Source organism: Gallinula chloropus, assembly GCF_964237585.1.
Source record: "Gallinula chloropus genome assembly, chromosome: 2".
NCBI lineage: Eukaryota > Metazoa > Chordata > Aves > Gruiformes > Rallidae > Gallinula > Gallinula chloropus.
This window is the reverse complement of record NC_140086.1, coordinates 51,098,235-51,159,182: the sequence shown is the minus strand read 5'-3', so window position 1 is coordinate 51,159,182 and position 60,948 is coordinate 51,098,235. Positions and strand designations below refer to the sequence as shown.

At 46.3% G+C, this 60,948-nt stretch overlaps 1 protein-coding gene across 1 annotated transcript; it reads left to right on the top strand.

The window, feature by feature from the left end:
- Window positions 1-1,469: 1,469 nt before the first annotated feature.
- GATA6 (GATA binding protein 6) lies at window positions 1,470-22,338 on the top strand. The gene is made up of 6 exons (XM_084279848.1): window positions 1,470-2,423; window positions 6,277-6,443; window positions 9,838-9,963; window positions 11,345-11,432; window positions 11,527-11,633; window positions 20,608-22,338. The coding sequence occupies exons 1-6, from the start codon at window positions 1,520-1,522 to the stop codon at window positions 20,773-20,775; spliced, it is 1,560 nt and encodes a 519-aa protein (XP_084135974.1). The 5' UTR covers window positions 1,470-1,519; the 3' UTR covers window positions 20,776-22,338.
- Window positions 22,339-60,948: the final 38,610 nt, after the last annotated feature.

Sequence of the window (60,948 nt, the reverse complement as noted above, 5' to 3'; positions counted from 1 at the left end):
CAGCTGCCGGACTCGCCGCCGCCGCTCGCCCCCGCCGCACTGGATTTACCGCCCGCCGCGGCCCCGCGCCTCGGCCCCATGCGGAGCACCGGCAGCAGGTTTGGCCCCTCGCTTCTCGTTTCCGTAACCCACGCCCCCGCGACTTCCCGCTTCTCTTCCCCGCTCTTCTGCTCCTGCCTCTCCGCCCTCGGCCGCTCCGGGAGGCAAGCGGCGCGGCGGCGGCTGCGCCTGGCTGGGGGAGCCCGAGGGAGACTTTGTGGGCAAACATCCGATGCCGGTGCCTGGAGCCCTTATCTGCCGGTGCCTTATCTCCCAGTTATCTCGCAGGAGGGAGAGACGTATTTGGTGCCTATCTGCGAGGGGGCTGTGTGCGTGTGTGTGTCCTGTATTCATGTGCCTATGGTTATCTGGAGAGCCCCGAGGTGGGCTGAGGGAGGAGAGCCCCACCGCCCGCTTCTTTTTGCTGTCACTTCTCCGCGTCCCCTTTCTCTTTCTGCGCCTTCTCCCGGAGGCCAGGGACCGGGGAGATCTGCGTCTGTCTGTCCGGCCTCTGTCATGCTGGCGGCTCCGGGATGCGACCGGTCTCCGTGGAAGCCCCGGCGCTGCAGCTGGCTGCGGGACGGGTGCCATTCCCCAGCTCAGATTCGGGACAGGCCCTCAGCCAGGGCTTGCGGGTGGCACCGGCCCCCGCGGCAAGCACAGCCCGCTCGTCCCGACCCCGGTCCCGGCGCCGCCACGCACACGTCGGGGCCCGGTCCGTGCGTATCTCACGGCTTCCCGATGCCTTTTTCTCCTCCTCCTCCCCCTTTCCGTGACCTTGGGCTGAAAATGTTCCGCGAGGCGATGCGCGGAAAAGCTAACATGGGTCTCCGGAGAAATAACCTTAAAGGGATCGCCTTACTAATTGTTTTCTCCGTGGAACCGAGTCAAATGACTCATTCATTCAAATAATCATAATAATAACAACAGCAGCAGCAGCCAAGGAAGGGGCTGTGGATCAGACAGGGAAAAATGCCCCTCTTCTCCCCTTTCTCCCCACGCCCTCCCGCCCACCTTCCCGCCGGCGTGCTTCATGTTCAAATCCGGAGCCCGAGATGCAGAGGGAGAAGGGAGCAGCCCGACGGCGGCGCGGGGAGTGGGGCCGGAGCCCGGAGCCTGCCGCTCTGCCGCCGCGGGACCGCGCTCCGCGGGGAGCTGCGCGGCCGGCGGCTCCCGGCCCGTGTTGACCTGGGCTGCCTGATCCCATTCCGCTGGGGCGAGGGACAACGGCGGCGAGGCGACATGACTGATTAAGCCCTCAGAGGGTCCAGATAAGCCCTGATGAATCTCATTAAGGGAGGGAGACGGGCTGTCCTGTTTGCTAACTTTGTTATTATTATTTCTTTTCCCCACCCTCCCTCCCCGCTCTTTTGTGTCCTCCTTCCCCGCCCTGCCCTGCGGACCCCCCGTCCACTCCTCCTTCTCCTCCTCCCCTCCACCCCCTTCCCCATCCACACCCAGCGGATAGAAGGGGACCTGGATGGCCGTGGCTGAAGGCGGCTGGTACGCGGTGAAGCGGTGCGCTGCGGACGCCGGCGGTTCCTCCTGCCCCTTCGCGACCAGGGAGCCGGGCCCGTCTCCTCCTTCGTCGTCCTCGTCTTCCGGCAGTTCCCAGGGCGACCGCAGCTCCTCCAAGACTCCTCTGCCGGAGCCCGACGGCAGCCACCGGCCGGTCCCGCCGCCGCCTCCCGCCGCCGAGGGCAGGTCGCTGCTCGCCCCCTACGTGCACTTCGGGGCCCCCCACCCCTCCGGCCGGCCCAGCTGGGAGGACATCCTGCTCTTCGCGGATTTAGACCAAACCAACAAGCTGATCTGGTCCAGCCGCGGCTCCAAGCTGAGCGCCCTCGGCGCCGAGCAGCCCGAGGAGATGTACCAGACCCTGGCCATCTCGGCCGCCCAGGGCCCCACGCCTTACGACGGATCTCCGGGCGGCTTCATGCACTCCACGCCTAGCTCACCCGTCTACGTACCCACGACCCGCGTGGGGTCCATGCTGCCCACGCTGCCGTACCTGCAGGGCAGCGGGGCGGCCCAGCCCAGCCACCCAGGCGGCGGCCACGCCGTCTGGTCCCAGCCGGCCGCGGAGAGCCCCTCGTACAGCACCGCCGGCGGCTCCCACCATTCGGGCCGCTTCCCCTACTCCCCCAGCCCGCCGGTGGCCAACGGGGCCTCCCGAGAGCCCGGCGCCTACAGCAACAGCCTGGGCGCCAGGGACCAGTACAGCCCCCTGGCCCGGCCGCTCAACGGCTCCTACCCGGGGCCCTACACATCCTACGTGGGGCCGCAGCTCACCCCCGCTTGGCCCACGGCGCCCTTCGAGAACTCCATGCTGCACTGCCTCCAGGGCCGGGCCGCCCCCATCCCCGTCCGGGCACCCAGCGCAGGTAGGACCCGCCGCCGGGGACGCGGGGTGGGAGGAGGGGGGGAAGAGGCAGGGCAGGTTGGGCATGGCGTGGCAGGGCGGGGAAGGCACGGCATGGCCACACGCCGGGGCTGCCCGCGGGCGAGACCCCCGGGGGACGCGGAGAAACGGTTGCGGGGCCTCCCCAGCGTGGGTTCGCTGGTGGCGGTGCGGCGTGGCGCGGTTCTGATGCGGTGGCAGGACGGTGGTCCCGGGACCGTGGCTTTTCTGGCGTGAAAGTGGCTCTCGTCGTTTCCGTTGTATTGGGGGTGGGGGGTGGGGACACGACGGACGGGGTCGGACATACACGCACAACCCCCCCCCCCCCCCAAAAAAAATATTAACAAAAATGGCAGTGAGGGTTGCAAACCCACCGTTCACAAAACGAATCGGTGTGAGCCTGGCTTCCAAGTTTCCCTGCGTTTCTTGCTGTCCCTGAGTGATAACCTGACCACGAAAGTATGACAAATCCACTGCGAATTAACCTTTTCTTGTAACGTAGAGAAAAATCGCAGGGCCTAGCTTAGCCTATTTTGGCTTATTTGAACTACAAACCACCTCGCTGCTTCGTTAGAAGAGAAAAGCAGCAAAGCAAAACTCTGATTATGAATGAGAAACCCCGTTTATAAACCGGTGTTAAAATCTGGCCCCTCCTGACGGGATTTTACTTTCACTTCCGAGGTGTCCCATCCGTTTTGGGTTTAGTTTTTTTTTTAAAGTTTAGGAAATTCTCGCCGGTATTAAACCAGTCGTAAAAGTGGAGGCTGAGCTGCGATGGTTTAGTCAAATGTAGAAAGATTAACGATTATTGTAGGGTCTTCAGCTTTAGAATCTATGTATGTGTATATAAATACAGGTGTATAGAGAGGTGTGTGGGCATGTGTGTGTGTATACGTATATTTTTATATATCCATGGATATATTTATGTATGTATGTTATGTATACACACGCGCGCACACACATTTGATCAGCATTTCCTTTAATCATAAACTACCCAGCAGGTAGGTATATTTTATATACACCGATTTTTCTCTTTCGGTGCGGTGTAGCAGAAAATTACTCGATGTTCCTTCATGTTTCTGTAGCGGGGTTACGCAGCGATGTGGGCTCCTTCTGTCTCCCGATGATACCCGATAGATTTAGGGATTTTAAGTCCCCTGTTTGGAGTTTGCTAACATTACAGAGGGAAGAAGACTCAGTTGTAGCCGTGGTAGGAGAAGGGCAAAGCCGCCTGTCTCTCTCAGGGTGACACCAAATTTGGGTTTTTTATACTAAATTTCCTGAAGTTACAGTGTCGAACTAGGTGATGGAGGAAAAAAATCCCGTGGTTTTATTTTTGTGGCTTTGGTTGTTTGTTTTTGGTTTTGGGTTGTTCTGTTGTTTTTTTTTTTTTGGGGGGGGGGGGGGAGGGGGCAGTTGGAGAATCACACGGAAGGGCCAGGAGAGGTGTGGGGGAGAAGGGGCAGAGGAGGGAAGGAGCAGGGCGCTGGAGGAGGCTGGAGCAGGAGTGCCAAGCCAGCCGAGGAGGGCCACGTTTGTTTCCCCTGCTCCCGGGGGTCTCGTCCGCCCCTGGGTCTTCGGAGCCGCCCCTCCGGGTCCCCCCGGGGCCGCTGAGCCCCGGCCCGGCTGGAAAGGCGCAGGCAGCAGGGGCAGCGCGGGCAGCCGCGGCGCTGGGGCGCCTTCCTCGCCTTGCCCTGGCCCCTGCCTTCGGCCCCCAGCGCTGGGCACCGGAAAGATGGGCGTTGAGCCTTTGGGTGGAGGAGGGCTGGGTGCCGGGGGAGCCACACCGTGTTGTAACGTGGGGCGAAGCAGCCCGGAGCTCCCGGCTCACGCGAGTTTTCCGCTCCCGCAAGGCAAAACGCGGCCGCGAAGCCGAAGCCACGCGTGCTCCCGTCCCAAATAATCGCGGCAGCGGTCGGGAAAATTGCAGCCGCAATGTATAATTTTACGGCTAAATATTGGGCGGTTCGGTACAGCTTTCCTAACGTTACTTGCAGAGTTACCGAAACGACATCTAAAATCAAAACTTTAGCTTGCTTTCCTTGGAGATTAATACATTTCTCACGCACAAAAAAGGGAAAAATATACTTTTCAATGCCCGAGAAATATTGTCACGGCAGAATTTCTTTCTGCAGGCACGAAGTTAACGTTATAAAGTAAATAGCTGAGACAAATAACTGTTTAACTTTCAGCGTCCTTGAAGCCTTAAGCATTTTCCTGATTACAGTCGTCAATGGCGCTTTTAGTGCAAAGATTAATAAATCTTAGCGATGTGCTAAGAGCTACAAGCTGACAACGTAAGTTGAACTGTGCTCCCTGGACTCCGCCGTGTGCCCGTTCCTGTTTAGCTCCTAATAATTTGCAAACGAAGGGAGGAGAGAGAAATGTATTTCGGTGGGTGCGGGCCAAAAGCGTTTTCTTTCTCAGCTCCATGCCCCTCCGTGTCATCGCAGCTCTGTCTCCAAAGCCGCACGGCGTTTATTTACAAGCTCTCTTCTCGCTTTATAGCGCGAAGCTGCCGAGCGAAACCTAAAAGGATAACTCGATGGTGACTTAAGGCAGGTAGTGGAGGAGATGGAGGGACCCAAAATAAATAATAATAATAATAATAATAATAATAATAATAAAAAAAATCAATGAGGAAGCTATGAGTCTGAAACAGACTTTCCCAGGCTCCACTCGTAAGCTGCTGCAGAAATCCAAACACCTCCTTTTTATTAGTTCTGCACGACGTGGCACGATATATGTAAAATCTGTATTTAGTGGTTTGGTCGGTTGTTTTTTTTTTTCTCTCGAAATATGGAGAGGTGAGTCAGAACAACAATATAGTAAGGATTCACAGGGATGAAAATGCTTTTATAGGTGGGTTCTCTCTATATTTTAATTTTTTAAAATTATTTTTTGCCACGCATTTAGATCCTTTCCTCCCCCAGCGTCCAGTAGCTATGGGAGCAGGCGGTAGAATACCGCATATTTTTCCATTTCCTCCGTTTCCCACCAACGAACTCGCATTTGACCAACTTAACCGAGGCGAAGAGGTCATTCCCCGTCGCTGGTTTGGCTCCCCGAGGTCCCAAACGCTGCCTCTCAATTTGAATTTCTACTAATTGCGAGACATTGAAAATGAAAAGTCGGGGTAAAAATTCCTTGCCCAGCCTCAACCCGACCTCTCAATTTGAATTTCTACTAATTGCGAGACATTTAAAATGAAAAGTCGAGGTAAAAATTCCTTGCCCAGCCTCAACCCGAAGGAATGTTTGGGGAAGGCAACGCTCCCTGTATCCAGGGTGGGCTTTGCAAGTGGGATATTCTGGCAGGCACCTAACTCCTCCTGCCCCCCTAAAAAGCCCAGTTCCCCCCTCAACCCTTGCCTGCTGGGCAGCATGACGGGGCTCTCCCCTCCAGCATACCCCGCGCCGCCCCAGCCGGATTTCGGAAGGGCCAAATCCCGACGTGAGCACAGGGCTGCCCGGGGGTCGCCGCTCCCTATGGCTAATCCCCCCTCACCTCTCCCCTGCGCAGCCCGTCCCGGGGAGCACCGGCTCCGCTCTCAGTATTTTGAAGCACAGGGGCCGGCAGCGAGTCTGGTACATTGAAAGAAATAATAATTTTTAAAGGATTTTTAAAAATTATTCATTTTTCCCCCCCAAAATAACACCTCACGGCCGCGATCGCTGCCGGGGGGTTGCTTTCCCGAGGGCTGAACAGCGCCGGGCGCCTGCTCACCCGGGGCCGGTCTCCGGGCGCGGCGGGACCGGGGCAGCGCTCCGCGGGGCTACTCGCCCGCTGGCAACCGTGTCCCACCTCCTCTCCCCTCTGCTCCTGCCCTCCCCCAGAGCTGCTGGAGGACCTGTCCGAGAGCCGGGAGTGCGTCAACTGCGGCTCCATCCAGACCCCGCTGTGGAGGAGGGACGGCACCGGCAACTACCTGTGCAACGCCTGCGGTCTCTACACCAAAATGAACGGCCTCAGCCGGCCCCTTATCAAGCCCCAGAAGAGAGTGGTGAGTGGGGATGGAGGGGAAGAGGGGGGCGAGAGGAGTTGTGCCCCGAGGGGACCCCCAGTCAGCGCTAGCCAGGGGGAAAGCGGGCGTGCGGATGGGGGAGCACAATCAGTGTGTTATCCTGGTGTTATCCCCCCATCTGCAAAACCAAAGTGGGGGCCCTGACCAGGTTTGCAGGCCAAAGCCGTCATGAGGAGGGGTGACAGGGCTGGCAGGGGTATGGGTGCTGCTTTGGGCCCTGTGCTGGTGAAATTGCCCTCTGCCTGCCATGAGCCACACACTGGACATGGGGGCCAGTCTGGCTTTTTCAGCTGATGGGCCCTGTTGGCAAGGGGACATTGGTGACTTGGACAAAATTTGTGCTGTTGATGTTGAACGTTTCCAACAGAAAAAAAAAAAAAAAGGAATTAAAAAAAAAAAATCAAGGTTGGAAAATGTTTGTTCAGAGGGCTAGGAATTTCTCCAGACCTGCTTTGTTTGCTGAGAGCTCGATCCTTGGGAATGTAAGCAAGTTTTGTATATAATTCAAAGAAAACCAATTGTTTAAACAATGATAATAGCCTTTGTTTTGTTTTACTCCTAAGAAATGAGCGGCAATTTTTCTAAAAATATACTCCTAAAACTAGAGGGGGGGAAATAAATAGTACAAACCAGAACCCCTGTTTATAACTCAGGCTGGCACTGAATAGGCAAGGAGAAAATTTAACAAGTGGGAACCGCACATTATGTTTAGCAAATCTGGGTGGAGGTCATCAGAGAGAAAGAATACGGTCTTCAGTAATGGCTGTTACCGAGCGAGCCACAATAAATCATGCCGGTATAATCCAAGCTGATGTTTGGACCCTTGTGTATGGAGACAGTGTATCAAACCCATCAGCCTTTCAAGCCCCTTTCAATCACGCCAGCTGCTTCGCTCCGTGCCTGTTTTCCTGGTGTTAGAACACATCCCGCTCTTTATTTCACAACCCTTCGAATTTAATGCCTTTACTGGAAGGGGGGGAAACAAAAACCAAACACGCAAAGACCGGGGCAGACAGTGAGCGCCCAGGACACAACCCTACCTCTGCTTAAAGACCTTCCTTCAAGCCAAAGCGCTAATTTAACTTCACTCCAGTGGTTAATTACCTCTGGGAGCCCGTTTTTTTCCTAAATTTCAAGACACGAGGCGTTATCTCATTACCAGGGACAAACGCAGCACAGCGGCTAAGATCTGCTGCTTGTCTGAGGTGTCAGGGCTTGACTGGCCATGGCACGCTGGCCCGGTGCAGATTTCGAGTAGCTGATACCCAGCTCTGGGATTTCTGTTGGGATTCTGTGCTTCTTTCCTTTTTTCTTTTTTTTTTTTTTTGAAGGAGGGGTGGGGGTGAGGAGGCTAAAACCAGAGTCAAACTGCAGCCCGATTTCAGCCCGACACCTCGGCAAAATAACTCCGAAACAGCTCTGTGTAACAATCCCTAACAAGTACCCTGGCCATAACTATAAATCACCCATGACTGTGTGTTCATACAGTTGGAAATATGTAGGTGAGAAGGGAAAATGTTTTGAAAATGCTAAACATGTTTAGATTGCCCCGAAGTTTCTGATAAAATTCCTGCAGCAGAAAAGTCATTTTGGCTTCAAAACATGCCAAAAAACACCCCGTTTTGTTTAGATACAGGAATGAGCAAAAGCTATTGAAATAAAATATATGAAGATTTAGACCAGAACACGTACAAAAGAAAGAAAGATTTAGCAGAGTGAAACATCTCATGGCATTTCACTTGCAAAGAAAGAAAACAAAGTGTATGTGGTAAGATTGGCCTTTTTTTTTTTCTTTTTTAATTTTTTTTTAACCAATCAGTTTAAAACTCACATGGAATTGAGGAGCACAATTTGGACGCTGTGTGTGCACACATATATAATAATAAAGTAAAATATCCTGGGTTTATGAGACCTGGATTTTCAAGATTGAAAAATATGTGTGTGTACTTCATTACAGTTGGATGTTTTGTGGGTTTTTTAATTTTTTTTTTTGGTTTTGTTTTGTCTAGTTTTGGGGGTCCGTCCCCCCCCATGCAATTAATTATGGATTACTGATTCAAAGTTACAAATTTGTATTTAATCCAGAGTTCTTTCTCAGTTGCAGTTTAAGATGATGGCTAACTGCTAAAGAGACTTGAACTGATAAAATTCAAGAAACTCGGTTATTACTCTGGAATATTCTTCATTCTCAAAACATTTTTATTGGTTTCCCAAGTGGCAGGCAGCTTTGTGGTATCAAAGGTGACCGAGTTACGTCTAACAACCCAGCAGTAAATGATTCAAGAGGAAGGGCATTGTACCCTTAAGTTAGTGATTTCGGTTATTGGTGCTTTATAGTCAGAATAAGGTTAATGCAATCCTCTAAAACTGACTTCTCCATGTAAACTTGTTCAGCTGCCAGACACAGAGCTAGGCACGGATTTTTTTTTATAATTTTTTTTGACAAAGCGATACTTTGAAAAAGACTAGATTTATGATGTAGCTGGAATTCTTTGCTTGTGATGAATGTAAAAGAAATCACTTGTTACAGGGACTTTTATAACCCATTCACCTTCATTTCACATGTTTATGAGGACTGCCTTCACTTATGATATACAGCCTGTGGCCATAAAGCTCCGGGTTATACGGTTATTTCTGATACAAGGTTGCTTCATCTTGGCTCCAAACTCCACGGAAGAGTGTCATAAATGGCTTGTTTGCAGTGGGGACCTTGTTGTCACCCACCAGCTTTTCTGCTGGGCGAGGGAAAGCTCTGTTCTGTAAGGCACCCTCCCAAGGCACATTGTCTTTCGTGCGAGGCTAAAATGGGTGATGATAAAAAGATCTTTTTGCAAAGACGCCTCTGTTGTACGTGTTACCCCTGGGATGCCCAGGAAAGTTTTCCCCAGCCATGGTGCCACTGAGGACAGGTGATTACGAGGGCTGATTTTTCCAATGAGTTGGGAGTATCGGTGGCAGGTTCAGAGCTGTTTCTTTGCCCACTGGCTGGGGAGGTGGCGCAGGACTAATGGGTCTTCTCCTCAGCTGGATGGAGCTGTGGTAAAGATGTTTCCTAGTTGTCCTGTTTGAGGAGGAGCCAGTGCTTGGTGGTCTGAACAGGAGTCCCTGGGTTATCGACTCCCAAAAATGTGAATTTTGCCTCTCCTGCAACTGCCTGGACTTGCAGACCTGTGGCACCTCTTCATGTCAGCTTTCTAGTCTCTGAGACGAGGACAATCTTGTTTTAATTCTGAGACATCATCAATAGATGCTATAAAAAAACCCTCCTACTGCCCCCGCTGCACGCTAAAGTACTTTTTATAAACCATAAAGACATAAATCATTTGCTGCCGCCTGCCTGTTTACGCCTGTGTTTATCTACGCTTGCTTCTAGCCCTCATCCCGGCGGCTGGGCTTGTCCTGTGCCAACTGCCACACCACGACCACCACCCTGTGGCGCAGGAACGCGGAGGGTGAGCCCGTCTGCAATGCCTGCGGCCTCTACATGAAGCTCCACGGGGTAAGAGGCCGCTTTGCTGAAGGAGAGCCCCTGATGGCAGTGGTGCTCCTGTGGGAAAGGGCCAATTGTCCCACTGGCGGGCACCTGGCAGCTTAAGGGGGTGGCATTGGGCTTCCTCGAGTGGGAGCAATGTTGCTGCTGATGCTAATAGTCTTGGCTCATGGTTTGGATGATGGAGTTAGAAAAGGAAAAATGTGTACAAAATGCATAAAATGCCCTAATTCTCAGTGTTAGAAAAGTGTTACAATGGTTTTAGCAAGTCATGCTTTCGGCAAGTTACGTGTTTGTTGTTGTAGCTCTCCCGACAGATTTGTACAAATAAACCACCTCTAGATGAGTGGCAGAGGGTTTTCTTTTTGCCACTGGGATTTAAACTGGCTCTTCAGTGGGAAAAAATATCCCAAAGACCTTTAATAAGACAGTTTTTCACAGACAGGCATAGCTATGCCGGCAAAACTTTAAATGTCATTTCAGCCCTTGCTAGGCAATAATAGTGGAAGAAAATAGCTGTACCCTGAATGTGATTGAGCATTTTCTGCCTGAGACTTGGAGCCTGTTATACCCCCGTGGATTAACTTACAGCCAAGCACAAGTGTTTGAAGAGTGAGGGCATTAGGATTGCTTTGGACTTGGTCTAGTCCCCAAGAAAAAAGGAAATTGTATCACAGGTTTAAACATTATAATGATAGTAAGTGTCTGCCTGAATTGTGTTTGTCCAAATGTGTTATCATTAAGTTAAAATATATTTTAAGGCAATGATTTCTGTATAATGATTATTATTGTGATGGTACAGAACACACAGATGATCAAGAGCACATTTTCCCTATTAATATAAATTTTATACTATAAAGCTGCATCTCGGGCAGACACTGCTTTTACGAACAAATACCAAGCTGATCGTGGCCTAAAGCTTCTGTCCTAAGACACTTTCTGGCAATGATCTGGTTTGTGTAGCTGCTCCACAGAAGAGAAGTGTTTTTTCCCCTCAGACGCATTCTTGCTTTCCAGAATCAGTCACTGGACACAATTCCTAATTGACTGGAATAAAGGATCAGGGATCAGATATACCTCGTCCAATTTAATTTCATATGACCTATAGCCAAATGACGCTGTTTTTCCCTAAAAGTGTGCTGTTTATCTGTGGACTGACTGAGGGGTTAGAAAAACTGCTTAGTTCACATAAAGAAAAAATAAATACAATAATAAATAATAAATGTAAATAATAAAATGCAAAGGGTTTTTTTTTGCAATTGGTATTGTCATTATATAGTGCTATACAGGCATTTTCAACATCACCGTTTGATCTTGTATTGTATTTTGATTTTTGATACTAGAGTACATATACAACTCTGTGATCAGTGTGGAAATTCAATTTTTTCAGGTTCCCCGACCTCTTGCTATGAAAAAAGAAGGAATTCAGACCAGGAAGCGAAAACCTAAGAACATAAATAAATCAAAGGCATGCTCTGGTAAATACAAAAAAATAAGGCAGTCGAGATGCAAAAGTTCTTTTTCTCCCGATTGGAAAATATTTGGTTTTAATATGAGTTCCTGATCTTTCAGGTAACAGTACTACTGCGGTTCCTATGACTCCAACATCCACGTCTTCTACCAACTCAGATGAGTGTAGCAAAACCGCTTCTCCCAGCACACAGACTGCAGTCTCTGGGGTAAGCCATAAGCCCGTGTCCGTATCTGTAAGCAGGCTGATCACTCTGCAATGTTATCACAGCTTTTATCTTATCTAGCAGAACAATAATCTAAACAAACTTTCCAGTTTTGTTAGCTGATACTGGAACAAGATTTTCGGATGATATTACATATAGCTGTAAACAGAACGACAAGCTGAAGTACTTTACAAACCTCTTAATTAAGTTCTATATAATTTTTATGATTAAGTTAACCATAGCTTAACCCCAGGCATTTTGTTTTGAAATGTTCAGGTTCTTCCATTTCAAAGGTTTTCTTTTGGAGCGTAAACAATAAGTCATTCCCAGTTGACCCTTTCAAGAAACAATTGTGGATGTATCCCATTTTTTTTCTGAAATGATCTGATGAGAATTTATAATTCAAGGCACTGCTGCCTTCACATTTTCCAAAAGTGGTTTAGTGTGTATATATATATATATATATATACACTATATATATATATGCATCTGTATGCATTATCCTGAATGACTGATTAACCCCAGCAAAACTTTATTCTGCTGCATGAAGGGAAAAACAAAGAAGGCTTTTGTTTTAAACTAAGATGTGCATTTAAACCCTGATCCAGACCCAGCTGAAACCAGGCTGGACTGTCCCGCAGATTGCACTGCGTAGGGGATCAGTCCTGTGGTTGCAGAGGGTTTTTCAGGGGCCAGATGCTCGTCATCTGGCAGCACTGAGCTCCAGAGGAGCACCAGAAGAGTGCTGATCATCCCATTTTAGTTTTGATCCTTATTTCACATCATGTACTCAAACCATCTCAGACTTCCTTTCTTCACTTAGTTAGCATGTGTGATAACAAATACTACTGCTGAAGTTGTGAAGCTTAATGTAGATTAATTTCTAACCCCTTGACTATGCACATCTGTATCCACATGCACTCCTCGGGCCTTCTGTATCCTTTAATCTGCCGCATCATTTCTTTGAAAAGCTTTTCTAATGTGGCTTTCTCTACTCCTTTATTAATAAAAAGAAGACATTGTTTATAATAACTATTTTTCAATATGTCTCAGCATTCCCACATCCAAATTCCTTTCAATAGTCTAATTCCTGACGTACAAAGTTTCATTGTACAAGGGGAGGGGAAAAAAAACCCAAAACATTTTTAGCAAATGCGATTGTTTGTGGATTGACAGGGCCACCCAGTTTCAGAGGCACTGGGTTTTGGGTTTGGGTGCTGCCAGACAAGGATATTACTAAAAGGGCTTGTATTTGACGTGAGAAAATCCTGTCAGTCCAATAAAATAAACAGATCACATTAAAAAAAAAAAAAAAGGAAGGAAGGAAGAAAAGAAACTCTAACCAAATCGTATTTCAGGCTACCCCCAGTGCACTGCTCTGCACTGCTTTAGGCTCTCCCCTAACATTTGCAAAGGAAAAAGCGCAGCCAAATTTTCCTGACGTTGCCTTAAGCAGGACTATTGATCTGAGGAATGTCGCAGGATGTATTCCACAGGCAGGATCAGAAGCACGATCCCAGCCACAGTCTGAGGCAGCGGTGCAGGCTGTAGGCCACACAGCCGTGTGCTGCTCAGGCAAGGACAGGCCATGCGGATGAGATCCTGTTACCCCTGTGCTGTTGCCTCCCTGGCTGGCTAAAGCCTGCCTTCCTTTCTGTAGCCCTTCTCCCTAGGAAAGCGTATCAAACCTGTTATTCATAATCTTTATGTTATAATTGTAATAGCACCATTTGGAATATAATTTTGCCAAGGAGGGTTTTGTGAGTTTACCAGAAGAGATCAGGGTAGGAGTACAGGTCACCGAGAACTGTTAGCAGCTACTCCCAGGGACCCTGAGGCTGCTCTTAATTACACTACGGCATCCCCCAGTGCCAGGACAGTTCTCCCTGAGTTTTTCATTGTAGATCAGGCAAGGAGAAGGCTCCTACATGAGGGCTGGGGAGATCTGTCCCATTGTATCCAGCAGGCAGCATGGTAACATCTGCACAGCCTCTTCCCCACCATGATTTGACCAGATGTACCCTGCATATACAAAGCACTCGCAAATTACCTCTCATGAAAAATTTAAGTGAAAAAAAAAAGACGGAGAGAGGAGGCTGTGAAACTTGCTGAAGCAGTGAGACTGCAGAAGCAACCAGACATATGGGCATTCTCCTGTCTTCCCCCCCCCATTCTACATGAAAGACTAGTGAACTCTCATTCCTGCACCCCAGCCCCAAATGTACACAAATGAGGATGGGATTTGCTGCAAAGTTGTTGACTGGCATGTGGAGGGTACGGCCACATATTTCCCTTGGGCTTCTGCTTTTGCCCAAGTACCAATTTTGTTGGAATGAGTCCAGAGGATGGCCATGAAGCTGGAGCAGCTCTCTTATGAGGAGATGCTGAAAGAGTTGGGCATGTTAAGCCTGAAGAAGAGTAGACTCCAGGGAAATCTCATAGCAGCCTTCTAGTACCTGAAGGGGCCTACAGGAGAGGGACTGTTTACAAACACATGTAGTGATAGGACAAGAGATGATGGGTTTAAACTAAAAGAGGGTAGACTTAGATTAGACATTAGGACATTTACTGTGAGGGTGGTGAGACACTGGCACAGGTTGCCAGAGAAGCTGTGGCTGCCCCTTCCCTGGCAGTGTTCAAGACCAGGTTGGATGGGGCTTTGGGCGACCTGGTATAGTGGAGAGTGTCCCTGCCCATGGCAGGGGGGTTGGAACTAGATGGTCTTTGAGGTCCCTTCCAATCCAAACCATTCTGTGATTGTATGATCAGCAATTCAAAGGGATAAGGTCCAGGGAGACCAGAAGCTGAAAGTAGAAAGTGGTGGCTGTTAAGATTGTCTCTTGTTGCCCCAACATCATTTGGGAACATGATTACTGGTTTAAAAAGGAAGGGACTCTTTGCTTATGCACCTAAATCTCACGGGAAGGCCTGAGCGCTCATAAGGGCCACTGAGGTTGTCAGGAGTGAAGAGAAGTCAGCATTTTAGAGCAAGGCAGCCTGTAATGTGATCACATGCTGAAGCAAAGATACTCTACTAGACTCCTATTTTCCTTGATTTTTTTCAATTGAGTTGACCCATCGATAGCCTGAAGGTTTGTATTTATTCTTAGAACAGGCAATGACTTTGCATAAGGAAAATAAACTTCTCCAGGCCGTGTCAGGAGGGAGAAAACCCTCAGATGGATGAATCCAGGCTTTGTAATCTTTGGTTGCTTTAACAACTGCATAGATTTCTGCCAGCGGTGCTGGTGACGTTGCTGAAACATGGGCACCTGCTGGAAGAGCAAACCTGGCACATTCCCCATGTGTTACACAACTAGCATGGCAACTTGTTTTTGTTTTGCTCTGTTTTTACTTTTCCAGCCCTTATTCTGTAAAGAGGGGAAGAATGCCAAATTGACATTAGGCAGAGAAATCTGATGACGTTTTAGAAACTGTTGTCTGAAATTCACAGCAGTGTTGTTGAACAGAGCAAATGAGTTCCTCTACTGGTACAAAAGCAATTTATTATGCCCTTTATGGGAGGCTGCCAAAATTGTTACTAGTTATGTAGAAATCTGATGGAAATGAAATTCAGCAGAATTCATTTGCGTCAGTAATAGTAACTTTTTGCCCTACCTTTCTTTATGTCTTTTAAAGTAAAATGAAAAGGGAGGGCAGAAAAAGAGAAGGGCAGTGGTTACTCTTGGCAATGTCTTTGAGACTCTGTTTCATGAAGGGAATCTTACGTGATGCCAATTTTGAGACAAATTAGCAAGAACCTTAAATGTTGATTTTATGTTCTAGCTGAAGTTTAAACATTTAAAAGATATGATTAATGAATTGCTGTGGGTGCAAAGTTGATTTCAAACATCCCAAAATGTAGAAGTGTTTGGATCGGAGATACTTCGTTGTCTCATTGTAAAGGGGCTATTTGCCAAATTCACATCTGGATCCAGGATTTAGGCCTATTTCTGTTTTCCTAAGCAGTATAAGTACTGGGTTGTCCTGTGTTACTAATATGGAAAAGGTCCAGCTGCATGATATATGAAGTTGCCTTACATCCCCATAAAAAGAAGATTTGAAGGTTTCAGACAGGCTGCATCTGCATCTATACCTTCTTTCCCTTTGATGCTGCTGAAACTGTGCAGAGAAACGCTATGCAGAATAATTTGCTAAAATGAAGGGCGCAGTCTGTAGTGCACACCCATCCATGTCCATGCAGGGGCTCCACTGGTGTGATTACCAGAAGGACTTCATTCCCTTATTAGGGTAAAAGGCAGTATGAAAACTGCTGCAAAATCTGCTTTTTATGGCAGCACATGGAGGTTCCATGAGCCAGGGCTGAAGTCAGTTAAAGGCTCAGCAGCACCCGAGGAGCTAGTCTTTCAGAAGACAGTACTGTGCCCTTTGCCTTCACTTTGGAGCTTTCTTAGAAGGACCATAATCCCACACCGTAGAATAATTTAGGGACACTTGTCTTGCACGTAAAACTAGTGCTTACTTGCCTCAAAGGTTTACCTTGAGAAGTGGTTCAGGAATGTGTTGTAGGCTGGAAAGTGGGAGAGCTGACTGGAATGGCCTTGCCAGGTGGTGATCTAGGAGGAAAAGGTGGCTTTAACTGTCTCCCAAAATGCCTGACAACCTGGGCTGAATTCACTGAATAGCTTCTTGTGGATTTGCTTTCTTTTGTTTTCAGAAGAGGATTCCTGAGATGGGCAGAGGTGCTGTTCTTCCCTCAACCTCTTTAAAAAAATCTTCTAACTGTCTAGATGTTGGAAAGTCGAATGGCTGAGGGTCTTTAGACATTCAGATTCTAAGATTTCAGTCGGTATAGAATAATATCATAGCTACTGGGACAGAGTTTCCATGAGAAAGACTCACCGGCATCGTTGTTAGGACTTTCACCTGGAAAATGGGAACACGGTGCCTCAGTCCTGGTATGAGTAAATATTTATCTAAACCAGGTGGAATAAGATCAACAGGAGGCATGGAGAACATGGCAACCTAAGCCACCAAATAGTCTGGTAGTCAGGGCATTATGCTGGGAGATCTGGTACTGCAGTTTAAATTTTCTCTTGGTCTCCAACCTCTTCTACGTTACTCCTTGCTCCTAGATGAAATAGGATACTGTTTTCTTCTTGCCACTCAGTTTCATAAAACCAGTCATTTATTTTCTTTGCTCCATGTACATGTATCCAAAAGAAAGTGTTTCATTCTGTAACAAATAGGAGAAGGCAACCCAGCTTTTTTGTTAAAGCAGGGAAAACCAAGGGGAAAACGTATTTTTATTTCTACCCCAAAACATCTATATGCATTTGAGTGCCTACATTTGTCTTGGTTTTGGTTTATTGCTGAAGCAATAAAGCAAATCACTCATACAGCCCTCGACAGCAGAGGGGGCATCAGCTTTCCCAAGTCATGCTGGAAGTTGCCTATCTTAGGAAATTAATGAGGTATTAACCACAGCTTTATGTTGTTATAGTACAAAAGAGAGATTAGAAGATATGTAAACTTACACATCTGCAATATAAACAAAAGGATTGGGGGTTGGACTCGATGATCTCTCGAAGTCCCTTCCAACTCCTATGATTCTGTGATCAATTGGACTGGCAAGAAATGACAACAAGAAATTACAACTTTGCATAGCAAGAGGGTCATTAAATCAGGAGGAAAAAAAAAAAAGCAAGCTGTGGTTGAGACTTGCTCTTCAGGAACCAGGGAGTGACAGTACTAGGAGATGGTGCTCTTGGTGGGGATGGCAATTCTGGCAGGGAGGCTGAGACAGGAAAATTAAGGACACCACTGCAATTTGCTGTAGCATGTTATGTGTGAAAGAAGCTTTTGCAGTTGTGTTTCAGCTGACTACAGGATCATTTGAGTATAGTGAAACTCAACTATGCTAACCAAAGAGTAAGAGCATGTCGGCTGCTATCCAGTGTACTACAGACCTAGTGTAATGTCCAAAATTTGTGGATAATTTTGAACCTGTGAAGTGGTTGGAGCAAAGGTCTATCAGATAGAGCAAAGGTCTAGATCAAGGTTGCTGGCCACCCCATTCAGCTATTAGCATAACTCCTTGCACAGAACTTCTGCCTCTTGGCTGCAGAGGCATGGGGTGAGGCTTGGGGATGGGTGTCCCTCTCTTCTCCCGGCTCTCCATGTCAGACAAGAAGCAGAGGAAGGAGTGGTTAGAAGAAAGCAGGAGTCTTTCAGCTAGCGATGCCAGCACTGTTCCCCAAATGCTGGCTGGCACAGGATGAACAGTCTGGTTTTATCTGGGCCAGCTTTAGTAGGGGTGAATTTGGCTCCAGGGTACTACTGATAGCAGGTTTGGATATAATGTAGGTGTCTAATTCCCTCTATGGCTCTGGCTGAGGTCTCTTTGTGAGCATGGTGGGCATGTCCTCTACAGAAAGGCCGTCTCTGATCCAGAGAGCATGGCTGGGGGTTGCCACATGACCGGCTCCTGTTGGTTTGGGTAAAGGGAAGAACCTTTGCAGATACAAACACAACCCTCCTCTGTTTATTTGAGGGGCAAGCTTTTCCCAATGGGCTTCATTCATTCTTTTTTCCTCAGGAAGCTGAGCTTCAGTTGATTATCTATCCTATTATCAGATTTCAGCAATAAAAATAAATCCATTACCTTTTTATTGATAGAGCCAGCTGTTGGTAATTAGGAGAGCTGGTTGACTTCAGCAACATTGTTCAGGTTATTTATTCCAGCTGACAAATGTCCTCTGATAACTAGCTGTAGCTTCTGTCACCTTTCATCCCTTAAAGCTGGAGGTGAAGGCAGCAGGCAGAGTCAGGAGCAGAGCTGTGATTCAGCTGCGTCCTTTTTATGAGCTAAAGTTTGTTTTCCATGTCTCACTTTGGGAGCTGCCCAGGCTGCCTGGATTTGTCATGACATTACCGGGGTGGGGTTTCCAGGCCCAGCGGTCCTGCCCAGGTCCTGCCCGTCCCAGCTTAATGGAGCCAGGATCCGGCCTTGGTCGGGCAGGGATGGGCAGTCTTCAAACAGGACGTGCCTTCGCGTCCTCCCTTCTGGGGTGCCCAAGGGAGGGGTGGCTGATAACCCCAAATGGAAACTGCAAATCCCTGCACCCCACCTTTGTAGGGCTGAATCAGGAAAATGGTGAATTACACTTTCCAAGTCCGGAAAAAACAGGTAGTGATAAGATATTTGCCTACCGGAACAACAGCGGCAAATATGGGCAAACGGGAACCTTTCAAAGCAGGCCCTAGTATTTTTAGCTCAGGTTGAGCAAACACTGCTCAAGTCTAATTGAAACCCTTCTTCCACTGTGGGGAGACTCCAGCTGCAAAAAAGAAAAAAAAAGAAAAAAAGGATTTATTTTGTGCTAACAGGAGTCTATGTGTTGTATTAGGGAAAAAAAAATGAAAATCCTTTTTAGGAAAAGTAGGCTGGTGCAAGACCAAAACTGGACAGAAAGGTTGGCATGAAATTTGCCTCATTGAATGCACAGTCATAAGGAAAGAGGGTATGGAGGTTCATTGTCACTGAATAGGAACTGTGTGTTTGGTAGAGCAATAAAACATTTCTTTGGGTTAGAATTATAGAATTATTTTGGCTGTTTTGAGGGGCAAGCGGTTGTTCCTTCCATCTCTGCATGGGTAGCGACAGACAGAGCGGGATCCTTGATGACCGGGTGGAAGATTACTGCTGGTCAAACATTTTAACAAAAGCTGAAGGAAGCATTGGAGTCCAGGTTATTTCAGACAAAACTCACCACTAGAAATGAGTATCTCTTTCAGAAGGTGAGGTTTTTCCCTGGGTTAAGCACAACAAGAAGAACCCCGCACAGCACCGTTTGGAAATTACCTTTGAATAAATGAAGTCTTGCTTTTTCGATGTCAGGACTGCTAGGTTGGCACGGCTCCAGGGGAGCCAAGAGCTCTACTCTTGTAAAATGATTAAATATGTATACTTTTCACTTAAACAGCAGGCAGGAAGCTTCTGCAGTCACAGTTTAGGGTAGTCTTTTTTTTTTTTTTTAAGGAATCTCGTCTGAAGACAATCCATTAACGGGTAAATTAAGGTTTTAAAGCTGACATATCCAAGAGTTAATTTTGTATGAAGTCAGCTCTCAAACATTTCCTTTATCAGGTGAAAAAGTTGCCCCTTCTCTGTCTGGCACTGCGCATTTTTCCTCTTTAGTGGATCTGCTCAGCCTCATGGAAAAAATGATTGTTTCTTTGTCTTTGTAACTCTCTGTTTCTCTGTTAAAATAAATGGACTGGTTCCAGTGCAGTTCAGAGATTCATCTTCGTGCCTACCAGGGCTCCCCAGTGTGTTCTTTTGTATGTGTAGGTGGCAGAACAAAAGGACTCCTGGTTCAAAGGCATAGTGCTTCTCCACTTGAGATTAAAGGAGCATCTCCTGTAGTGGCCAGTCTTAGGGGAAGAAGTGGTTGTGGTTGAAGGGTGAGCAATGATGTTAGGCATTTCAAGGTCTGAGGGAGCCAAAGGCGGCTGATTTCTGGGAGGTGCTCTGCCTTCACTGCTGGAGAATTACAGTTTCCCACAAGGAAAGCAAAACTATAGGTGCCACTGCTCCTGGGTGACATTTTTGGTGTTGGCAACCATGTCCCTTCAGTAGGGGGCAGTGGGGCATACGCACATTTCCATCTTCATCATGGCTTGATTTCCAAATTTTTCTGCATGTCCCATGCTTTTTTTCCCACCTTGCTGTGAAGATAACCACATGCTGTTCTGCAAGTACATCTATAGCCCATATTGGGCCTTGCCAGCATACTACAGTCGCTGTTTCAGAAAGGGGAGAACAAACAAACAGGATGACCCAAGATATATATACATATATATATATTATTTTTTTCCCCCCAGTTTTAGGGTTTTGAGGCACAGGATTGAGCAGAGGGCAGCCCCCGAGCCTGCTCTGCTCCAGCCCACACCCTGGTGCGTACAAAGCTCAGCCACTCAATGAAACCTCTCTTTGCTCTTCCCCTACCTCCAGGCAAGCTCATCAGTGATGTCTGGCCCAGGAGAGAGCACCAGTCCTGAAAGCAACAACCTTAAGTATTCAGGTCAAGATGGGCTGTACACAGGAGTCAGCCTGACCTCCACGGCTGAAGTGACGGCATCCGTGAGACAGGATCCCTGGTGTGCCCTGGCTCTGGCGTGACCCGGCACGAGGGAAGCTGGATCCTGGTGCTGCGCAGCAGCCCCCAGATGTCTGCGCACGGTTTCTTCTGCAGAGCGGTCATGGTGGCAGCGAGAGTGCTGGCAAAGACCATTCTTGTGAAATTGTTCCCGTGCCTTGGCGGCAGAGGTGTTTTTTCAGCCTCCGAAAGAGGGCCTGCCAAAGCATCAAGTTCCTCATCTATGCAAGAAAAATGTAGGGAAAAGCAAATGCCCAGTGGGGATAACTAATGCAGCCTTACACTATCAAAAAAACACCAAAAAAAAAGGAAAAGAAAAAGAAAAAAAAAAGAAAAAATGAGAAAAGGACAAAAAAAAGAAGAGATAAACCTAGACCTCTCGATAGATTCCAGAAATACATCCCTGACTTACCCAGCAGCGCTGTCTTTCTGATTGTATAGTTGTTTTCAGTCTCTCAGCATGTTCTGCCCTCAGAATTTGGTGGAAGTCGCCAGTGTCGGGGAGGGAGTACCAAAGGCTTTAATTGCTAGAGATAGCGAGATCCTTTTTAGTGAGCATCACATGTGTGTACTGCTTCAGTCGGCGCAGACATCTCGCACCGAACATTTGATGTCTTCGCCCCGTCAGTTCCCTCCTCCCGCACCCTCTGTCTCCAGCGTGCCTTGCTCTGCTCTCCAGAGCCAAGTTATGCCCCTGGAAGAAATGGTTATACCCCTGGAAGAAATAACAACGTTTGGTACAAATCTCACAAGGTCCAGCTTGTTAAGATTTTGGGGTTGGTTGGTTGTTTTTTTTTTGTTTTGGTTGAAAATATTTACTCACCTTGCAAGACTGCGACATAACTTCTAAAATACACTGTGACTGAGGTTTATGAAAGTTCGTATTTTCTGGCTGAACTGTATAGAGTCAGTCGAAATTTGTAAACAGGGTAGCAATCAGATATTTTTTTTTTCTTCCATATATACAATAATTTTTTTAAGAAGTGCAATTTGCGTTGCAGCAATCAGTGTTAAATCATTTGCATAAGATTTAACCACGGTTTTTATACGAATGAATGAATGTAAACATTTTAACTTAATGGTACGTAAATAATTTAAAAGAAAAAACTTAACTAGGCATCCTTAGGCTTTTTAGTGCAACAAAAAACCCCATCCACTTTCTGTATTTCCAGTTGTTAGAGCAAGAGTTTCAAAGAACAAGCCTTCTCTCAGGAAAATTGCCGTTTGCTCGGAAGTATTGTACAAAAATGCCAATGCATCCCCAGGGTTTTTTTTGCCATTGAATAAGTATGTGCTGAGAAGAAACAAATCACAATGAAACTTTACTACCTAACTGATACATATGTAAATACTCCATAAGATATTTAGGCATCTTGAAAATGTAGGATGCAATCTGTATAGTGTGACTGACGCATAGTTAGGTTGGTTTCCATTGGTTTTTAAGTGGGATGTCATTTGGAAAGTTGTTTCATCAGAGCTTTACAAATAAAAGGGTATCATTTTGGGATTTTTTTTTTTCCTTCCTGTAGACTGTGCCTTCTCCTTTGTCTCCAATGCAATTGTTAAGCTACATTAAAAGCTATGGAAATGTACCTGATGCGGGTGGCCTGTCTGATGGCTGCAAGGAAAGTCACCAGCTGACTTGCCTGCTCTGGCTAGCTCAGGCTGCACTGTGTGAGGCTTTTCTGCAGTTCTCCTCACTGTGCCTTCTGACAATTCCTAAAACAGGGGCCCCGTTCCTACCAACACGAGCCCCTGGTGGGCATGTGGGAGATTTTTCTCATAAAAGTCTGGGGAACTCACCCTGTGCTTTGTGAAGGCTGTGGTCTTCCCACCACAGTTCAAGGGTCTCACACAGGTCCCCTGCGTATGCAAAGATGTAACTGGGTATGACCAACTGGGTGGCAGAGCCTGCTGCCATCCTCTGGTGGCCAAAGGTGAAGGGCAGCAAAAACTAAAGGTTTGCTGAAAAGACAGTGAGTGTTAGCTACTAAGGGGAGTGGAAAACCTTTCTAGGGCTCTGAGAACCAGTCCTCTGTATTGCTCAGCTGATCGGAGCAAGATAACGCTGAACCATCAGACCAGGAACCTGGACTCCCAGCCTCCGTGCCCAGCGCTGCTGTCAACCCGTGGAGTGGCTGCAACACATCTCTTCACCTCTCTGAGTCAGACTTTCATTTGGGGTGAATTGGGATAGCTCCTTGGCCTTCAGTGAAGCTATGCTGATTTGCGCCAGCTGAGAATCTGCCCTTTGGTTTTCCAGCCCAGAGAGTTGAGGACATCTCCTCACCCTGGGGGTGTCATGAGGACTGCGGGATGAATGCTGTAGCACAGCCCTCAGAGGGGAACGGCTTCAAGCAAAAAAGGGGTCAGGCCGAGCTTCATCTGACTTTTGGGTTGCTCTGGCCAGCCAGAAGTGGGGACACCTCATATTTCTTGTTGGGTCCGTCATGCCAGTCTTGGTGCTGGGACACCTCATGTCCTTGCTCTCTGGAGGTTGATGTGGCTGGGTACCCCAGCCCTGCTGGTTTTGGGGCCACATGGGCTTCGATCTCGTGATTTACAAAAATAAATCCCTATCTAATTGCAAAGTGAGCCATGTGGAGAAACATTGGGTTTAAAAAGCAAAAGGTGTGGAGAAGCAGGAAACTTCCCTTTTGAAGTATTTGTGGGCTAAAATGCCCTCTTCTATGATTTCCCAGTGTTGACACTTAAATGGATAAAAAAGCTGTCACTAACTGATGCTGAAGAGTGCTCAGCCTTAGCTGGAGTTGCATAGTTTGTTTGGGGTTCTTTTATCTTTTCTTGCCAGAGTGAATGTGGTGTGTCACTTCTGAAAAGCCTGGCACAAAACTCACTGCTGAGTATGGCAGAGTTGCGTTGCTCAGAGCTACCATAAAACGGGGTTTAGACCAGCATGTCTCAGTTTTGGGCTGCTGACTCAGCAGCAAAATATCAGTTGGCTTCTGACGCTCTTGCCATCAGCCTGTGGAAGGACACTTTGCTTTGAAACCCTGCAGCACAATGTCAGAGTGCTCCTGGGAGGCCCTACTCCCTTCTTACCATCAACTTAACCCTGGGTTTGGCTAAGGGTGGTTCCTGCAGATAGTCTTGCAGGGGCACGAAAAGATGCCCTATATGAAGAGATTCCAATTGGATCTGAGGCTGAAAGTGCTCTTTCAGGTGACAACAGTAAAAAAAAAAAAAAGTAGGGAAGGTGTTTCCCATTATTTCTTATCAGCAAAAACATCAAGAATTAAATACTTTGCCTCCTCAGACCAGAAGCAGGGCTAAATCAGGATTTTTATCCCTCTGCAAGCGGCGGGATGGGGAGTGCAGCAATGCGTTGCCTGACTGTATGGATGCTGAGGAGCTCAAAGCCAAGTTCTGTGTTACAATTTTACATAGAAAAATTCTGTAGGAACAGAACAGTGCCTCCCTACTCACCAAAACTGCTCTCCAAGTGTACTAATTGCTGAAACAGCTACTGCTTGACAAAATAAAGGTTTTTCTTTTTTTTTCTTTTTTTTCTTTCTCTTTTTTTTTTTTTTTATAATTTTGTTGTTTAGTCCTGCTGAGCCAGCACAGCCCTGGGTGTGTGAGCTGGACTTTGCTCTGGCTCATACATCATCAATAGCACTGATACTGATGTATCAGCCTGGCCAGATGCTTCCCTCACTTATCCCTGTTTCTCTTCAGTGACAGCCCCTGGGATGGGCTGAGAAAGAACAAAGAAAGAGTTTGACCATCGGTCTCAGTTACTGGTGAGGCTGAATAAGCCAGACTGACCCCAGTGTGGCTTTCTAGTACCAGAATTAGGCTTCAGAGTTGCCATTTGGGGGGGCAGGGGCGAGGCATATGGTACTTGTCAGCTTAGTACCTTTCTGCTGAAAACAACTAAAATTAAATAACCAATGACTTGAGGCATCTCTTTTATGCTCCCCCACCAAACAATACTAGATGGCTCGCATTTGCTTGAGTGGCCCTTCAACACACTGCTCCTGGCCACATGTATTAGCCTGGGCTTTGGTCTTCCCCAGGTCCCATGTTTTGTTAGTAGTGTTCCCCCCACCCTCACCCATAATTGTAGTTTTTCTGTGAAATAAGTGCATGAAATAAGTTGAGATCCCTCACATGGTCCAGAGTGGTAATTTTCAACATGGCATTGAAAGCATATACTGGTGATGTATGACTGGCATGGAGATACGTGAGGGTGCAGTGGCTTGAGTTGGTGACCTAGGTAAAGCAGAGAGAACCAGGCTTGGACAGGTTGCCCAAAAGGAGACTGGCTGTTCCCAGAACCACAGGTAGGCTTTCTTACATGTGGATGGTCAGAGGACAAGGACCTGGGCGTGATGAGTCAAAGTAGCTGACTTGTTTTGGTTTCCTTACTGCAAAGCCAGACAGAGCCACATGCCAGCCCTCTCATAGAACTCGGGTAATTTATTGTCTCTTCCTCAATAAAAATAATATAACTTTTGCTCCTTTCTGAGAGAAGGGATTTAGGAGTTACATCCTGTCCCTGTTACCATGAGCCTCAGCTGAGTGCAGGCTGCAGAAACCCAGAATGGGCTTCAACTCTTCCTGTGTGCTTGCAGCTCCTGATCTTCCTTATCCAGCTGTCCTGAATTTCATTCCTCACAGATCCTCTAGTTCCTAAATCTGTATACACTGGACATTCCAGGGTGGTTTCAAACACACTGAATTCAGTATTAAAATATAGAGCAAGGGTTATTGCAGTGGGCCAGGGAGAAGGAAACTGAGGGCTGGGTTATTGCAGTGGGCTAGGGAGAAGGAAACTTGAGGCCTTGAGGAGCAGTTTCAAGTGCCTTCTGCTCCACATGTTGCAAAAGGCTTGAGGTCCTTGTTTTTTTTGGAATCACTTCTTTAAAGGTATCTGATGAAAGTTGGTTTCAGATATAGGAGAGGGGAGTAGGATTTAGGTGCCTGGGTGTGCATGCAGTCAAACAAGAGTTGTCAGAGTAATGTAGTAACCACAATTGCTAAGATACTCCTTGAGCAGATAAACAGGAAAATACTGAGTAGGAGTAAGGAAGTAACTGTACTTTGGGATGCTGCATCCAAACCTGGCATCCACATTTGAAAAGGATATTGAAAAATTGGTGAGGGTAGGGAAAAGAGCAGGAGAAGTAGTTTAAGGACTGGGGAAAACATCTGGCCTTGACGAATTTTAAGACCACAGTCCACTTAGAGTATCTAAAGGAAGACTAGAAGGTGATCGGTACACGGTGTACCGAGTCCCTTCGCAGGGAGAAAACAGTAGGTGCTCACTGCAGAGAAAGACATAACAAGATCTAGCAGCTGGAAGGTGAAGCCAGTCTGATTCAATAAGAAATTAGCCTCAGACAAAACAATGAACCTAACTAGAGATGGGAGTGATGGCCAGGGAAGAAGAGGAGCGCTCAATCTCTTCATGCCTTCACAACAAAGCTGTCTGGAAGATCAAGTTTAGCCGACCAAAAGTGACTGGGCTCGGGACTTGAGCGGGTTGCATCTGCTGCGTTGTGATTTATAGGCCGGATTAGTTTCCACTTGGCCTGAAACCGTATTACTTTTTGGGATGAGACCCAATGCTGAAGTCTTGAATTTTTGTCGTTATTAAAAACCCCATGGCACTCTTCCTGAGAGTCGTGGTAAACACTGTGCTGTCTTGACCCAGTTTCAGCATAAGTAATTATTTTTTGCCTACCTAAAATGTCCTACTTCCTCTCCAGAACTGTCCTGCATCTTTATTGTTTCCTGTTAAATACATCCTGAGTTCCACAGAAGAAAAGGCCGTGTTTCAAAGTTGAACAAACAAAACTTGAAAATCTGTCTCCTCTTACGGCATGGCACACAGGCAAGGCCTGCTGAGCAGCTTGCTGCTTTTGGAGCAGCAGGAAGGAAACCTCTGAAGACTGCGGTCCGCTGGTCTTCGGTCTGTGACCTTTTAATGCTGTGAAGACCACAGCCTGAAGAATGAACAGAGACTTGTGGAGCATCTTGGAAATGTGGTGATTTTACAAAAGAGAGGTCAGCAGTAGGTTTCTGTAGCACACTGAATCCCAACTGTGATCCAAATCCTACTTGTTCTTCTCATGGGAATAAATAACATTTTAAAAAAGGAATGCTGCTTTTTATGCCTTGCTCTCTACATGTGTGTGTACACATGCCTTCAGTTTTAAAAATCACAGCTTTACTTTTCTCACCTTCTACCATAACCCACAGCAGTCTATAGTTCCTCCATTTTGCCTGAATCAAAGTTTATTAAAAAAAAAGAAGTGCTGGGGTGATGGGCCATCCCTGGATCAGTGACAGATGTGAGAAGCAGCACCTAAGAGGTCTGGCTGCAGACCCACCTGCCTGGCACAGCATGCAACAGGGCAAGGGTACATCTTGAGGTATTTATGGTTTGGACAAGAAATGAGCCATACCCTCTCTTCTTTGCAGATTAAAATATGTATTTCACAAATTTAATTGAAGTGATTTTATTTTAAACTATTAGGAACATTTCAGCCTTGAACAGGTTCCCAAAGACAGCAACGCTTCCTTATAACAACATGATACCCTGTAGTTTTCAACAACTTTGACTTTTTTCTGATCAAGGTGAGAAACTGGAGACTAGAAAATAACATTACAATTTTATCCGGGGGGGGGGGGGGGAAGTAAGTTGCTTAGAAGTTTGACTGACATTTTTCTTCATTGCAACCACCAAGTGATTCCTCTGAGGTTTTTCAAAGCTCCGTGGCTACGCTCAGAACAGGCATGGGGATGTTATACCCTGTACAATTTAGTAACTCTCAGAAGATTAAAATAGGCGACTTGTCACAAAGGATTGTTAGGATTAACTGTGCACTAGGCAGAAGGAGGCCAGTGGTGTCTTTAAAGTTAGAGCTCATACTTTATTACCCAGTCTTACGCTTTGCTCAGAGCGGTGATAAAATTCCTGAGACTAAATGAAAGCTTTGTATAAGCAGGAAATTCAGGAAAAACAGCTTGTCTTTCTGAGTCTCCATGATCAGTTTTCAGCAAAAGTAAGAAACTGCAAGCGCTGATCCAGGCAGACTTGGGGTTTGTAAACAAGACACCGGTATCTTTCCATTCCTCCTGTGGCTGAGTTCATCAAGGCACAGACAGGCACCGACGGCCACATGCCATACCCCTTCTCCAGCATAAACCAGTCCTGATCCTGCTGCCTTTCATGGTGCAGGTAGCCAGGGGCATGAGCCCGACTGCTTGCTTCAGGATTGTGAGACTGGGTCAAATCTGTCACACTGCAAACCCCTTTCTTTTCCAAAGCGCAGGATTAATGCTTCTGAAATGAGCCATGTATCAAAAAAATCAGGAAAAAACTGAAAGAAACTCGTATTTCACTCCTGTTATGTACCAAGGCACTACAGTACTGATGTACATTCTGCTTTCCCTGTTCAGGCAACCCAAAAGCTGTTCGAGATGCTTCACTCATGATTTAACATACTCTGTTGATGGGAAAACCTATGGGAGTGAAACGTTACCTCCGAAATTTCAGCCATACACACTTCTGAGAAATCTTAACCTTGCCCTTCTGTCCACACAGATTTACTCTGAGATCTCCCACCTCTCCCCCAGCCCTGGGCCTGCTCTTGCTCCCCTTGCAGTCAGGAGCAAAACTCCTCACAGCTCAGTGGCAGAGGTGAACTCTGATTTACAAGGACCTTTTAAAGAGATGAGCCCAGCCCTAAATTACGGCCGGCTGAAGCAGACAAGCACACAGGAAGCAGCAAGCTGTCTGGTTCGCTGTAAAAGCTGTGCTAGCTACAAAGGCAAGGAGCATGTGTTTGACACCTTTGTAATTAATGAAGCTACCTAGGGCAGCCACCTAGATCAAGCCTCCCTACTTATGAGGGAGGAGCCTCATAAAAGGCAGAGGAATTCAGGACAGGCTTCAGCTAGCTTTCCCAGTTCCAGTGGTGCAGTCTGTGGTTCAGAGGCTTGCCAGGTGCTGGAGCTGTCACGCAATCTTGGCCATCAAAAGCCACAGGCTACCACCTGTATACGGGGGAGAGCAGGTGAACCCTTGACATCGGGGCATCAGACCTAAGTAGTGGTGCAGGAGAGCGGTGTCCACGTAGGATGCTGCTGAGAGACCTTGCACTTCGGGCCCAGAAATGCTGTCTTGAGGAAAAATGACCTGTTTAAAGGCGACTGAATACTCCCTGTGGTTTAAAAAATTGTGTGTGTGCTACCTACTCAGCATGAGTAGGAGAGAAGGAAGGTAGCAACAGTTGGCTGGAATGCTGCTAGTAAAAGGCATTGCAACAGCAAGCAGTGGGAATAGGCCTTTTTAGGGAGAAGACTTAAGATTAAGGACAGCTGTAGCACAGAAGAAAAGCAGGATGAACCAGAAACTGTAGTGTGATCAGAAGATTAAGTCTGTTCAGCAACGGTTTTTGTAGAGATTCCAAGTTTTGTTCTCATTTCGTGAGTTGAAAGTATTTGGTTTTCAAAACGATTTAATTTTCATCACAACCAGGCCACTTTGACAGGGACACAAACATTTTGCAGAACCTCTTTTGTTGCGAAAATGTTCTACAATTTTTTGTTACATCCTGCGTTGTATATTTTCCAATGGCCAACTTCTTAGTGGAGCTAAAGAAAATTTACAATTCGCCAAGCTTCTTGTTGCAGTAATTTTGAAGTTATTTTCACACGGTCTGCACTTGCCCTGCTTGCGTCAGAGAGTACTTATAGGCACCCACAGCACTGTGCCTGCATGCTGTCCTGAAGACAGCTACCCCCCAAGGGCAGAAACTGGCCCATAAAGTCTGTAGGAGTCTAAAGATGTGTAGAGGAAAAAGCGCCTATATTAACTGGATCATTTTGGCAGTCACTCTGAGCAGAGAGGGTGTGTTGGGATGGAAGAAGGCATGGTAAAAGCACTGGGGAGAGCCGGTAGTGACTGAGCTCTCTTAGTCATCTGACCTTGTTAGCTGTGCTTGTATTCAGCCTCATCAGCAGATGAATGGGGAAGAAGAAGCAACCAACACCGTATTTCTGGGGTATCACCCTCAGCTGCAGGGTGGCACCAGATACGTGAACACCAAAGCTGTGTCTCAGCCAGTAGGTTTGAGCAGAGCAGGTGCAGAGAGGGTCCTGTGGAGAAGAGAGGTTCATTAAATTCACTCCTCTGTTCTGTATGTGGTAATGTGCCTCTATGTGTTGAATAGGTAGCCAGGGGGCAAGACAGCATCCTTCTAGTAATTAATACAAAGCAGATAATTGAAAGAATGAGTGTGAGAGTTTAATTGTTTCAAAAGTTGAGCAGTGGAGCTGAGGCATACAGTATGTCTTTAATTAGCATTATTATTTAAAGTGAGCAATAGTGAAAAGGCTCCTTGAGTTCTCTGATGGCATATTCATTAGCTAATCGACAGAACTATTATTTTCTTTGAAGCATGCCTTTGTGGTACTAAAGTGCACACACTGATTTACTGGCAAAGGTAATTAAAGAGCATGTCATAAACACTACTGACGTCATGGAATATTGTTCTTTAACCGTCTTTCCAGTTAACTCTTCCACGTGGAAAAAGAGAGGTTTTGCAGCTGACCCTCACCTGGTGTCAAGTGCTCTCCATCTCCCAGTGTCACTGCAGTTCTATGAACCCGCAGCTGTGGAAGCTGTAGCCTTGCATTTATGCAAGTATAAGCATCTGAGAGGCTTCCATACTCCAGCCTTTGCAAAGCAGAAGCTTTTTCATAGAGCGGTCTTGCGCACGAGTTTCAGAGGAGAGCCTACACCTATGTAACTTACATTACCCAGAGGTAAAATCCCACTGCAGCTGGTGAACTTTCAGAACATAACAGCTTTCCACCACGCTTACACCTTCCCTGAGGGCACAAATACAGCTGAGCAACATATATGGTACATACCTTTCACGTTTTAAATGGAGATCTACTGTATGTTCAGGGGGAACCTGATAGTTAGAAGAACTTCAGCTAAACTACGTGTTGCAAGCAGACTATCTCTCTGTAGCCCTACATATGGACTGCAAAATTTGGAGGATCTTCAGCACCAAAGTCTGAAAATCTGGGGGTGTTTTGCATCCAGCAGACCTGCAAGCTGTAGTGGCATGCAGGTGCCTGAGCAAGCAAGGGAACATCAGCCTGGGTGGTTCCTTCTTCTTGTTGCTTTGCCTCCTTCCTTCTTCCTCTCTCTCTCTTTTTCTCCCCACGTCCCTCTGTTTAATCCTGTGCATGTTGCTTTGTTTCATCCCAGACACGGGGCTGTGTCCCATATATTTCTGGACAATTGAGGAATTGGAAACAATCTTTATGTCCGCAGCACTGAATAAAACCACTTCCTGATTCCTTTTTTCCACCCTTTTTATTAGATTCCTCAATATAAGGAAGCGATAGCCTCTCTGTACTGGAGTTCAAGTAGCAGTATCGTTCCAGATAACAGCAAAAAGTAGGTCATAAAAATAGAACGGATGATCGTATTTCACTCACCCAAATGAAAGAAGAAAGAAGATATATACCAATAGGATATAAAACACAAACCACTTTATTTCAGAATATGGCCAAATATTTTTAACACCATATTGTCAAGGTATATATATTCCTGCTGATCTCAAATATGCTTGTTTCCAACACTGATTACTGGCTTCATTTGTAATTTGAAGAAGCTGCCAAATTTCTGTTCTGATTGTTAATTAGACCCACTTTGATCAGTTTTTACTCTCTGTTCAAATGAAAAGTATCAAACACAATGGAATGAGCCCAGTTGTACAGCCAGGGTGCTTACATGCTTTCACATTACTAACCAAGCTGGAAAATACACTGTCCTCCTTCCACTGCTGAGTTGTACAGTGGAGCTTATTATCCATGATCCATGGATCTAGAGAGATGAGAAAGTCTCTATAGTTCTCCTGAAATCTCACAGGAGTCATTCATAGAGAAGACATTGATTGAGTATTTTCCAGGTTCCAGGCGATGTCCCAGTGCCAGGACATGGGCAACGGCATGTGATAGATAGCTCAGGTCAGTGACTTCTTGGTATGGTTTTGGTCAGGACCACCTACCACATTCCCAGCTGCCACCCGTGGTCAGGGAATAGCAGCTGGGTCAGGGGCTGCCCATGGTTTGGATTTCCTCCCCGCGCTGCTTTGGAGGGTAAGAGAGCTTAGCTGGAGGGACATGGGCTGTGCTTTGCCGTGCTCCTCCTTTGAGTGTGCCCTGGTTTGTTTTATTTCCCAACATAGATACAGCCAGTCGGTGCATATGTGTGGTGTGTGTCTGCTTGCACAGAAGTGACGTATTTCAAGACTGGTTGGTGAAGAAAGAAGAGGAAACAGGGTATGAAATGTGGAGTTTTATGTGACCCTGAGCCAAGTCCTGCCTTAAGACTGGGGGTATTTTTTCATGAAGGCACGTGATCTCTGCCTATGTGGTGTCAGCACAAAGCAGAGATAGGCCCCAACACGTGACTCTTTGACTGGTTTGAATGGAAATGTGTGATTTCTGAACAGATTTATTGTGCAAGCAAAAATGTATTTGCTAAAGATTACAGCAGCATGTTTGCTCTGAATGCTGAGCCCAGGGAATGAGAACTGCCCTGTGTGACTTTTCATAACACGGTGAAATAAGGTTTGTGGTGTCAAATACCTGCTTTAACTTTGTTATGCCTGTCCCATGGTCTGCAGCACAGGGACGAGGCAAAGGAAGCAGAGCAGAGCAGGGGATGCAGAGGCCTGTTTGAGACAGACTCCAGCTCCTATATCCTTTGTGGCAGCGGATGATAGATCTACATAACATTCATATGGCCTCAAGGTCTGTGCCAGGTGTGGACACACAACCTATACGCCCATTGCTCCCTGACCTTGCCAAAATGCTTCTCTGCACCATGTATAGGGGGACCTGAGGAGTTTCCTAGACTCACCAGAGTTCCTGGAGTCTGTCTCTAAGCTGTCCTCAAGCTCCTCTCTGCCACCTCCATCCTCAGGGTAGCAGGGACTCAGTCTCTGTTGATAAGAACCAGGACTCAGCCTTGTACCTCTGGTTATTACCACTTCAGATAGCCAAGGTATATATTGTGTAATTGCACAGCCGAAAGATTTAGGACTAAGATTCTGCTATTGTGACAATTATCCCTGAAATGCATCAGCTGAGCAGCTGGGTCCCTTCCTCTTCAAAGCCATTTTTCAAGGTGGGTTTATGAGCATTCTCACTTTTGCAAGGTGGGTTTATGAGCATTTTCACTGAGAATAACTGGTAATTCACAGCCTAGTGGGCTAGCAGCCATCTTGGCGTGGCAGTGCCCGTGTTCAGGGACCATGAACCATGTGGGTGGGTGGACGGTGCCTGTTTTTAATTTTTCAAACACTCAAGTGACTGCTCTGCAAGGCTTAGATGTCAGTTGGATTTGGAACTGCAGTTCAGACGCACTTGTAGACAAAAATTAAAACCCATGATCTTATAGGCATGCTCAGGGTCAGCTGATAAGAAGAATTGTTTTGCTGGTGTGTTAAATCCAGTCACAGGTCCCATAGCTCCATTTCCCTGCCAGAAACACTCCACCACACTGTTTGGAAAGACAAACAGCCAACTGCTAAGTTATCTTGGAGTTGTCCTTGTACAAGGGAAAACGGGGCTTGATTTGGTCTGGCAGTCTGCTAACATTTGCTGCCATGGCATTTTCTGCCAGCCTTCATGACGCCAGGGAATGGAGGAATGCTGCAGCACGTGTGTTTGAGGGGGTTTGTTTAAGTGTAAGGGTGTCTGTAGGAGGAGTAGTTTCCTGAAAGGAACAACACGAGTGGCTGACCTTGCACTGATTCTGCTGACAGTTCCTGCTTGGAATAAGGTTGTCCCGGTCCGGTGCAAGATTATTCACCTCCAAAAAGGGAGTTTCAAACTGTAAGGAGACACGTAAGAGCTATCTAAGGAGTAATGCATCCACAGGGATCCCTCTGTACCAAACGTGGTATCTGAGCACATGCAGGCTCTGAAGGAACTCAGCTCCAGACTGAAGGCTGCAGTGGGCTTACAAAAGAAGTCTCTCATCTCTGCACATCTTTGGACATCAGATTTCAAATCCAGTTCCAGATCCCAGGTCAAGTTTCAGACAAAGGGTAAATATCCTGAAATGGGAATGAAAATTATCTCCAAAGTACTTGTTCTGCAAGGCTAGCTGGAGCTCTCTGTAGCACAAAAATTAAAAAGCATTGCTGAAAACTGATTTAAGGGGCTGGGCAGATTCAGGTGCAAGGCAGGAGATTGAATGTTTTGCCTCTTTGCCCTCCTCATACTTTATGCCTTGGAAACCTACCTACATCCCTGCCTGTTAATGAACATCTGCTTTTGATTGTCACAAACCCATATATTTCAGTAAAATAAACATACCTGATCTCCACTTGGGAAACAGCCTATTGTTTCTGCTGTGCCAGGTTCAAGCATTGCTTTTAAATTAGAAATGGACATTTTTCTTTTTTTCTCACTTGCTAACTTACTGGTTACCTTTAAGTGCTAAATGACCCCATCAGGAATTACGTTTCTACATTTGGACTAGTTGGAGGACATGGGCTGGAATGTTGCCTTTTCTTTGGTGCCTGATGCATCCCGTGTTGATGCACTATCTCCTGGGTATATTGTCTGTCGATGTTGGAGAATAGATACATCTTTCCTATCTCTAGCTAATTCTGTCTTGGTCCAGCTGGACACTGAACTAAGTGCAGGTGACAACATGAGGACTAAAAAGCATGGCCTTACCACTGTGGCTCTCTTATCTGTCTGTGAGACTTTATGCCTGACAGTGGCTCCAGAAACCTGCAAAAGAACTAAACTGGGGAGGTGGGGAGGGGGGAAGTATGCCCACAATCACCATGAAAGCTGTACAGGGCAGGGGGTCCCCATTTCCCAGACCAGATAGGCCTTTACATGTCATGACATGGTGTTTGCTACTTGATGATCTAATTATCTTGTCATACAGTATGAAAATCATTGTTTCTTTGCATGGGAGAAATCAACATCTGTTGATTTCATATTGGCTATTGGATTATATGACCAAAACCATTTCTAGTGTGATTATGGTCTTGCCTTATAACATTGCTGAGAGAGCAGCTGAGATTCTTCACATTCACCTTTTCAGTCTCAGTTTAAGCTAGTCTCCATAGCTACTTATTGTGAAATAGTGGAGGTGGGAGTGATGTTATGCTCAACGGAGGTAAAGAGTCAAGATTTAATCTTTTTTGGTTTTATTCTGCTGATGGTATCCTACCTAGATGGCAAAAAACCACTCCAAACATCCAGAAGTCTAATTTTTTTGAGGGAAACGATCTGTGCAAATCTACTGCTTCAGACCAAGGATCCTTCTAGCCCAATACGCTGTCTCTTAAAGCTGGCTACAATAAACTGGCTACATGCTTGGGGAGCGTGAGAACAGGGCAAATATGTGTAACATTTTCCTTTAATTCCTTCCCACTCTCTGACCATTTTCAGCTCAGAACCTTTTGGATTTTCCTAGCCACAGAAGTTTATTTACATAGTAACTTGCAGTGGATCTCTTGTCCAAGGATTGCCCTGTTCCCCACAGAGCCCACATGAACAGTGTGTATTCATGGGGTCCTTTGACAAGGAAATGCACAAATCCAGCACCTGCTGCACCTCCTTTGGCTTATCAGGACCCCACTTCCTATTAGCATTGTTTGATGGTCCCTAGGTCATCTTTTGAAGATACTGAGGACAGCAGATCCCTGTCAAGCCACTTCTGATGAACTACTGTCTCCAATATCTCAAAACCTATGTTACCCAAAATATGCTGTCTACATTGTGTTGACACTGTTCATTGGTATTTGAGAACAGTATGGTTGCCTTTATGCAGTGGTATTTTATCCTACAGAGGGGTACACACCAAAGGCATCTTCAGCTTGGGGGAGTCAGTGGATAGAAAATGGAGAGGTGTGTTTTTCTCCAGAAGGGAGTCTGTGCTGCAGAACTGGCATGTTTGTACACAGCAAGTCTCTCAGGGACATCCAGAAGCATCAGGCCAAGAGCACAAGCACAATGAGACACACTGAGTTTGCCTAAAGGCACTGGACTTGCTGCCAAAGGGAGCAGTTGATCAAGGGGTATACCTTACCTGGTATGGGAGAAGTTCCAACTCAGTCTGGATAAAGTGCCAGCTGGGAAAAAAATAGGATCTCTGCAGGAAATACTGGTAGCTCTGGTTAGGTAGTAATGTGTTTGTGGAGATGTTCTCCACCCTCTCTGTTGTGTCCTGTGTTTATAGATCTCCTTCTTGGCTTACCACTCACCACTCTGTCCTTTAGGAAAATTCCTGCTTTGATAAAATTAATGTCATGGCCACCTATTAGCAAACATTTCTGACTCCACAAGTAGTGAAGAGTTTTTCACCCACATCCCAAATATAGGCCAAACTAGAGCCAAATCTGTGCTCTGGAAAACCAGTGTTCTTCCATCCCTGGTTTCCTCTCAAAGGTGTTCCATGCTCTTGGCTAAAGGGTGGAGATGCCTCAGGCTCTGACCAGCTGTCTGACCTGCAAGACTAGAGCAAATACATCTGTAGTTAGCCTACAGAAGTGATGTAACTGTTTGAGTGCAGATATCCCTACGGATGAGCCAGGGACTTGCTGGAGAGGTGGCAGCTGGCTAAAACTTCCTCCCCAGTGGGAATGCCACTATAATGTCTGATGCTGAGGAAGGCTGGAAGGACTCTGGGGATTTTGATGCATGCACTGCAGGGCAGGGTTGGGTTTGTTTAGTGTCCTGATGACATGTGGAGACATGTATGGCCTGGGGTAGGGTCAAAAGATCTTGAACACAGGAAATCAAGTGGTAAGAAATCAAAAAATGAACAGACAGTACTTTTATTCATCCAGCATTTGGCATCAGGATGAAATTATGCATCATTCCTTTCCTTCTCCCCTTCTCAAGCACCCACCATTTTGCTTCGCTTACTGTTCATGCAGCTGTAAAGATACAGGGACTGTGGAGTGGGTAAGGGGACACACACACACTCTGCTGCTACTGGCTATCTTGGCAAACTGAGAATAAGTCCACGAGCTACTATTACCTCACAGTTCTCATTTGAGCAGCATAAGGTAAAGGCTGGAAGAGCAGCACTTCCCTTCCCCTACCCCCAAAGGCAAACGAACCATTAACGCTGCAGTAAAGCAGCAGAGCAAAGGTGTGTTTGCTGCACAAGATTGGTCTCATAAAACTGAACTTTGCCCAAGACCGAACAAAATTGAAAGAAAGACACAGCCAACGATGAAAGACATGCTTTTTATAAGGACAAGTTATTTATGACCTTCATCTGGCATTTTATAAAGTTTTAATTTTGTTATACAATGTCCATTCCTCTCATGCTTTGGCAGGAGAGATGTCGGGGCATTAGGACAAATACAATAACCACTTTTCTTATGCTTACTTGTCACTGAGCTACCTTCTCCCCTTTAAAGTGTTTTATGGTCAAGTTGTTCTATTTGCATAATTACTGCCACATCACCAGTCAATCAATTTTATGTGTTTCTCTCCCAAACCAATCTAAAATATGATATGTATATAAAAACATCACCCATGATGGTACAGTTTTCACATTTATTATTGCTTCAGGTCAAAGAGATATGATAAAATTACCCTCAGTAATTTCCCCATCCCCGCCAGCTTCTTTCATTCGCAGTTCTGGATTCTTTATATCACACAGTAGTACCGTTTATCAGCAACTTTATTTTTCTCTGACTGGGAGACAAAAGAAAATAAGTAATAGAGCAAGTCAAAACAAAGCAAGTAACTGCCATAGCAACTGTGAGAATTGCTCATTTTTACAAGCACGTGGAATCACAGGCAACTGCCCAGACTGATAGGCTTGTCCCACAGACATCTGCAGGAAAGACAAAAATACTCCTACTACTTCTGGGTAAATTCAAGACTTGGACATACGTTGTTTCAACGGAGCCTGGACTCTTCAGTGGCTCTATTTCATATCTTGGTGAAATACATTGTTTCAACGGAGCCTGGACTCTTCAGTGGCTCTATTTCATATCTTGGTGAAATGTTAAAAAAACCCAACCCAACCCTAAACTCGAGTAAGATGACCTGACTGACACAAGTGTCATCAGAAGCTGAGATGAACAAATGCTTTTCTGGATCTGACATATCAGTAGTGTCACAAGTTATCAGTGTTACGAGTTACATTGGCTGGATCATTCTCTAGTAAGAAAAAACAGTTACTACAATCACTGATAATAAGAGGTACTTCCTGATTTCTTGATGGCAGGAGTTATCTCCCAGTTATGAATTCTCACAGAATTAACAATCTGATGATGTTTTCTGATTTTTTTTTTTTTAGCTGATCCTTGCTAATCTTCCCTCCAAGGCACACCACAAAGGACTTGACTTTTCATCCCTTCTTAATGCAGACTTACTGAATGCAAAGATCACTTTTGGACATTTGAAGGTGAAATGAAAAACTAGCTTGCTTCCTGCTTAAAGGGAAATATGAGTAAGTATACTTACAGAAGTTCTCACCTTGAAAAAATCCCAAACAGAGCCAAAAAAAGATGTAGTATCTCCTATCTGCTGACCAGCTAATTTATCTTGTTCTCCTCAGTGTCCAAAGTGTCAGTGTTATTTCGTTTGTGTGTGTTTAGATTCAAACTCTTATAGATCAGATTTTAGCAGTTTGAAGTGAATGCCAAAAATTCCTACTGATTTTCACCAACCAGGAATTTATGGGCTGGTTGGGCTTCTTGGATTTTGCTGCCCTTGCCTGGGTGGTGCAGCCCTCTGCTGCCTTGCACTGTTCTTTATCTTGTTGTTGAATTCAAGCTCTGTTATTTGTGTGCTGCCAGAAAATAATCCAGCATGCTTTAAGTGGGAAAACTCATCAAGGAACCGAAGGTGAGCTGTCTGCTATCTGTGGTCTGAAAGTAGGTTCTTCCTTACTGATGAAATTGTTATAGGCAGGTAGCTATTTCTGTCATTGTGTGGTTTGTGCTGTGTTCTGGATGGATGTAACCTGTGCATTCACCTGAATATGAAGCTGAAAGGGGAAGCAATGAGACACTGTGCCCTGTGGTGGCATCAGCATCTTGCTGACTCTACAGGTGGCCCACAGTCAGGACAGTAGCTCAGTTCCCTTGCCAGGCTGAGATATGGCTGAAATGACCATCCTGTGATTGGAAGATGGAGAGATGCTGGGCTGTGATGTTCTACCAGGGCAGTATTGACTGAGAACTGACATAGGTTGCCCAAAAAGCTTGTAGATTCTCCAATCTCAGAGATATCAAAAGCTGTCTGGGCATGGTCCTGGGTAGCCTGGTATAGGGGTGGCCCTGCTTGAGTAGGGATGACTTCCAGAGGTCCCTTCCAACCTCAGCCATGCTGTGATTCTGTAAGCACTTAATCCAAGAGGCCACTGCCTTCTCAACTGAGCTATATGTGTTCTTTTCCTTCTTCTCCAAGCAGTGTTTTTTACCATGTACTGATTTTGCAAACATTACTGGTAATTTTACGGCCCTTCCTGGATTGTGAAGGTGTGTTCATTTGGCGGTCCCTGAAAGGCTGGGGTATAATATATATATCTATACACGTAACAATGTTCAAACATAACAAATGTGCAGTGCAAAGACTAATTTGTCTTGCAGCTCGTTTCCAGTTGCAATGCAAATGACCCTGCTCTGTTGAGCCAGATTCTCTTGGGCTCCAGGGTGCTTTCTTGGACTATTCTTTCTGGAGGGCTAAGCAAGAAATTGCATTAGCAGGCTGTAACTCTGCACTTTCCAGGGCTGTGGGGAGGGTCTCCTCAGGAGAGAATCCACGATTCAGGAATTTACTTCCCTCCTTCATGTGAGAGAGCCTGAGTTTGTTGACTTTCCCAACACACCACACAGGCTATCTATTTACTCAGGCTTTTTCTGACTGGGTGGGTTTAGGCTGGAGGATCTTGGATATTTCCTTGTGCTTTCATTTCTTTGAGAGACAACCCTTTACATGCTTACCAGTTTCCAGGCTTACCTGCTTGTCCCTTAAGTCTCCTAAAGAAATGTGGTAGATGTGCAAAGCTAAAAAAAAAAAAAAAGATAAAAATAATTTGAGGAATTACTCTCTTTCCCACACAAGCCTCTGTACCAGTTCTTTAGTAATTAAGGGAGGAAACCAGACTTCCTCCTTCCCAGTGATGCCAGACGTTGCTGGCCCGGCCCTTGGCAGAGCCAGTGCAGGAAGCATCCCTCATCCTCAGATGCTCACGTCCGTATGGTCTGAGGAGAAGCTGGCAGATGAGTGCAGTGGGGCCAGCCTTACCAACAGGAACAATCTGTCTGTCTCCTATGAAGCATTCTGGAGATCAAAAAGGATGTGCTGTTATTAGCTGTGCTTCCCACCGGCTGCAGCAGGCCAACATGGGGCAAGGTGGGACCAATGCTCCTGCCTAGGGAGAGGAGGAAGGAAGGATGAAGGGAGCAGGGAGAGGGAGATTTTTGGACTGAGTTGATAGCAGAATAAAATATTTTTCAAGCTGTAAATCTATTAGATAAACTAATCTCGGGTGTTATGAGGTTCCAGATGAAATGCTAGAATATGCCAAGCTTCTCCTTTCTATTTCCAAATGTTGAGTTAATTTGGATCCAAACTGAGCCAAATTTTGCCTCAGTGTAAGCAGGTGCAACTCCACTGGCTTGAACAGAGTTACACCCACTTACAACAGGGATGGATTTGTCCTGAAGTGATTTAAATAGGGCAGAACAGAGCACAGATGTTTCCAGTGTTTTATCTTTGAACCACGAGCCACATGAATAACAGAAAAAATTAAAAACAAAGAGTACTCACAGTCTCTCTCACACTGGGGCTGGTGGAAGGCTCTAAGCACAAGACCTTACTATCTTTCCTCTTTTTTTTTGTTCATTTACTGCCACTTTTACCCATTTTCTTTTCTTCCTCAACTTTGCTTTTTAGTCCCTTAGTATGATATGTTTTTAAGGAAAGACGTGCCACAAGAGTGAATAAGAGTTTTATTGATTAATTCACCTGACCTAGATGTTATCTCATTTCCTTCAGATTTCAGTGTAATCAGATACTGCAATAATACTTAGGGTGTTATTTTCATGGCACAGTATTTTTATTATTCTCTGTGTTATTTAAAATATAAGACAAACTGTAATATTTGGAATACATATCTGCTTCCCACCAAAACCAATGACTGTTGCTTCCCTGCTCATTTGATAGTAAAGCTGAACATAGAAGCAAGGTTAGGTATAAAAGATAATAAATGATGCATTGACCTGGCAACACTACTTATTTTTAAGATACATAATAGGTATGTAACCATAAAGTGATAGAGTGGATACAACTATTGTCTTGTTTGGGGTTTCTTTTGGAGGAGAGCATCTTTTGGCTAATCGACTTAATTCTGAAGTTTCTCCCTCTGCCTCCTGCTCAGGTTTTTCCCATCACACCACCAAATGCAGCAACCACCCCACTGCATCCAGAGGTCTGATGAAGCCAGGGATGGACTAGCCACATGGCTTTCCCCAGCTTGTATGGCTTGGCCCCAGGGCAGGATGGCAGGACAGCAGGATTTGCCCATGGGGTACAGGAGGGTCTCAGCTCCTGAGTAGTTCCCACAGACTCGGCAGCAGCGCTGAGGGAGCTCGGGTCCCATCTGGAGATCGGTATCACCTGGCTTTTATTCTCCAACCCGGATATTCGCAGCTCACAACCAGCGACTCTTCCTCCGTGCCCCCCGGTGTGTGCAGGGCGGCTGTGTGTTGTGTTATCCGCTTCCTTCCTCCATCACCCCCCACCACGGCACGGCTGAGGGAGCCCTGCAGCCCGTGGCCCTGCAAGGAAGGAAGCCACTAACCCACTGCCCTCTGCCTTCGTGAGAAACGCTCTCTGAGCCTTAAAATGCTTCTTTGGTGCATGGGGGAGGAGTGGGGGAGGGAGTAGGAAGGGAAAAAAGTGCATGCATTATGTTGCTCATTCCAGACTCCCATTTTTCCCATTTCAGCAGCCCTGTGAGCAGCCCCAGAGGTGCTCAGCATCACAGACAGGGTGTCGTGGGTCCCTGCTCGCCTACTGCGGTGCACCCCCAGACAAACACCCATGTGCTCCGATGCCACAATACTTATACCAGGCAGGTCTTCAGCCAGTTGCTGGCTTGGTACTCATCTAATGCTGCTGAAGATGTAACTGGACCTCAGCAAAGGCTCTAAATTTGCCCATGGAAAATTTCCCATGGGAATGGATGGGTGTGCAAACTGAGACACTTCCTTTGCTCTGCAGTCTCCTAAGGCTCAGCTGTCCCAGGCACTGCAAGCTGGTGATGCCTGTGCTTCCCTCCTTCCCACTCCTCCAGGCAGCACAGCTACCTATCTAAAGGACTGACTGAATGAACCTTAGGCATTTTCAGGACTTTCAAAGGACATTTCTATTAATGAATGAAGGTTTAGCATCTAGCAAGATAGGAACCTTCATAAAGGTGCATGTGAGACCATCTTCTGGGTCTTCCCAGATGACAAGACATTCTTTTCACTCCGTCCAGTAATTTATTCTCCTTGAATTTCAAGCAATATGGTCAGGGTTACTCCTGTGCGCCTGAACTGACAACAGCCTCCTTAGCAACAATAGCAGCTTCAGCTACAGAAAGTACTTTAGGTTCAGGCCTGGAGGATGTTAAGCCTCATCTTGCACTTCCCCTTCAGCCATCCCTTTTGTTTCTCGGGTTAATATTCTTGGCTAGAACAGCTCTTATTGAAGGAAGAGGAACAAAACATTCAGTCTTTTAAGCTATTGGCCTTACAGTTGTTTCGTTTTTCTCGCACTGCACAAAATTTCACCTAGTCTGCATCCAGCACAGGACCTTGCAGGATTCATATCCAGGGCACAAATGTGCTCTTGGACTCCAGCAATACAAACCTGTTCATGTGTCACATCAAATTGGTGGTCAAAAAGAAGTAAGGTGGGAAAAGAAAAAAACAAAAAATAAAAGGTAGTTGTACAGTTTATAGCTTTTCTTCCTGTAAGTTCAATACATTTGAATTAACAAAAACTTACAAGGAGCTAGGCTCAGAATATGATGATGTTTGGCTGCCAGACTCCTTGGGATAATCTCCTCTAGCAGCATTCAGATTTCTTGACAAGCTCTGCCTGGAGTCCTCAACCTGTGTCCATGTTTGAAGGAAAACATAGGCAATGGTAACTCTCTCCCACTTGGGATGCTAAAATGGATTTGACAGGGAGTGGCCCAGATTCCACTGCAGGACCCTCATGTTCTTCTGTGACACTCATTTGAATAATTCACAACATTGAATGTTAAGGAAGCTTGATAATGACATGGCTTACTTGTAGGTGAGACAGCCAGTTCATCTGAAAGCAATTGCTCCAACTTGCTGTTGTGCAGATTGCTACAGCAACTACACTGGGCATTTGCTTGGGCTTTTTCATCCTTCATGTTTTTTTACAGGCAGTGAAAATTCCAGCCCAGGCAGTCTACTTCCATTGAGTTATAGTAATTTTAGTTATTCTATTAAATAATACAATACAATTTATGGTAGTGCTGTAGTTGCCACTTATATTAATTCTTCTAGGACCCTCAGTGGAATAAGCTGTTGGTCTGTGTAGTCTTGATTCCTACAGCTTCGTGCTTCTGCAGCCCTGCTTTGAGCAGGAGGCTGGATCAGGCAGTCTCCAGGGATCCCTTCCAGCCTGGACTACTCTGTGAGTCTAAAACATGACTCTCTTACAATGTACATAGGGGTTAGGCACTATGCAGGGCTTTCCTGACACCTGGGTGGGATGAACTTTCATCACATGTGTCCTTTGCAGAGCTATCCATGTTTTTGAAGTCTGTCATATTTGCCACCCCCCTTCAAAACGCAATTCCAGCACCTGACTTGGCTCGCGTGAAGAAATACATCCGTTAATCTCTTCTAAGCGGTTCGTGCTCTCACAGAGTCTGCTGCCCCTGTAGCCTTCAGGCCAAATCCCATCACCCCAAGGCTCACACGCATTTGTCCTTGTTTCCATTTCTTGTGCTAGTAATGCTTTATTCCTGCAGAGACACACACACGATTTGGGGTCTCTGTGGTTCTTACTTAGAAGGTGGTGGCCAGTTACTGGGAAGGGGCTCCTGGCATAGGCAGGCAGGGGAGGGAGGCAGAGTGTCTCCAAAATGCCCCAAAATAATTTTTTAACACCTATTTAAACACACATGCTGCATTCTCCTTCAGCCAGAGCGTGTTTTACAGGCAGAGCAATGCTGTCCATCTCCCATGAACACATCCAAAGCCTGTGGCTGAACTCGCTTCCCCTCAGACTCAAAGAGAGCAAATTTCAGTTTGCAGGTGGTCTCCAGGTGATGAGCAGAGGCAGAGCAGGAAGTGGCTGGTGTGAGGAACACCTCCAGGGACATGGGGCATGTGCGAACTGAACAATGAACTCACATTTCCTTCGAGAACAAGGCAAACTCTGCTCTTAAAAGCAGCCAGGTCTATCCTACACATGCACAGATACTGGATTGGTTGGTAAATACAGATACCCGTAAATCAGTAGCACAGAGACACTAATTCTGATACACAAATAGGGCTTCTTCAAGTGAGAGTAGAATTAAATCGCATTTATTTCATAGATCTAATCTACTTTGTTCATCTTGTTTCTTCAAAATACCCGACTATATCTGACTTAAAACCATTAGAAGACCTTTATGACTATGACTAGTGGCTTGGGTTGAAACCGCCTGTGAAATTGGTGCACGTTAATTTGCAGAGAACTGAGCTAGATGGAAACCTTGGGAATTTTTTTTCTAAATGTCTGATGAGCTCTCTTACTGGATACAGGGCCACTGACACATAGCTGGCATGGGTCCTGGGGCAAAGAAAGAAAGGCAAGAAATGGTCTTTCCTAAACTCTCACTCGTGGCTCTGTCCTGGGCTAAGCTGTTGGTCACCTTCCACCAGACACGGGGAGACCGAAGGTGTTGGGGGAGAGATGAATCTTTGTTACTTGAGACAGGGCTATTCAATCTGTAAGGGAGAAGATAATTATCAAAGACAGGTTAAATCCCTATTTTAATTTTAGATACAAGTTTATCAAAGTATGACCCCATTTTCTTATGAGTTTCAAGACAACTAACAAGGCTGAGCTATCTGGAAGATCTTGAAAAGAGCACTATTCCACACCCTCACCCAGCTGTCAGGTACCGTATTTATTCTTTATCAGTTGCTAAAATTCCTGAGCATAGTCTTGTTGCTGGCTGTGCTTCCTTCTTTAATAATTTATCTGTTAGGCTGCAGCATTCAGCTCTTCCAGCACAGCTCCAGCAAGCCCTTGCAACAGAGAAGTCTCCTATCATGATGCCATCAATGTGAGAGGACTAAAGGTGTGTCCAGATACACCCGGGTACAGATAGCTGCAGGGGTAGACAGATGATTTATTTATTTATTTCTTAATAATCACTGTAACAGAGAAAGCAACTCATTTCATTACAGGTAATTATCAGGAGTTGCTTTGAGTTTTGCTTATGGGGTGAAAAAACAACTACACACCTGAACATTTTGGTGCAAGAACAGTTTTTCTAGACCATTTTCCTGCTTATCTATACTAATCCTGCTTGCAGCATCTCAGGGTTTAGTCCACGCACACGCCATGTCCCTTCCTATTTATTCCATGTCTCAGATATCCATCTGTTGAAAGGGGGGGAAAAAAAAAGTCCTTTCACTCTCTCACAAAGGTGTTGGGAGAACAAATACATTAAAGATTAGGAGGTGGTGTAGATACTGCAGTCACTCGATGATATAAATCTCACAGGAATATAAACAGGACACTTTCATACTTTCATGTACCTTCAAAAACCTGATTTTTTTTTCAGAAAAAAAAGCTTAGTGAGAAGGACAGAGAGTTTTCTAAGTTCTCACATTTCTGTTTGACGTTACTGGTAGTTTGGCAGTGTCATTAAATAATGTCGTAGCAAAGTTAATTATTTTTCCTTAAGCAATGTAACATGGCAATAAAATTTTCAAGCAAGAGACCTGTTTGAAGGGTCGATGACCTCATATAAATTGCTAAGCCTCAATAAATATCTTTCAGCGCGGGTGGAACAATATTTGTATGGTTATAGACAGAGCTGTAGAGTTTAGCTTGCTCAAGACTATTAACGATCTCAAGCTTATGGCTGAACAATGAATGTCATCAATGCAACCTTTAAAACTATGCCCACTTGGACTTAGCTTTTTCAGAGACAACGTTACTGGTTTTGAAAGCTGAAGGTCACCGTGAAAGCAGAAAGGTGTTAACATAAAGAAAAAGCTGGACATTTTCTTAGTAAAGTTTGATTTTCTTTCACTGAAACATAATTCCCGAATCCTTGAGCTTTTTTACTTTCCCAAACAGAAGAAGCGTCACCATAACAACCATACTCATTAGATTTTGGCCTCCTGGAAGTGATGTTGTTCCACGGTTACTTCCTAAACTGAGCACACAAAGGAAATTTCTGACTTCAGTTTTCTCACGTACCAATATAATCTCTTGGACAGGATTTAATTTTCTGTAAGACACATCTATGCCTGCTACTTGCTGTGCCACCAACAGAAAAGGGAGGGGAAAGGCATTAATTAAATGCTCTTTCACAAGGACTTCCCAGCTTCGCACCGTGTTTGGATGTACGCGTGGTGGGCGATCAACACGCCAGGTCCTCTATGAATGGAGGACAGCGTACGCCGAATTATCTCACTGGCATTCGCGTGTGATTTCAAAGCTAAACAATGCGTGTCTTTTATATATGATTCATCTCCTGGGGATTCATGACTTCATAACACCTTTTCTAAAACAGGAAATAAATACGTGCTGCTGAGCTACTTTCATGCCTTGTAAAACCCCACTGCCGTTTCCATTGTCTAGTTTGTGTTCAGAGGGCTGCGCTCCTTCGCAGAGACTTTTTTTCTTCCCAGAATGAACACCTGCTCTTTTTTACCTTTTCCTTACTTTCTGGTGAAGGTAAGGGGTCACACGGATTCCCTGCATGTTTTGCCTCTTAGACCTGCGCCAAAAGTGCTCTGGCCTCACGTTGTGCTACCTGGCTGGGAAGCGCCCAGAAGATGCAGATGAAAATTCTCCAGGCATCGACAGACATCCTCCAGCCAGTGAGGCACCAAGCCAGCGCTGGTGACCTTATGCTTCTCACTGGAGCACTCCCTCAAGAACATGTCGATGTCTGGGCTGGGGCACTCGATGCTCCAGCCAGCACCAGCACTTTTGCCTAGCAGCTGAAGTAATCTGTGTCTCAAGGATCCACTACTCCCCCATCTTTCCATCTTTGACTTGGCTGCACATAAACTTTATACAGTATACAGTTTACACAGAACTACTTCCCACCTCTATCTCTTGAGAGTAGCTGCATTTAGGTTAACTAGGCTAGGAGTCATAAATAGGAATGGCTAATGTGATTATACGAGCTTCCTCCAGATCCTGGTCAATATTGTAACTCTGACCTGTAATGCACTCTCCCAGCAATTCCAGTACTGGGCGTCTCTTGAGCAAATATGGCTAATCACTTCAACAGGTTGCTGACTTTTATGAATTGAATTGCATAGCAAATAGCTGTGACAGTGTGTACAACATCGCTAGACAAGAAAACAACATCATTATGTAGGGAAAAATGTGACCCATCTCAAGAGAAGAGCAAAAGAGACTTTTATGGTGCTTCTTGTAAAAGCAGGGTGTTATTTGGGGCAGGGCTTGTGTGCATGCAGGTGTGTGTGTGTGTCTTGGGGTTTGTTGTCTTGTTGGGGCTTTTGTTCCTTTGTTTGGGGTTCTTTGGGGGGCAAAGGTGGGGGGTGGGGGTGAGGGGCGGGGTGTTGCATGCTGGTACTGAAACGATGGGCCAGGCTCCCGGAGAACTGGATTCCGGGTTTCCATTTTCCCCGTCGGGCACTCCCCGCCGCACGACGCGTGTCGATGCAGCCGAGCGAGGCAGGGCAAGGTGCGCAGCGGCACAGGCACGCAACCCGGCGCGGAGCGAATCAAAGCTCCCGGGACCCGCACGGCTTTCAGACGCCCCTTCCCCCCGCCTCCCCACCCTCCCGGCCCCTCCCGGCAGCTCCCTTCCCTTCCACCTCTGCCCGGCCGGCGCGAAGGGAAGGGGACGACCCGAGGGGAGCGCGGGGCGCGGCGTCCCTCCCGCCGCCGGCCCCAGCCCCGCCCGCCGCCGCGCCGGGCGCCCGAGCGGCTCCTGCCCGCAGCGCCCAGCCCAGCCCGGGCCCGCCGTGCCCCAGCCGCGCTTTAGTTGATGGGCTAATCCCCCGCCACACGTTAAAGGCAACATCATATTCCATCCATTCTGCCACCGGCAATCTCCTGCCGTCCCCGTTTTCCACCCCTTGCCCCGATTAATTCCTGTGAGTTTCAAGTTCCTCACACCTCAGATACGCCTTGGGCACATCTTCCTTGCAGTGTGGATTCACGTTATCCTAATTTAGCTGTCTGAAGGCTTGGATGCTATGAGCCAGTCAGGCTGGCTAATCTGTAAATTGCTTTACACTCTACTTTCAAAGAGGATCCAGAGCAGTTGAAATACTCTGGAAATAATTTCCCTGCAATTTTCAGCAATCTAATACAAATTCTTGGTAAAATGATACATTAGTCACAGATTACACAACATGTCTTTCTCTAATAACTTACAGCTCATTTTAGCTGTGCTAAAAATAGTGGTTATAGCCCTCATTAATTATAAGGATGTTGGATAGTAAATTGCTACAAAAAGCTTTCATGCCAGGAACTGCAGCTCCCTTGTTTGTATTTGATGTCTGTGTTATGAGACAAATAATGTTTCCTCTTCCAAAACCACAGGCCCTGGCCCAGAAGATCTGGCAAAACTCTCTCCCCCAAAACAGGGGATAGATTACAGGGACACACAGGCTTCGGTGGGGGGTGTCTCTGATACCTGGAGCTCATGAAGTTCTTCTCCATCCAGCTGCCCTGAGCACCGGGACCCAAAGTTGCTGCAGATAAAAACTGCAGGTGCTCTGGGAGATCCTCATGATTTTAGTTATCTCCACAGCAGATTTTCTATAATTTAAAAGATGGAGGGGAGGAAAATTGTTGAAGGTTCAAAATGAGACTGAGAACTATCTGCGTCCTTTCCATCTCCTAGGTCTGTAAATGGGGAGACTGCTGCCCAAACCCACGCATGTGCCACCCCATGGTCTCAAAATGTTCTCTGGAGCAGCATCAGCAATGCAGCAATGCAGCCTCGCAGCACAGCACCAGTGATGGCAGAAGCAGCTGTGGCAAGCTCCAGGGCTCACCCCTGGTTTTGCATCACTGGCTTCAGTGAGGTTACGCAGCTGGTCGTCTGGGGCTGCTTGTGGCACTTGCAAGCAAGATCTTGATTAACGCTGGGGAGCGTGCGACTGACTCTGCAGGGAATCCCACTGATTTCAGGAGGCTATTTTCAGCATGTGGGACCAAAGGTCATTAAAATTGGCAGCACTGCACCAAGGGTAAACCAGCAGTGTCCCTTCACAAGAATTTTGCTTGGAAATCTACTTGCATACAGAGAGAGACAGATGATAGGAGTCTGCAGAGAAGTGATTGAGGTGAAAAAAGTGAATAGGGAATGACTGTCTCATTTCTAGAATGAAAGTTACACTTCCACGGAAGGCCTTCCTGCCTTCCTTTCCCAAAAAAGCCCTTCGCCATCTTGTCTTCTGCCACTACTTTGGGAATCAAATCAAGTGAACAGTATTCTGCCAGTCTTGCTCCGTGAAGCAACTTAGCGTGGAGCTGGATGAACACCTCTTGAACTTGCATGGTGCCTCCCCCCATGACAGTGGTGTGACCTGCCCACCCTTCCATGGCAGGCAGCAAAACCCCTGGGCAGTCAGCAGTGCAACCCCCTTGTCAAACACCATCAGCATCAAACAAAAGGAGATCCTTTCTCCTGCTGAAATGCAGAATGAATTGGTGGCACTTGTTCCCCCAGTGTGTAATGGAGGGATGAAGTCTACAGGTCTGGGGAGGGGTTAGAGAAATTCAGGGAGTACATGTCCAGCAGACAGCTTCTGAAAGCCAAGAAGTTGTGCTGGAGAAGGAAGGTTTTGTAAGAGATTGGTTCTTGTGTGCTGTGTTCATCGGCACCTCCTCCAAATTCACTCTGATGGTTCAGTCTAGTAAAGCATGCACACAAGTTCATTGTACCAGAAGAATGACTCTCTTTCTTGCAGCTTTCTCCTCCTTAATTCAGATTCATCCTATGTCTCATGACATAGGTGTCTTTGGGTGTAGGTAGGGTTTCACTGCAGTAGTCATGCATTTAAAAACCCCCTAACCTGGTGCCATTACAACAGCTTCCTTGCTAAAATACAACCGTATAAGCTGGTCTAATAAGATGCTCCAGCACATGATTGAGTGCCGGATCCAGAAAACTCTCTGTCATTGCATTCTTCTTTGTCTCAGATTTGATGGATTTTTCTGAATATATTTGGGGCTTGGTTTTGTTTGGTTTTGTCACCTAAGTAGAGTGGTGATCACTGTTACGAAATGCACAATTTCTTTCCATTGTAAAGGCCAGTAAAATCAAAACTCTTCTCAGGAAACTTATCTCTTTTTTCCCCCCTCAAAACACAGAGGCTCCAACTCTGTTACTGAGATATGTTAAAATAGGCTAAGCATTTTCAAAGCAGGACTGCAGACGTTTGCCTTACTAAAAGTAGTCAGAAGGCACAGCCCTATCTCAACATGCAGTGTAAGAAAGAGTGACGCTCCAAAGCTCACATTACATAAACCAGTTAGTTCATAGCTTGCCAGGGACTGTGAGTGCATTAGAGTAATGGGACATCCAAAGTAGCCTCATTAGTTTTTGAACAGTCCCATCCCTAAGCTCCTTTAAATGCCAGGAGTCAGCTAAAAGTTGGGCTTTGTGAAGTTTTCTGTCAGCGAGCATGAGGCTGAGCTCCTCCTGCTCCTTGCCCAGGCACGGGGAACATTCCCAGACGCACTCCAGCGCCAGTGACTGCTAGTAGAGCAGCACTGAGGAGAATTCCTCAAAAACACCCACTCAAGGGCCACTTCGGCTCCTTCAGCTCCCACTGCTCCTGCGCCTGATTGGGGAGCATTGCAAAATCACTGCTGCACGTAGGGAAGGGATCTTCTGGAACCTTTCAGGTTTGGAGGTCACCTTGCAAGGAACAGTAGCCCAGAAGGATCACTAGTTCATGTCCTCCTACGTGCATCATGCTCCATTAGACAGGTGCTACCAACTGTTAAAAGCAGGGAGTATGCGATTAAGGAGCTTTCAGGCTTCTTGAAGAACACCTCCCATGGGGAAGTAAGTGCTTCTGAGGGCTAGCAGACAGGTGTTTGGTTTCTCTTTCCTGCAGTCTGGTACCAGGGTGCTGACTAGCACGCAAGAAGCTATTTGTCTTACTTTGTTCTTCCTAGCTCAACCAGATTAGTCTTCTCACCCAGCATACTGAAAGCAAGCCATTTGTACAACAGTTCTCAGGGTCATCCCTAAACCATGAACCCAGACCTTACTGGATGTGTACCCCAACCTGTCTGAGTGTCCTGTCTGGGCTGGTAACAAGCAGACAAGGAAGAGGCCTAGACATTGCAAATGATGTCATCAGAACTTCTCCATCATTGGAGCCTTTTTCATGCTATCTATGCTTTCTGGCACTGGACCTGTTACAGGACCAACTGTTCCCTTTCCTGGTTCAATGCTGGACACAAATTGCCTACAATTTCTAAACACGGGAATCAAATATAAGATACAATCTGGGAAAGGAATGTAAGTGTTCCCTCTTCCACCAAGGAAGGATGCCTGTCGAGCTCCTTGGTGAAAATGCCCCTTTTGGTGTGGCCCTACCCCTTTTTTTGTGTAGGAACGAGCCCCTTTTCCCCCCGACAGGCAGAGAAGGGAGGGTACCAAAGAGGCAAGCCACCAGAATGCAGAGTGGTCCCTTAAGAGCTGTGGCCTGGAAATTAGGCAGAAGATCTCTTGTAGCATTGTTTGCTTTGTATGGCTTCTGGATTTCCCTTTGCTGCAGGGCTTGTGGAGGCTTTTGATTTTGCACAACCGGCAAGGAGAAGCTGGGGCAGTGGCCCTACCAGTTAGCAGTGCCTGAAATAAAAAGCTCCATACAACCTATTTACGTTGACTCCTTTAGCTGACAGAAATCATGAACTGCGATTTATTTATACTCTTGTCATAAGATGACCACTGCCTCTTCCCAGGCAGCAAGTTATAAAAGAGTCATTCAGCAATTCAGTGGCATTTAGGGTAGCAAAGTAAGTCAGTTCTAAGTTGATGCTGCTAAACTATCATGGAAATGAGATAAAAGTGCATTATGGGCAAGACACTGCCAACTGATGCTATTATGCTTAGGTGACAGCTCCAAAATTAACATAGAGGGATCTCAAGGTTTTAAGCCCAAAATGGTAAGACAGAAAATACATAGTCAACTGCCTAATCCTAGAAACCCATAAGTGAAAATCTGCAGGCACACAGCTTCAACAGGTCCCTGCGGGGCACTATATCGCTGATCTCAATTCAGATATCTCATGTCCCTGGGTGGAGGGGAAGCAGTGAATTAGGGTTTAGATCCCCCTTCTGCGTGTCCTTTCTGCTTACAGGCAGCTTCCAGCTCAGCGTGGAGATACTTACACACTGTCCTTTGGAAGTACCTAGCTCTCTTCCCCCATGATATGTTCAACCTTCTCCCTTAATGTCCATTCTGGGTTCTTCCACTACTGCCCCTTAGAAGTACTTCCTCTGCTGGAAGTATCCTACAGTTTATTAATTACTTTGAGTGAACATTATCCCACAAATACATGTTTTTAAATAACTTTATTCGGCCAGTTTTGTATCTCTCCTTTATTGACTTTTTTTTGCAAAGGATCCCCTGGTAGGCAAAAGACCACATTGTGAGCATATATTGCAGATTATTCACACCACAATTCACACGCTATTCCAATGGGCCCTAGGGGGAAAAAAAAATCCTCTAGAGTAGGATGCTGGGAAACTGTCCTTTATTCACTGTTAACTTCAGTGAGGGTGAGGCAGTCCAAGAGGCTGGAGAAAAGTCTTGTGACATGTGCATAACATTCCCTGCTACTTGCTGGAAAAAAATCTGCACTTATTAGAAGGAGTAAGGGATTCCTGACTGATGGAAGAACATGACTCTGCTCTCTGCTGAACTCTGTGCATTGCAACGGGTTTGAGTTTGAGAGTCAAAAACAACCCTTGTTCCAGCAGTGGTCGGGGGCGTACATGTCTTACTGACACCTTACGTGACATCTCCCTCCCTTCGCTCTCTCTGGTCCCCATTTCCCAGAGAAACTAAGGCATATATATAATGCCAGCTGCCATTTACCTCATCTATCAGACTATTTTCAAAGTCATTAATGCTTCTGCTTGTACCATAGCAAGCAGATTACTTCATGAGCTCATTTATGAAAGCTAAATTCATTTTAGAGGCTAATAATGACAGATAGAGCATGTGTTATTTTTACTAGGAAAGATACCAAATTCTGGGCTTACTGGTGATGCTTAGGTACGTGCTGTGCCTGGGCCACTGGCACTGGTTGCTAGTGAGGTTCCCCTGATGCCATGGCAGTTTTTCCCCAGGGGAAATTTGTCCCTCTTTTTAGTTATGAGCATCCACCTAATGTGCTACTTATAAAATATTTATCACACAGACTCTCATTTGGAGCTACAGTTGCCTTTAGAAATGCAGTGAACGAAATTAATACGATTTTGAAAACACTTGGAATGCCTTGGGAATGGTAAAAATGTGAATAAAGAGATCCCTGATCACACTAATGAAATTAAGTTGGCATAAACAAGATCACATACAGATTCACTGGTTTTAATGGCATTATTTCTGACTTTGATATTGATACTGTCATAAACAAGAACAGAATCAGGTCCTTGGTGTTTTCCAAAGTTTGGAAGGACATGATGCATAAAACTTAATGCTTTTCAGGCTTTGTAGTTGCATACGCTCATCTGAATTCTTCTTTCATAATGGCCAAGCCATTAAAAGGAGACCTTTTCTACCCCTCCAGCATGTAGCAGCATTAATAAATCAAGTGATTTCTTGTGGGCCAGCATAAGTTGGCCTGAAAAATCTTTGTATAATATGCAGGTTATGTAGCTGCAATGTTCTTTACCCTAATAAAGGGTGTTTCTTTATAATACATATGAAATAATTGCTTAAAGAAAACATAAAATCAATATCCTTTTAGAAGACAACTTTTTGGTTGAAAAGATGTGGCAATAGCTGTGCATGTAATATAGTTTAACAATCTTAAATATTCCAGACAGGAAAAGTTTTTTGTCAAAGTCTCTGACAGTTTAAACTTTAAAGCTTCAGCAAAACTTTTAAACTTTTAAACTTTGAACCTGTTTGAACTTCATTTGATTTATGAATTATTAAATGTACCACTGAAATTCACCGTCTTTATTTTCATCTAGTAAAGATTTTTTGTTTAAAAGCTACAGATGAAGAGTGGGAACTAAGGAAATGCAGCCTGAGGAGATTATAGCCCTGTTTTATCAGAACAGCATTCCTCTCAGCTGTATAAAACAAAACTCCAGTAAAATATTTAGAAGTGGAAGAGATAAAGGACTAAAACTGGTATATACAAAGGGTGGGGAAAATGAATGCTAAACTGGAAAGCTGGATTAGGCAGGATTTTGAAAATTAGATACCTCTAAATTAATTATTTAACTCTTCCTCCACGTCGTGCTGCGTTTTTCTGTGTCAGGATTAAGAGAAGGGCAGCACCAGGTTAACAGTGTCTTTAACATGAAGTCGAGGGCAGTGGGAAGGAGGAAGGCATTACTTTAGCAAGTTGCTCCGGAGGAAACAAATCTCTGGAAAGGGAAATGCCCTGAATGACTCCCAGAGTCCCACGCCAGACTGCTGGCTGTAATTTATGTTCCTGTTGATGGGGGACCCGCTTAAATCATGGCACTGCAACCATATAGGTATAAAATGGAGAAGGTAAGTGGTCAGTGCCTCTGCCGTGGCAGCATTCGCACGCTGCTCATCACAGCTCTCGGGTCTCATCCCAGCATGGTCTGGGCACTGCAAAAGGATCTGGGGGATGAAAGGGGGGTGGTGTTGGGATCTTTCCTAAAACCTTTCAGAAAGTCTGCCCTAGAAGAGGCACCCAGGGAGCGTGGCGGCAGTGTGTGCAGAGGCAGTGGGTATTTATAGCCTGTGTCTGAATGAGCCTGTACAGATGCAGTTTATCTGGGAGTGTTACATACTGTCTGCATATTGATGATCCCTTGCTAGCAGGATAAAAGGAGAAATAAATAGAAGACAAGCGCACACATTTGGTATTTAATGAACTGCAAAAGTCCACTCTGCTGGGTTGTTTTCGAGTGTCCTTAGCAGAGCTAGCCAAGTCCTCAGGGAAGACCCCCATCTCCCTGCCAGGAGCAGAGCTGGATGACTGTGGGGGGAAAGGGCAGGACGGCACCGTGGAGGTCTCCTGCTCTCTCCTGCTGGGGTACGGTATTGCTGCGAAAACAGCGTTCAGCAGCCACCAGGAAACACGGGTTGCTCCAATCCTCCTGTACGTCTTCCAGCAACTGTTGTCACAGGGCAATCACATTAATAAGGGCAGAGATAAAAGGGATAAAGCATGCAGGGGAAAATGAATGAAACTGGAGCTGCATGAACACTGAAATACCAAAACTTGGCAAACGTGTAATGTCAACAACGTAAGTTACAACTGAGCTTCTGAACTTGCAGCAAAAGGAATAGAAGACAAAGGTAAAAATGGGGAAAAGATGAGGAAGAGGGTGGCCAGAAACAAGGTACCCCTCAACCTGTGCGTGCAGCCTTTACAAGAATCCGCATAGCATCCAGCATCAGGTTACACACTGAAAACAAAGTCTTAAATGGCAGAGAAACTGAATATGTGGGTAGCTTTTCTCTAATAAGGAGCTTTTTGTCTGTCTGTTTCCTTATACCTCATTCAGGATGATTTCTTCTTACATGAGAAAAGGTGTAGCGATTTCACCTGCTTCCAGGTAGAACAGAAAATCAAGACCATTCATTGATGAGGTGAGCAATGCTGGGACACCACATGTGAGCAGATGCCCTGCAGTATGCCAAAGGATGGGCGAATCAGGAGCCTTGGGAATTGGCTGAAATCAGAGCACTTCCATGTATCTTATGTTGAGTGGGTTTTACTGAGGGGCTGCCTTCAAAATAGGGCTACTTGGAATTTTTTTACTCTGGAGTGTGTTTGCTTAGAAATCTGAAACAAATGTAAGGCTTATGCATGAGGGAAAATGTAGAAAGCTGCAAAGCCCAGGGATGGGATGGTAAGCCACAGACAGAGGTCTGGACATCAGTTCTCTGAGAGCATTCATGACCATACAGTCACAGAATTGGCATCTGGCACAAGTTGGCTTAGATTTCCCAAACAGAAAAATAATAGTGCCATTCTTTTGCAGTGCCAGATGAGTCTGCTCTCTTGTCCCGAGCCACGTGTGTGCATAGACACTGGTTTGGGTGAATTAGGGAAAGCAGTGGGCATCCTACTGGTTAAAGCTATTATGGCTGCATCCCATATGCAGTTGAAATGCAGCACACCACGTGTGGTGTTTCAGAGCTAATGCTATGTGGTACCAGCTTTCAGCAATGCCATTTTTAACAGGCAACACGTGCTTGAATTCTTCTTGATTTGGGAGAAGATAAAACCATTCAACCTCATCCTGAAACTAGGTGAATTGGACAGTACTTATTTCCCTCGACAGCAGCTTTCACAGCCACGTGCATATGGCCATGTGAGAGAACTGACTGGATACACCAGGGCAAGTCTCTGCAGCCATTTCTTCCATCGCATCTCACTTGTGCTCTCTAGGGATGCAAAGAGACAATAGTAACTCAAGACAGAGAGTGGGTTTAAAGTCTGTGTTTTCTATAGAAACTGAGAGAATAATTAAAAAAAAAAAAAAAAAAAAAAGGCTTAGCTCCCAAACTCAGGAGACTGGCAACCATCTCAGCTCTCAGTGTGGAAAAGCAGCTATACCCCACCCATACAGTCATCGCTCTTACAATGCATGCTACGACCAGGGTGAGATAAAAGGGGCTTTCTGGAGGAAACCATCATGGGTTTGTGTATAAATGTGTTCCCTCTGATCACAAACTGCTGTGTATACCAGCAGTGCCATTCCAAAGGTGGGCCTGTGAACAGCGATGGAAGCTTCCAAACGGAGCTGCCTGGAGCAGCAATGGTGCCTTAGTTGCATAAGGGTTCATCAGTTCTACAGTGGAGGAACTACTACAGGCAGTTTTACCCACAGTGTTATTTTAAAAATAAACCAATTGTCACTTTGGCTTCCCCGCAGCCTTTCTGCTTTGTGAACAGCCTGAAATTTCCATTGGTGCCCTGACCCAGCCAGGGGCTTTGAATCAGCTCCGTAGGAAATAGGTCAGTCCAGAGCAACCTGGTCTGTTGCTAAAAGCAAGCCTGTACTTCAGGAAACAACCAGAAAGGCTTTGATTTAGGCTTTTCTGGGAAACCTGTGGCAAAACTCAAGGAAACTGTGTACATTGCAGACATTTAAAAAGAGATATTTAACAGGGGAATTCTTGACTCGTGGAAATGCATTTTCATAGATCTGCCCCAGCACAAAGATGGAGGGAAATACACTGTCGGGGCAGGTAGAGAGTGGCTGCTGCTGGACTTGTCCACCTCAGCTTCTAACGCGCTGGAGCAGCAGCAGAAACACGGGTGGCCGGGATTAGGCAGCGCTTGCAACCAGCAAGGCCCAAAGACGTGGGACACGTGAAAATATAAAGGTCCCATCATCCCCCCCACCCCTTTTTATTTTTTAAGCCCTAAAACCTTTCACCTTCTGTTTCCTTTGCCTTTTATAACCATATGTGAGCTTCCAGGGACCCCGTCCAGTGTTCCTCACCCCCCAAAAAGCAGGCAGCCACTGGGCTGTGCCTCAGGGGAGGTGGTCTCCTGTGACCCGAGGATGACCGGAGGGGTGAAGGGGTATGAGAGCGGAGGGGTCGGTGGCACTGAGGGCTTCCAGTCCCCAGGGTGCACCAGCCATGTCGCTCGCCCAAATAACGCCTGGATGTGGCCTTCAGAAGGGTACAGGGGACATGTTGGGAGGGGTAGCAGGGGCCCGGCGGGGGCAGGCAGTTCCCTCCTTCCGCAAATTTTGGCCGGATAGCCTCCCGCCCCCCCCCCCCCCCCCCCCCCCCCCCTCATCCCGCGAAGCATTTGAAATATTTCCACCCTGAAGTGGACCAGTTTCTCCCGCCACTTGTAGTGCTTGGCAAACACCGGCGGCCCGGCACATCCCGTCCCGTCCCGTCCCGGGCGGGCGGGGTGAAGGTGGGTGCCAGCTCTCCCGCTCCCCGCCTCCCCCCCCCCCACACCACCCCCCCCTTTCCTTCCACCACCCTCCCCGGCCCCGGCGCCCCCCCGAAGTATGGCGTGGGCGTGCGCCTCCCCCAAGTGTGTGTTTTGGATGAGGCAGCGCATCAGCTGCCTGGTATCAGCGCTGCGGCTCCGGCGGGGCGGGATGGAGGCTGAGCAGAGCCAGGCTCGGGAGGGTCAAGTACAGGTTGCTGCGCAGGAAAGAGCCGGGGGAGGGGAGCCCGGGTCACTCCTCTCTCCCCTGTCTCTCCCTTTCTCTTTTTCCTTTTTTTTTTCTTTTTCCTTTTTTTCCAATTCCCCCCCCCCCTTTTTTTTTTTCCTCACCCCCTCCCTCCCAGAGAAGGGGATGTTGGGACTATTCCATCAGTGTGGTATGTCTGTGTAAACATCATTAGCTCCTATGAGCTGACACGCTGGAGATTTTCATTTCTTCTTACAAATCGCTCCCTTCCACAATAAAAATACCACGCATATTAGGCTGGATATGTTCGGAGGGGAGATGGAGATGTTTATTCTCGCTGCCTTTGATCTCCTGCGAAGCAAAAAACGGTCTCGGCAGAAGAATACCACCGGAGACGGGGAGTGGGCCAGGGTCTCCCCGAAAGTGGGTGGGCATGCCTGTGGGCTGCAGCGGGAGGGCATAATCTGGTGGCCTAACCGTGGGCATGTGATGAGGCAAGGCAGCAGTGCTGTCCTGGGGCATCCTCTGGCACTGCTGCCAGGCCAGCTGAGAGGCCCTGGCCTTCAGCAGTGTTCTCCAGAGGAGCCCAGATGGTCTGAGTGAGGCAAGACTGAAAAATCTCATCTCCAGAATTCATGTGGGAAAAATAGCTTTTTTTTTTTTTTCCCTTTCTTTTTTTCTTTTTCTAAATTCTCCGGTCTCTGGGGTGTCTGGCTGCCAGTGGGGTTACTCCACACAGGGAGCTGAGCACACGCTCAGCTTGGCCAGGCTCTGCAGAGCAGAGCAGAGCCCAGCAAAGCCTAGCAGAGCCGAGCCAAGCGTGCTATCTCCCTTGATCCACTCCTTATCTCTGGGAGCAGTCGTGGCAAGCAGGGAGCTCTGGCAGAGGAACTTCCCTCGTCCACTTCCCCCTTCTGTCTGTTTGCCCTGGCAGCAAGACAGCACTTTAGTAACCAACAGATGTCCCCACCCATCTTCTTCCCAAGCTCTCTTCAATTTGGTTGCCTTGATGCCTTGGTAGGTATTACTTGCTTTCCTCTCCTTAGTTGTTTTTGGAGGGAGGAAGAACCTTGGTGGGATATTCTCCATGTAGCAACAATAAAACCGGTGAGTTCCCTGCAACTGAATTTAGTGTTACAGGTCTGGAGGTAGTCCCTTTTTTTACACAAAACATAGGAACGAGATAATGTTTTAAGGGCAAAGGAGTCCGAGAAAGGCAGATCTTTCAAAGCAAGACGCTCCGCTGGGCTTTTCTGCTTTCTCCACCTTGTGCTTTGCCCCGCTCACCAGGAGAAGGCAGCAATCTCTGCATGGCTCACAAATCTTTGTGTCGAGGCTCCAGCCAGTTTTGATAAATCCCACATCCCAAAGGCAGTTTTGGTCCAGGGACCCACCCGTATCCCAGGCTTCCCTTCTCTTTTTGCTTTCAGTAACATTTGCTTTTGTCTCTTTCTAGTGGTGTCTGCATACTGAGTCATACGACCAGCCAGAGCCCATGTTATGTTGTTGATGCTGTTCACGGAGGCCAAGTGTGAGGATGACCCTTTTGTTCTCAGCCACCCCTCATTGTGTGAGCAGGCAGCCCTGCTGCAGAGGTGCTGGTTCAGTTGCTAAGACAAAGCTGGCAAACACCAGTCTCTTCCCCTTCTGAGAGCACACATGACATATGCTGGAGTGCAAACCCATTAGGTAGACAGCATTGGGGCTGGGTAATCTTTCCTTTTTGTCCTTTGGCATTTGCTCTTTGTACCTCAGACCTCCAGGACTGGGGTGTGGGTAGAAACCCCCTCACTCAGTGGCCAGTTCATTGTCTCTGTAGCCAGCTAGGCATGGTCAGAGCACTGGGTCCTTCCTCCCACCCTTACAGTGATTAATCACCCACCCAGGGCTCAATCAGGGAGCATTGTTCATCTGATACTGGTTTTTCCCAAGCAGACTGAAGTAATTTCTACCAAGAACACGTCTGGAGGGGTTTTTAACAGATCTCCACACATATATGGTGGTGTGAAGTGGAAAATCCATAGCTGTGAGACAGCAGGCTACTACTGTCAGGGAGTTTGGCTTTCCGCTCTACCTATGTATCTGCAGCTATTTCATGGCCTTCAATCCCCTCCATTTCTGAGAGACATCTGAGTAGCTAAGGACAGCGTTTTACTTAATAGGTGTCAAAAGTCAGAGGTCAAACGGAGTAGTCATTTTTCCAGTGTCTGAGAATCTAACCCTCATTCTTTGAATACATTTATATGCCATGTGATCGCATCGAAGGAATGATAGGCCTGGAGCCCAAATCATGACTGAATAGTGAAGGAGTTAGGAATCCACATTTCCCAGCTAGAGAAATGAAAAACTGGAGCCTTTCAATCCTGAGAGAAAAAAAGGAATAATTATGAAAAAATTAATCAGAAAAAATGAAATTATGAATCCAAAGGTCTTCTCTGAAGTCATGTTATTCCCTTTATCCAAATAAGTAAAAATGGTAATCTGAAAATGTAATTCTTTAACTGCAGAGGAGGAAACGCCCATTTCCAAGTTTGGGTGATCTGTTCTCATGTGGCCAAACTTATGTGGTGTAGGGTTTTCCCAAAGGATAAGTGTAGTA

Excerpts from the sequence above, each read along its gene's own strand:
- GATA6 (XM_084279848.1), top strand. The coding sequence starts at position 1,520 with ATGGCCGTGGCTGAAGGCGGCTGGTACGCGGTGAAGCGGTGCGCTGCG. Across the intron at positions 2,424-6,276 it reads CGTCCGGGCACCCAGCGCAG|AGCTGCTGGAGGACCTGTCC; the intron begins GTAGGACCCGCC and ends GCCCTCCCCCAG. Across the intron at positions 11,433-11,526 it reads TAAATCAAAGGCATGCTCTG|GTAACAGTACTACTGCGGTT; the intron begins GTAAATACAAAA and ends CTGATCTTTCAG.